This window comes from Anopheles coluzzii, chromosome 2, assembly GCF_943734685.1.
Source record: "Anopheles coluzzii chromosome 2, AcolN3, whole genome shotgun sequence".
NCBI classification, from domain to species: domain Eukaryota; kingdom Metazoa; phylum Arthropoda; class Insecta; order Diptera; family Culicidae; genus Anopheles; species Anopheles coluzzii.
The window spans coordinates 100,694,308-100,755,255 of NC_064670.1; the positions used below are offsets into that span (position 1 = coordinate 100,694,308).

General features: G+C 47.5%; 11 protein-coding genes across 15 annotated transcripts in view; 5 read left to right on the forward strand and 6 right to left on the reverse strand.

Moving 5' to 3' along the window:
• LOC120953464 (basic helix-loop-helix neural transcription factor TAP) overlaps positions 1–2,634 on the reverse strand; it is a 3,928-nt gene extending 1,294 nt beyond the window's left edge. The window contains exon 1 of the mRNA XM_040373391.2: positions 1–2,634. This exon is cut by the window's left edge and continues 1,294 nt beyond it. Within this exon, the coding sequence (XP_040229325.2) occupies positions 268–1,662 (1,395 nt within the window). The 5' untranslated portion in view covers positions 1,663–2,634 and the 3' untranslated portion in view covers positions 1–267.
• Positions 2,635–19,564: 16,930 nt separating this feature from the next.
• LOC120950839 (differentially expressed in FDCP 8 homolog) lies at positions 19,565–22,039 on the forward strand. The gene is made up of 5 exons (XM_040369193.2): positions 19,565–20,699; positions 20,772–20,936; positions 20,996–21,040; positions 21,115–21,581; positions 21,656–22,039. The coding sequence occupies exons 1-5, from the start codon at positions 19,955–19,957 to the stop codon at positions 21,869–21,871; spliced, it is 1,638 nt and encodes a 545-aa protein (XP_040225127.2). The 5' UTR covers positions 19,565–19,954; the 3' UTR covers positions 21,872–22,039.
• Positions 22,040–23,958: 1,919 nt separating this feature from the next.
• On the reverse strand, positions 23,959–26,072 carry LOC120950131 (NF-kappa-B essential modulator). Of its 2 annotated transcripts, none has more exons than XM_040367913.2 (3): positions 24,807–26,072; positions 24,418–24,728; positions 23,959–24,326 (listed from the first exon to the last, which is right to left on the reverse strand). In XM_040367913.2, the coding sequence occupies exons 1-3, from the start codon at positions 25,932–25,934 to the stop codon at positions 24,107–24,109; spliced, it is 1,659 nt and encodes a 552-aa protein (XP_040223847.2). In that variant the 5' UTR covers positions 25,935–26,072; the 3' UTR covers positions 23,959–24,106. The 2 variants fall into 2 exon arrangements, with proteins under 2 accessions (XP_040223847.2, XP_040223846.2); XM_040367912.2 differs by having other exon boundaries at positions 24,403–24,728.
• Positions 26,073–26,381: 309 nt separating this feature from the next.
• Positions 26,382–28,530, forward strand: LOC120951161 (tumor susceptibility gene 101 protein). The gene is made up of 7 exons (XM_040369709.2): positions 26,382–26,692; positions 26,758–26,842; positions 26,920–27,149; positions 27,217–27,316; positions 27,390–27,601; positions 27,676–28,004; positions 28,087–28,530. The coding sequence occupies exons 1-7, from the start codon at positions 26,648–26,650 to the stop codon at positions 28,271–28,273; spliced, it is 1,188 nt and encodes a 395-aa protein (XP_040225643.1). The 5' UTR covers positions 26,382–26,647; the 3' UTR covers positions 28,274–28,530.
• Positions 28,531–28,667: 137 nt separating this feature from the next.
• Positions 28,668–29,512, forward strand: LOC120961101 (transmembrane protein 258). The gene is made up of 2 exons (XM_040384765.2): positions 28,668–28,788; positions 28,874–29,512. The coding sequence occupies exon 2, from the start codon at positions 28,936–28,938 to the stop codon at positions 29,176–29,178; it is 243 nt and encodes an 80-aa protein (XP_040240699.1). The 5' UTR covers positions 28,668–28,788; positions 28,874–28,935; the 3' UTR covers positions 29,179–29,512.
• Positions 29,513–29,575: 63 nt separating this feature from the next.
• On the reverse strand, positions 29,576–31,941 carry LOC120961098 (partner of Y14 and mago). Of its 2 annotated transcripts, XR_005752691.2 has the most exons (3): positions 31,476–31,941; positions 30,325–31,354; positions 29,576–30,104 (listed from the first exon to the last, which is right to left on the reverse strand). XR_005752691.2 is itself a non-coding variant. In XM_040384763.2 (2 exons), the coding sequence occupies exons 1-2, from the start codon at positions 31,501–31,503 to the stop codon at positions 30,567–30,569; spliced, it is 816 nt and encodes a 271-aa protein (XP_040240697.2). In that variant the 5' UTR covers positions 31,504–31,941; the 3' UTR covers positions 29,576–30,566. The 2 variants fall into 2 exon arrangements, 1 of the variants encoding a protein (XP_040240697.2); XM_040384763.2 differs by having other exon boundaries at positions 29,576–31,354.
• A 1,102-nt stretch (positions 31,942–33,043) lies between these two features.
• LOC120961095 (translation initiation factor eIF-2B subunit delta) lies at positions 33,044–36,707 on the forward strand. Of its 3 annotated transcripts, XM_040384759.2 has the most exons (6): positions 33,044–33,128; positions 33,204–33,345; positions 33,643–33,747; positions 33,991–35,873; positions 35,944–36,302; positions 36,384–36,707. In XM_040384759.2, exons 3-6 carry the CDS (start codon positions 33,706–33,708, stop codon positions 36,605–36,607), a joined length of 2,508 nt encoding a protein of 835 aa, XP_040240693.2. In that variant the 5' UTR covers positions 33,044–33,128; positions 33,204–33,345; positions 33,643–33,705; the 3' UTR covers positions 36,608–36,707. The 3 variants fall into 3 exon arrangements, with proteins under 3 accessions (XP_040240693.2, XP_049463279.1, XP_049463280.1); XM_049607322.1 differs by lacking the exon at positions 33,643–33,747 and having other exon boundaries at positions 33,211–33,345; XM_049607323.1 differs by lacking the exons at positions 33,044–33,128; positions 33,643–33,747.
• Positions 36,664–39,413, reverse strand: LOC120961096 (transcription factor grauzone-like). The gene is made up of 3 exons (XM_040384761.2): positions 39,095–39,413; positions 37,715–39,019; positions 36,664–37,640 (listed from the first exon to the last, which is right to left on the reverse strand). The coding sequence occupies exons 1-3, from the start codon at positions 39,200–39,202 to the stop codon at positions 37,485–37,487; spliced, it is 1,569 nt and encodes a 522-aa protein (XP_040240695.2). The 5' UTR covers positions 39,203–39,413; the 3' UTR covers positions 36,664–37,484.
• A 161-nt stretch (positions 39,414–39,574) lies between these two features.
• Positions 39,575–43,388, reverse strand: LOC120961102 (DNA repair protein Rev1). The gene is made up of 2 exons (XM_040384767.2): positions 43,159–43,388; positions 39,575–43,089 (listed from the first exon to the last, which is right to left on the reverse strand). The coding sequence occupies exons 1-2, from the start codon at positions 43,204–43,206 to the stop codon at positions 39,589–39,591; spliced, it is 3,549 nt and encodes a 1,182-aa protein (XP_040240701.2). The 5' UTR covers positions 43,207–43,388; the 3' UTR covers positions 39,575–39,588.
• Positions 43,389–43,929: 541 nt separating this feature from the next.
• Positions 43,930–44,462, reverse strand: LOC120961099 (MICOS complex subunit Mic10-like). The gene is made up of 2 exons (XM_040384764.2): positions 44,268–44,462; positions 43,930–44,116 (listed from the first exon to the last, which is right to left on the reverse strand). Exons 1-2 carry the CDS (start codon positions 44,341–44,343, stop codon positions 43,980–43,982), a joined length of 213 nt encoding a protein of 70 aa, XP_040240698.1. The 5' UTR covers positions 44,344–44,462; the 3' UTR covers positions 43,930–43,979.
• Positions 44,463–44,754: 292 nt separating this feature from the next.
• LOC120961094 (YTH domain-containing protein 1) lies at positions 44,755–49,364 on the forward strand. Its single transcript, XM_040384758.2, has 4 exons — positions 44,755–45,069; positions 45,436–48,297; positions 48,999–49,034; positions 49,107–49,364. The coding sequence occupies exon 2, from the start codon at positions 45,537–45,539 to the stop codon at positions 48,288–48,290; it is 2,754 nt and encodes a 917-aa protein (XP_040240692.2). The 5' UTR covers positions 44,755–45,069; positions 45,436–45,536; the 3' UTR covers positions 48,291–48,297; positions 48,999–49,034; positions 49,107–49,364.
• Positions 49,365–60,948: the final 11,584 nt, after the last annotated feature.

Sequence of the window (60,948 nt, forward strand, 5' to 3'; positions counted from 1 at the left end):
GAAACATGCCTGACAACTACGACCGATAACTACGTTTTGGGGATAAAATCGCCATTGCTTTGTGACTACAGTGACTAAAAAACAATCGCGATTCTATCGCCACCCCCTCGCATAAAAACAACGTGATTTGAAGCCTATCCTACAGAGTTATTGTACGTCTAGAATTGCTTTTTAAAACACTTGCTCGCTTGTATCACCGTGTGTTTGTGTGTCTGTCGTGTTTAAACCTTTTTAAACCTAAAACAACCGATCTTCCGAAAAACGATCCTACGCAACGGTCGCCCCGCCAAAGTCGTCGAAGATGCCCGAATCTAGCGCAGTGTACGGGGTGTCCCCATTGCCTTCGCGCCACGGTGGCGTCTGGTTGTAGAAGCTGCTGCTGTAGTGCATCGTCTGGCCGGGGACGCTTCCAGGAGGTGAGTGACGTTGCTGCTGCTGCTGTCGACCGATCATGTCTGGACAGGCGGCTACAGGTCCAAACTCGGTCATTCCATTCGCCGCAGGGTAGTAAGCATCGCGCGTGTAACCCTGTCCAGGCTGTACGTTTGATGGCGTTGGAGCTATCGAGCTCGCTTGCCGGATACCGTTGTGATGATGATGGAGGTGATGCTGCGACGCAACTGGCTGCCCGCGGGCTTGCTGCTGGTGAGGATATGGGTCGGCTGGGTACGGCCCCGTCTGCTGTCCCACTGCTGGCGACCGTACGGTGCAGGCCGCATCGAAGGCACCACGGAATAGGTTGTAGTTTTGCTTGGAAAACTGTCCCGCCTGAGGCGTTGCCGACGGCAATCCCATCTCCCCAGGGGCGGTCCCTCCAACGACCGCACCGTACTGCTGCATGCTGCTGTAGAAATCTCCCGCCGTAAAGGCCGCTCCCCAGTGATGGTGCTGCCCAGCCGGCGGTGGGTTAATGAACATCGCGTCAAACAGCTCCTTATTGATGCGCTCCCCGCTCAGCGTCAAACTCTGCAGCTTCTCCAGGTCGAGCTGTATCGAGCCGTCGAGATCGAGCAGCTGCACCAGCGAGAAGATGTAGTTGTACGCAAACCGCAGCGTCTCGATCTTGGTCAGCTTGGTGTCCTCCGGGAAGGTGGGCAGCGTTAGCCGCAACCGCTCGAGCGCTTCGTTCAGCGTGTGCATCCGGTTCCGTTCGCGATCGTTCGCCTTCAGCCGACGAACCCGCTTGATGCGCATCACCTGCGTGGGGCTGCGGTTGCGCGTGATGCGGCTCTTGCCCATGGCGTACTTGCGCTTCGGTTTTTGCTCCATCTCGCCCTCCGCACCGCCGGGGGCCGGTTTCACTGGGGTGGAAGTTTGTACGCCAAGCGACGGACAGAACGATCCGGCAGCGTCCTGTTTGTTGCCGGCTGCCATCGTCGCCTTGTCGCGGAGCGACTGTCGGCCACGCTTTTTCGCTGGCGGTAGCGTGTCCTGGTCCGGGAGCAGCATATCTAGCGGCACTCCCACTGGTGGAGCCGGGACGACCTGCGGCGCGATGGCAACATGCTCGAAGTTTAGCTTGCGCGGTGCCGGCTGCAGACAGCCGGCAAACGAAAGGTCTCCCGCGCACGATTCGTAGCTCTTCTCGAACCCACTGTCCTCCGACGTGTAGTCGTCGAAGTCTTCAAACGAACGATCGTCAAACCCACAGTACGAGGACATACTGTACGGTGGGGCACAGCTTCTTCGAGGATAGAACACAGCACGACAAGGACCTCTGACACTCTGAGAACACACTTTGTACGGCTACGATCATACGGTCATAATGTCACTGTTAGGCACTACAATTAGTGTTGCTTACTCTATTTACTAACACTCTTTCACAATCACACACACAAAATAAGCGCACACGCTCGCTTACTATTCTTCATTCGTCATTTACACTATCCTCACCGACTGACGCATTCTTTGGTGCGCCCCGGGGAAAACTCTTCAAACTGTAAGCTTCGAGTGGAAAACCTAAAAATACACACACGCGCTCCGCGCACCGTTCCGTACGCTACCGGTAACGAACACCAAATACGCGTCCGGCTGGCAGGGTTGAAAAGTTTTATAACACCACCAACCGGCACCGGCAGCAAACCAAAAAAAAAAGGACTCGCTTTCGTTCTCCCTTTCTCGCTCACGCTTTGCCACCGTTTTCCCTTTCCCGCCCCGTTCGGTGTGCGCACACTTTCCGATCCCTTTTCCGAGCCCGTTTTCTAGACAGGCAGGCCCGGTGTGCACCCGCGTTCGAAGTGTGCGTCCTATCAGTGGCGTTTGTTTTTCCCCCCTCGGGATTTTGCTGCCTTTCCCTCGCACAGTTGGGTGTCTCGTTTTTGCACACACTCATGCCCAGTAGCGTTATGTCGCTCCTTCTCTCTCTCTCTCTTGTGGCTGCCGCACTTTTCTGCGTCTGTGTAGGGAAACTCGTGCTCGTTAGGAGTGTAGTGTAGCGCTTTCCTACCTTTTTCCTTGCCCTTTTTTCCTTGGCCCAGGGTGGATGGAAATGAAAGGGAAGTGCCAGCAACCCCTCGTTCACTTGTTTCAGTAGTATTCAATTGTTCCACGCGTGACATGGCCGCTGGTACAGGTCAGTGCCGGTGGGGTGTGTGGGCTGCTGCTGCGTCCTTGAGCGTAAGGAGTAATGCGTTACAGTGGTGTGTTAATTATTTATACTAAAATTTTAAAATAACACAAATTAGGGCATAAGTTTTTGGGGTTTCTACACTTTATTTCATGATAAAAGTTGAGATAGATATTGGTGTCAGCAGTTTAATATAAAAAAAAAACATGTTTATATTCAAATTCAAATGAGACTATAGATATGTCCCTAATATCCGAGGTTTCACTCACTTGCAAGCCACATATTTTAAGAACTTATATAGATTTTGTTACACAAATGGTTGTGAAATTTTTATCACGATTTTTTCATTACTTGGTTATCTTCAGCTTAATTTGTTTAATTGACAGAAAATTACAGCTTGTACTTAATATAGACAGTGAAATATAGTGACAATATTTAGTAGTAGTTAAAACATCTAAGAGGATGCAATAAAACATTCAATTTGAATGTTAAAACTGATGAAAGAAAGAATAATTCTAATTTTTGTGAAATAGGAAAAAAAAAGATAAACATCAAACCTGGAAATGAGACTACAAAACTATTTTTCAATCAATGGATTTGCGTACTTAGAGTATAACACTTAAATAACATGATGCGTAAAGAAATAACTTGATTAATTACTAATGGACCTGAAAAGCATATACTAGAGCAAAACAGTAGCACCTCCGAATACACAACACATAAGAGAATCAAAGTAGATATAATAAATTACAAGTGTACTTACCATCAAGGCCTCCGCTAAGGAATCAAATCACTTGTTTAGACTTTTTCTGTGACTGAAAACATGATTTCTTGGATTACGAACAAAGCAAAGCCGAACATCGATCCCAAATTTTAATCTAAAACGATCTTTAGACGAAGGAATGTGATAGAAATAAACAGGCACGGTGTAAGCATATGAGGTATTGGATTGTCAAAATAATTTCGTAATGGCACAAACGAATCAGACTTGAATTACAGAAAATGTTGGAAGTACATAAACAGCAGAAATTCGCATGGTTATGGTAAAGAAATTCGCGCATTCGCACCAAATGGTTATGGTAAACAAGTCTTAACTCCTGGATTGTTACGAATACTGTTCTGCGATGAAACGTTCGTCATAATTGATTAAACCGACAGAGTTTTGGGGCGAAAAGATCATGCTGTTCATAAAGATCATTTGACATAAACAGCTTAGTGTGGGGTATTATGATCTGCTGCAACAAAGCAAACGGATTACTGCAGAATACTGTCCGTTCCAAGTTCCGTCTCTAACTTGACTGATTCGTGTTATACGTATAACTGAAGTTCATTTTTGTTCATCAAGTTCATTGCTAACTATCAATCATCATCGATCGTTGGTTAGAAAGGACCTCACTGACTATCCTGCTATGAGTTATCAACAAGTCATTGATAGCCAAGCCCTCGCCCTCTCTCTCTCTCTCTCTCTCTCTCTCTCTCTCTCTCTCTCTCTCTCTCTCTCTCTCTCTCTCTCTCTCTCTCTCTCTCTCTCTCTCTATCTTGAAATTGTTAAGCTCATTGGTGGTAAAGGCAGGCCTACACCAACTACAGTTGTTATGTCAAAGTAGAAGAAAATGATGGTACGGACGAAACTTCCTAATCGAAGCAAATCGAACAAACGCTCAACCGCACACACTTATACAGCCACCACTGTAGTACGGCAACCGGTGTCCAAACCGGGGTCGCTTTGTAATGCAAAGCAAAACCCTGCCCTTTAAAAAAAAAACTTCCCGAACGCCGTAACCCCTCACCCGAACGGCGTAGCTATCAAACCCCCGGCATCAATCCAATTTCCACCAATTGGGTGGTGAGGAAAATGTTGTTTTGATGTGCCGTCTAGTTTCTCTCCGATTCTCGAATGCTAATTACGGAAGCAGCACTGAGGGTGCACCAAATTTGGGAGGTCGTTTGGTCGGGTCCAGCTCAGATGATGTCTCAAGATGAATCCGCTGTGGTAGAGTGAAGAGATGCACCACCTCCTTACACCGTTCGGTAGCCGTTTGTAGCAGAGGGAGTCTTCCTGTTATCGCCCCTGGCCGATTCTGACCTGCTGCTACTGCTAATGCTGCTGCTAATCTGTGAGGATTTATCTCGCAAAAACAGGGATGTGCTTTGTTCGGTGGGCAGTCGCTACACTGCTTACGCTGCAGGATATTCAATCAGAGTGCATGCCCACCCACCGGTGCAAGAAGAAGGTGATAGTTATCGAATTTTAATGGTACTGCGCTATGCTGTGTGGCCGGCGTGGGTGACAAATGATTTGTAAAGCCTAACTGGTATCTAGTCGGAAGAGAAGGAAACTTCGGTTTTTCATACGATTTATGGACGGGTTTAGTGGGAGAGTATTTATGTTAAATGTTTAAAATAGCAATAGCAAACCCTGCTTTTCCAAGCTAAGCAGCGCCGTTTTGAAGAGTCAGACGAACAGCTGCTGGAGCAGCTTTCTCAGTCGGGGGACACCCGCTTGTTCTACAGGAGATTGAAGTAGGCACGGAGCGGGTTTGCTCCTAAAACCGCAATGTGCTGGATTGCGGAAGGAAATCTCCTGACGGACGAGCGGGAGGTGATCGAAAAGTGGAAGTGCTGCTACCAAGAACAAGACAACTACCACAGCAGTAGTACAGCAGTAACAACAGCGAAAGCATCGGCGCAGACGACGAGGTGCCCCCACCATCTCTGGATGAGATTGCCAGCGCCATCAAGCAGCTTAAGAGCAATAAGTCTGCCGGCAGCGATCCACCACCGACCAAATTCTCACTCTACGGCAGATCCTCCAGAAGTGCCGAGAGCGCTAGATCCCAACGCACCACCTGTTCATCGAATTCAAGTCGACCTACGACACCATAAACCGGAAGGAGCTATGGAGCATCATGCAGCGGTTCCCTGGGAAGTTGATCCGGCTGTTAGAGGCCACCATGAACGGGGTGCAGTGCAAGGTGAGAGTATCGAACTTGACGTCGGAATCGTTCGAATCTCACAGGGGTCTGAGGCAAGGTGACGGACTCTCCTGTCTGCTCTTTAACATCGCCCTGGAAGGTGTCATTCGAGGCGCGGGGCTAGACAACAACATCTGTGGCACGACATCTTGGTCCGGTCTCTCCAATTTCTTGGCTTCGCGGATGACATCGACATCATCGGCAGGACAACCGGGAAGGTGTGTGAGGCGTACACCCGACTCAAACGCGAAGCAGCAAGAATTGGATTAAGAATCAATGTGACGAATACGAAGTATCTGCTTGCCGGTGACTCAGACCATCTGGGAAGCAGTGTATTAGTTGACGGCGACAATCTCGAGGTAGTAAAGGTTTTCTGCTATCTCAAGAGGTAGTTACTTCGGACAACGACATCAGCAGCGAAATCCGGAGACGCATTGTTCAGGGGAATCGGGCATACTATGGGCTTCACCGACTGCTGAGATCCAGAAGACTTCAAGCCCGCACGAACTGTCAGATATATCGCACATTGATTCACCCGGTGGTCCTCTATGGACACGAGTCCTGGACCATCCGAGCGGAGGATACATATGCTCTGGGCGTGTTTGAGCGACGCATCCGCCGGACCTTCTTTAGCTGTGTGTTCAAGCATGGAGCGTGGAGGAGAAGGACGAACCGAGCATCCTGACGCTGGCGAAGCATGTCATGAAGATGCCGGACTCATGTCCCACCAAGAAGGTGTTCGACAGCGATCCCCAGTTCGGCACAAGGCGCAGGGGAGCACAGCGAACTCGATGGCTGGACCAGGTGATGCGAGACCTGACGGAGATCGGGTGTCTGCATGGATGCGAGGCTGCAGCCAGCAACCGAGCATCCTGGAGAATGATTGTTGACCGGGCCATGTCACATTGACGTGCTCTTTTGTGAGCAGGCCAACAAGAGAGAGAGTGAGAGAGTTTAAAATAGCAACTGCACTACCTCTCTCCCCCCCCAAAAAGGTGCCGAAATCAATCGACTCAACCGATGCCGGTGCAACACCTTCACCATCCATCATAAAGGGATCCTTGTCGAATCTTCACACCAATCTTCCGCTACCAGTGTTGTTTGAATGCGTCCTTCCAAACATGCGTAAAATTTACAACCATTTAGCTCGTGTTCGGCAATATAAAAAATGGCAAACCTTTTTTTCCTCTCCTTATCCCCTTGGTCCTTCACATTGCTTGCCGACAAGTAATGAATCAAACTGGCAAAAAAACCCCTTTTTCGGCATTCATCGACCCTTGAAAAAAGATATCCAAAGGCGGTACCGGATCAATGAAAATTGTTTGATCTTCGAACCCTGAGTTTCTGGCCGCCGTTTCGCGCGCGCATTCAGAAGTCGTCGGTTATGATTTTTTGTGCCACATCCTACTTTTTTTTGTATCGTTGTTTGGTCCCTGCAAACCCTTTTTTATGTTTGCTGTCTTCTATTTAACGCTTCGAGGTCACAATTCGCACGTTTCCCCCTTTGGCGGAAGACTCTCCGCTCCGTGGTCGCAGGTTAATCGATATCGGGTGTTGGATCGGACCGTGGTCCCGTGTTGCGGGGCCGGTTCGTTACGGATCGCGTTCGGTTGGGCTGTGTGTAAAGTGTGCCATTTGTCGGCACTGCAAAACCCTTTTTGGCCATGGTTTGGCAGGAGGATGGGTTTTTCAATTTTTGCGACTTCTTTTTTATGCCACCAAATAGAATAGAAGATTGATTCGTTTCGGAATGTTTGCTTGGCTTGTATTTATCTTTTTTTTTTCTCTCCAGCCGGTCGCTTACAAGCCTTTTACTCCGATTTTTTCCCTCCGTTCTGCGCACCAAACACCGCTGCCAAAATGTGTCCGTATGCGTGGCGAAATTTTATTTGATTTTATTGCACCGTGCACCGTGCGAAAATGGCGCAGCAAAGTAATTGAAGGTGATAAATCGATCGACGAAAGTAGCGCAGGCAGATGCTTCCCTTCGCGTTGCAGCTTGCAAACTGTCACGCTTGCAGACGCTGCATTTGGATTTTTTGTTTTGCTTCAAACCCTTTTTTCGAAGCTAAGCTGAGAGGTTTGCGGTAGATGGAAAGATGGAAGGATTTTCGAAGAAGGATTACTACACTTTTCAAGGGAAGCCCTTCTCTGGCCACACAGACAATCCTTTAATCCTTTCGACACCCTGACACCTACCCCGTTCACAGGCTGACACTTTCCTTGCTGGTTTCTGCTGCCTTCAGTGATGAAATGAATTCACTTTTACTGGAAGGATGGTGAGGGTGGATTAAAAAGGATGGACAAAACGTGCCTCTAAACGGTGATCCGGTGATTGAGACCGACCGGGCAGATGAGATTGCTTGACCGATGAAGGAGGAATAATATGGTCTTGCTCTCATGTGTCCTGTAAAAAAAAAACAAACAAACAAACTCACAATTACAGCGTGCGGATGGCTTGAACAGAGCGCTAACTAAGTGAGGACACGTGCAAAGCTCGCTTCCCCGCTTCGGTTTGTAAAACGCGCCACCACGCCACCACGGCAAAGGTAAATTGCTCGCACGTGTCCTCGTGTAGACCAGCACACGTAGAGGCGAAATCGATCCGGAAGGTAAGCAACAAATGCAAGCTCACACACACACACACAGTGCAACAATTGAACAGCCGGGTGCGAGTGAGTAAAAAAGGTGGAAAAATGCGCCACGGAAAACGGAAATGGAAAGTTGCCGCGTCAGCAGCGTGTGTTGTTAGCAGGGGACAGAAAGGGCGGAAGGAACCGGCAAAACAATTATGAGCTTCGGTAAGGATGATCTTGTTCATTGGAAGACTTCTGGCTGTCTCTTCCACCCGTTCGAATGGTGTCTAGGTCCGGGAACGGCGCACACTCATTACTGTTATTATTATGATAATTTTAGGCTTTCGCTTCCTCTTCCGGCACCTCATTTGCATACGCAAGGAAGTGTTCCGGGGTTCCGAGGAAGGATTAAGCGATTCTGTTTGTCAGGTAACACTTAACTGTTGCTGATGCTTATAGATCTTTGAAGGATGATTTGTGTGCTAATGGTTTTTCAAATGCAGTCTACAAATGGCGTACATTATAGCATTATCTGGAAAAGAGGCTTGAGGTGCGGTCAAGACATAAAGTGTAATGTTAAAATGTGCGATTTTGTAACACACTCTTATCACAATTAACATCCCTAATAGGTTGATATTCTTTTATGCAGTCGATCATAGAGTGTTCCAGGACCTAATCCAGGTTCAGCTAGATTGTCTCTATCACACATTAATATTAAATTGTGTCCATAATTGCATGAATTTTGCGCTTTAATTTTATTCTAAATTCATGACGAAAGACACTACAATTATCTCTTTCACTTGTTGGTCTGCTCACGATAGAGCACGTCTTCGTGACATGGCCCGGTAATCAATCATCATTCTCCAGGATGCTCGGTCCCTGGCTGCAGCCTCTCATCCTGCAAGAGAGAGGCTGCAGTCGCTGTCGAACATCTTGGGGGGCATCTCATGTCATGCCCCAGCCATTGTATCCTGCCAGCCTTCGCCACCGTCAGGATGCTCGGTTTGCCGTACTGCTCAACAAGCTCGAGATTCATCCTTCCCCTCTACGCTCCATACTTGAACACACCGCCAAATGGTCCAGGACTCGTGTCCGTAGAGGACTACTGGGCGAATCAATGTGCGATATATCTCACATTTAGTGCGGGTTTAAAGTTTTCTGGATCTCTCAGCAGTCGGTGAAGCCCAAAGTATGCACGATTGCATCCCTACACAATGCGTCTCCGAATTTCGCTGCTAATGTCGTTGTCCGAAGTAATGACCGTGCCGAGATAGCAGAACTTCTTTACTACCCCGAAAGTCACTACAATTATAGCTCAAATTCGCAAATTGTCTAGTCAAGCGTAAGACTTAACCGTTATGGATGGAAATCTCCTATGAACTGGCGAATGAGGACTTGTAGATAAATTAATCCTTATCCTTACAAAAGATAAACTAACCATATGGACATCACTATTTGCACCAGCAATAGATCTTGTTGTTACAGATTCCCAGGACCATATGAACCTATAAGTCCTGGCCAAGACCAATTATAGGATCTTTCACCTAAGATAGCTAATAAGTACTCAGTTTGTCTCAACCACAAAAGTGCAAGACACATATGTTGATAAATAAATGATAAATAATTACAATTGCTGCCTTAATCAGAATTTAAAAGGATTTTAATCAGATAACTTTTAGGTTCATTTATAGATTATATTGTACGGATGGATCACGTGTAGATCATACTTCATTCATTTAAGCGTCATCTGTTTGACGCTTCTCAATCATCTCATCATCGAACTTCCAGTTACGGTTGTTCCCAGTTACGGTACTGGGTTTAAACTAAACCAAGAACAGATCACATTTTGGTCTAGATGACCCGCTATACTCCAAAAATCTGTTCTTGGGATCCTGTGCTAGTGTATATCGATTCTTCGCTTAAGTTGTATTTTATGCAGGGATCTTCCCATTTTACGATGAGTAGCAACGGTGTGGTTGGTCCGAGTAAAGGTCTGACCAATCGCAAAAAGCCCAACACAAATTTGTGCGCTACAATATTATCCAATCGAATCTAAAACAGAAGCACCTATCATAGACAGTTGTTCTGTTGCTATCTGTTCAGTCACTTACAGAATTATTTGTTTACACTTTCGGTAGAGCAAGCTACCTGCAAACAGTTCATTTGCTATGTGTACTCACTCCCACCAACATATGTAAACCCCTTCTCCCTAGCCCCCCCACCCTCTCCCCCACGAGTCATAGCAAATAAAAATGAAATTAATAAAGTATCTGCCTGCGCCAGCCAAAGTCAACAGATAGGCAGCACGGTGTAAGTGTGAAGTGTTGGGCACCTGTAACCGTTTGGTTGGTGTAAAAATGACCCCTCGCGATGAGGCAGGGGAAAGGTAAACAGCAACATTGGAACATATGCTACGGCATATGTAATGCAAACTGTGTTTGTGAGCCTGCAAACAGCAGCAGCAAGCCATGGTGGACAAACAGAGGCGACAAACGATCGCGTGCCATGCAAAGCAAAGCATGCTTTGCGCGCTCCAATCGTCACGAGCACGAAGGCAAATGCTCCGTTTTTGGAAATGGTTAGAAAGCTAGAAAGGAGCGATGAAAGCAAGCACACATCCCTTGGTAAGGGTGCTTAAAAAGTAACACAAATTATAAATGAACGAGCCGCGAGCTGCTCTGGCGACGGTTTTATTAATCATAAAAATATGATTCTTACCGCCTGTCCTTTATACACACGCACATACACACAATGAAGGAGATGATTACCGTAGTGACATTTAAATCCCACTCGAAAAACCCGACTGGTTCAAGTGGTTGGCCACAGAATCTGCTCCTTTTTTTTGTTTCGCCCCTTTTCGGTCCGTTGTTTAATGTCCTTTCGTTCTGCACTAAAGTCCCGCACTTTTTGCACCTCGAAGATGCTTCGGTTCCAACATCCAAACCAAACCGAATCAGGCGCATCTAAATCTTTACACCAACCCTCACCCCCTTGTGTGTGCGTGTGTGTGCGTGTGTAATGTGTTGTTTGGGGGTCTGTAGATGAAAATTAATTTGCATACTATTTATATCCATCCAGTGGCCTTTTCCCGCTAACGCAACGGTTGCGCACAGTGAAGGACGCCTTTCTCCACTATGAATTCCTGTTTGCTCGCCACTCGGTGCGTCTCTGCTTCCCCTTATTCTACCCTATTACCACTATCACCGGCGCTGCCCGCTGCCGATGGCGAAGTGTTCCCGTGAGGATGCAACCCGAGGCCCATAAATTATGCGTTGTTTTGTCAGACGCAAATAAACATGAAAAATTTAATTTATGCAAACGATTCGGGTTCATTTGCCGCCCGGGCCCCGGGATGTACCCTTGCGCCGAAAATGCAAGCAGGATGCAGGAGCAGCTTTGATTAGACCAGCCTTCGTCCTGATGTGTGATTCTTCTCGGACTCGTAAAAATTGCCAAAGCAGGAAGGCCAAATCGCTGCAATGATAGAAGCAAATCATAAAACAAAATACAATTCGTTGGTACAGTGTCCTTTGCTGCCGGATGCTTCGGTGGCCACGCGATGCATTTTGTGCGATGCCTCCGCTACCGTACGTTACTGCGCGTACAACAGCGCTGGGAGTGATTTGAATAACAATCGTCACCAGTAATGAACCTGGCTTTTTGTTGTTGTCTGCATTGACTTTGGTGCGGTAATTTTTCACGAATCCTCGTCCAGCAAGGAAGAAGTCAGTATGCTGCTTGCCTGGCTAGAGGGAAAAATTTAATTAAATACACTTGGTGTGGTTGGAACCGAGAAGAGCCGGTTTAGGGTGGGGACCAGCAGCAAGGGGCTACCAAATGCTCAAAAGGGACGAAGGGCGAAGGCGTTGATGCATAACAATTATTGCATTCGGTTTTATGATTGTGAAATTAAATGATAAGCCTGGATATACTCTTCCCGTTGTGTGTGTGTGTGTGGGGAATCGTTTGGATGATTCCAAACGAACGAAAGACTTCAACGCGACAAAGAGCGAAACCCTCCCGGGATAGGTGACGTGTTTCTGTTGTTGGGGTGCACTGTTTCGGGATTTCGGGATTTCGCATATAATTGAATTGATATGATCACTGCTAATATTGTTTATGTGTTTTTGGTACAAATAGCACGCTGCTGGAGATGCCTTCTGGCTGCGCTCTGTAGGTTGATTCATTTTTTTTGTTACTGCGTGTTACATATTTCTGCCCACTCGTTGCAAGTAACAGGTTGTACGACAGGACACGACAGGACAGGAGTAAAACAAGCCCAAACAAGCAATAAATGGGGTTTAATCCTCGCGGATAAATACTTTAAAATAACACAATTTACACACTGAGCAGGGATTATTCCTCATCAGCCGGTTCGTCAACAAAAGCGACCCGGTTACGGTTTGTCAATCTTTAAGAGGAACACACACACACACACACACACACACACACACACACACACACACACACACACACACACACACACACACACACACACGAAAAAACTTGTCAAAAAAAACCAAAAGGGGTTTTCTGTTTCACTGTGTTGTTGTTGTTGATGTTGATAATCCGTTCCGTTACAGTACACGGCCGCGCACGGGGACTCTGCGTATCAGATCAAAGAGTAGTGATTTTTATTGTTTGCCCGTTACACCCGTTTGCCCGTACGCACTGTAAAATGTGAATAAAATTCTAATTACAAGCCTTAATCCCGGTCCAACACACACACGCGCATGCCGTGGTAATGAATACATTCAAGCGCGCTAATCCTTTCGCCTCTCTGTACCGGCACGAGTGCAGTTTGGTTCGCGGCTTTCGCGCGCTTCTCTCTCTCTCTCTCTCTCTCGTGATCCTACATTGTTTCTTCCTTGCGGGTGAAAGGAAGAAGGGGTATGGTTCCCACCCCCGGGAAAAAATTGGTACGACACGGAAAGGTATCAAAATAAATGTTACACTTTGGTCGTCCCATTGTGCGGCAGAGCCATCCGCAAACACACCGACACAACGAAACCCAGCCTCACCAGGGGGAGTGAATGTGATCAACCCCTTTCTTCTTTGGCTTTTTTTTGTTGTTGTTGGTGCTGTTCGCTTTAGCTGTTTTTCCAACCCCTGTTCCTGTGGGGTGGTGTCGGGATTTCCGGGTTTCCAGCAAACGCCAGTCAGGGCAAGCAGCAACTGTAGCAGCAATTGTGTTGGCGCAAAAGTGTATGTGCCATTTGCTCAGCTGACGCCATATGGCACTCACGTGGCAAAAGCTTCTTAGAGCGTTTCTACATACACCGAGACTGAAGGTGAGAGATGGCTGTGAGAAAATTGACAATCGGTTTCTCACGCCGGTGTGTGTAGAAGCTCTGAAATGCGCTGAGATGAGACTTTTAAAATGATGTTGATAAAATTCATTTAAATCGCTAAAATGAAGTAAAAATAGTTCCTTTTACTTTTTAATAATATTTCTACGATTATTAGACAGCAAAAATGCTAACTATAATTGATCGATCGCTATAAACTGCCAATTCAATTTTTTCTCAGCTCCATCGTTCTTTGCATGCCGAGGAGAATTCTCTCACCGAAAATGCTGTCAGTCGCTGTCAAAGCATGCTGTCAGTTATTTTCTCAGCTGCATTCTCGGAGTATGTAGAAACGCTCTTACCGCAGGACTCCACACAGCATAACACGGAGCGCAACATAACAACTGACAGCTTCCAAACGCTTCAATAAACGCTTGCGGAAGGAGGTGAAGTGTTTCATTACCTGTCGGTCATCGCAGTAGGTTGGTAGCTTTTCTATGAGCAATGAGCGGCCTACTAAGGATATTCAAAACATGTTACCAGCAAAGAAGCGTTTTCTGAAGCGTTTGGCAGCTGTCAGTTGTTATGTTGCGCTCCGTGTTATGCTGTGTGGAGTCCTGCGGTTAGAAAATTGTTATATTGCATTGATAGAATGAAACATATTACAAATATTTCGAATGCCAGCAATGAATACTTTTTTATGATAAATTAATTGTTTCATTTAGATGCAAACTAAGTCTTTCTTTTTTTCATTTTTCTACATCTAGGGTAACTGTACCAGTATTCGGCAGTGTACCTGTTTTCGGCAGGGTAACTAAAAACGTTAAAAAAACGCAAAAATGCGTTGAAAATCATTTGTTATTCATATACGAAATTTCACATCATTTCCTTGCATATTTTTCAAAATATCAAACAAAATGTACCGAGTTCAACATGTTACGGCAGATTTGCTGTCAGCCAACAGTTCGGCAGGTTTCGTTATTAAGATAACCAGAACAGTAAACCAATGAAAGTGTGGTCTTTATGAAAGATTCTATGCTTCTTGAATTTATTCTAGCCCGTTTAGAATTTGAAAATCACGAAAAAAATATTCCTTTCAAATGCTGCCGAAAATTGGTACACGGTAAATGCTGATTTTTGACAGATCAATGCTGTGGGCTCCTGCCGAAATATGAAACAATAACACACTTTTGATTTTGCTGAATATTCTTTCATAACTAATTCATAACAACACTACAACGCGTATGTCGACACATAAAACCACATTTTTTGTATCAAATATCACCAATTTCACTATAAATAATCCAATAACTTGAGAGAAAAATAATAATTTGTGAGCCAGTCGGAGTCGTACTCTATAGCTGTCAGACAGTCTCATTTTTCCAATGCCTACTTTGTTTGTAACTCACATCAAAGTGACAAAATTTGCCAGCAAAATGACCAAAATGGGCAACATAAAATTTATAATTTAAGTACTTTTCACCACCAATCTTAGGAAAGCGAGAGTTTAAAACTGTTTTAAATATTTTTGTCAACCTATTGGCATTGATTAAAACATTTACCGACCCGTATTTGCGTTGCCGAAAATAGGACCAAACTGCCGAAAATAGGAACAAAAACAGTGTTTACATTTTCACGAATATCTCTTAAAAATACATTTAAATCGGCAAATACAAAATAGCACAATATAATACGATAGTTTATCGTTCAAAATAACGTCCCTTTCAAGAAAAGTAATAAAAATTGTAAGTGTACGAGCTGTTTTTGTGAAACTACTGCACTAACCTGCCCAATACTGGTACATTTACCCTACCTCCAAGAAATTGTTTCAATTTCAATTCGAATCATCCCCACTTCCCACTCTCACTTTCGTGGCAACTCAATCGCCTACTTTCGCTTACGACCAAAACTACACGTGTTTCGAGCGAACGCATCCCAGCAATCCTTGCCCACGTGTTCCGCTCACGGGCTGACTTTCTCCTCGCGCACACGAGAAGCGCACCCGTTGGCTACCCGTTGTTGTGCCGCTTCCACCCCTTACGTCGAGCCGTCTGACCTCAAACGCTGCAAAATGTTTAAAATCATATCCCACTCTACACTGCGCACTGTACCATCCAGCCTGGTCTGGATTGTTAGCTACTGCTACTCTATCAAAAGTTAAACAAATGCAACTCCGCACGGGGAAGGGAAGGGTTTGCAACCCCTTTTTTTTGTTTGGTCTGCGCCCGCCCGATGCTGAAGACGAACCGTCGGTCCCTCCTTCCTTTTGGCACCCTGTTTACCCCATCCCGGTTTTAGAGCGACAGGGAGCGGAAGGACTGCAGAAAAAAACGCACTATTTGCCGAATGGTAATGTTTATGATGCATTCAAAATCGAACCATGCCGTCCTTTTCTCGCCTTTGTGCAAACAAAACCACGCTACCATGGCTGTGACACGGGGTAGAGAAGGGGGTAACGATGATGTCATAAAATGAAGCAAAAAAAAAATCGTTAACCCGCTTCACGAGCATAAAATCGTTCAAGTACAACAAAAGGTTTGACAGCGAGTAGAAATAATAGAAACTGGTGCAGGAGTGCGAGCCTTCGGCCGTTTTAATGTTAAAAAAATTATGTTAACTTTGTTTTCCGTTTGGCAAGGGTTGTAGTCCCACCGGCGTGCTTGTAGTGGAGGGATTTTTGGCGTTTTTCACTGTAGAAGCAGCCTGGAAGGTGCAATCGGATAGGACCCGGAGAAGGAAAGGGGCGCAATGCAAAAGCTCATAAATTTCATCACAATCATAATCGTCCGTTGTCTTTCCGTTGTCGATCCGTGGTGCTGGATTGGATTAGTTGATGGGTTAACGGATTTCGCTAGAGCTGCTAGTGCAAAACAACGCAAAGCAATAAAGCAGGGGTCTCCAAACTACGGCCCGCGGGCCGCATGCGGCCCTCAAGAGCTTATAATGCGGCCCACGATGACTTTGCCAGAGTTAAAATAAATATTGCATTATTATGAATTTTTAAAATTAAAATGTATTTTTTACTTTTCTTAGACAAAAATCAAGCTTTAGTAACACGAAACTGTACAAGTATCGTTGGTATTTTATTATAAAAACGAGATTTAAACGTTCACTCATCAGTTAAAGGTAGCGTCAAATGACCCTCAACATAGTTGTTTTTGAAGCAATGCGGCCCGGGAGCTGAAAAGTTTGGAGGCCCCTGCAATAAAGTATAGAAACAATACAATTCTTTTTTTTTTTATGATGGTGTGTCATCATGAAGCGATTTAGTTGAACATGAACGATGACTGGTATACGATAAAATCCCAGCCCTCGAACGGTTCAATAACGACATTTTGAGCTGTGTAGGATTTGTAGTGGATTTGTCTGTTGGTAAATGTTATCATTTTCGGGACGCTGCGTTGAACGATGTGTACAATGAAGGTGTACAAAAACTCGTTTATAATCCACTAAATTCTAAGCATTGTTAATACGATCACTGTCCTGCTAGGTTTGTTTCTATATAAGCAGAAAATTATTTAGTTATAGATACCTTTTGTTCGCACGTTTTACCATCAACTTCGGCAAGTCTCGACCGCATCAGCTAAGAGCAGTTTAAACCAGTACTGTAACATCGATCGTCCCATGTAGTGATGGGAAAAATGAAGTTTTTGTCGGAATCGATTTCGGCTAGCTCCGCATTTTTCTGGAATCGATTCCGAATAGTAGCTCCGGAATCAGTTGCCGGAATCGATTCCGGATTCGACTCCGGAATTGGTTCCGGAAACGGATCCAGAATCGGAATCGGCTCGAGAATTGATTCCGGAAATGGCTCTGGAATCGGAATCGGTTCCGGAATCGAAATCGGCTCTCGAATCGGAATTGGCTTCTAAATTAGAATCGGCTTCCAAACGAAGTCAGTTTTGGCATCGCCATAAAAATAGGCGTTTGGGTCCAATCATACTACGAATTAATAACCGAGTCAACTTCGGAATCGGCTTCGAAGTCAACTACGGAATCGACTCTGGAATCGACTCCAGAATCGGAATCGATTCCAGCTTCGGAATCGGCTCCGGAGCCAACTCCAGAATCGACTTCAGAATCAACGCCGGAGTCGGCTCTGGAATCGACTCCGGAATCGGAATCGATTCCAGCCTTGGAATCAGCTCCGGAATTGATTCCGAACATGGAATCGGAATCGGATAGGTCCGATTCCGAGCTCCCACCACTAGTTCCATGCTGCTCCGCCACAAACTGTTGCCGTTGTGGTTTGAAATTTTCCAATTGCTACTGGCGCCATCTATGGTTGAGTAGCAGTACTGCTACGGTGCAAGAACCCTGCAATGACAACCACAACGGGGAACAGTTCCACAAAATGGAATGCGCCACGTGCCGAGGTGATGAAGAGTGGTTCAGATTAGTGTTGGGAATTTCGTTAAAAAAAAGGAACGGAACGGAACTAGTTCATTTTTCAAAAAGAACGGAATATGAACCTGGGGTGCAAAAGAACCGACCCAAAGCGTAGAAGCCAAACTGTCATCCGGGGGGGGGGGGGGGGGGGTGGGGGGTATGCTGTTACTTATTCCAGGATATGAAAAGGCGTTTCTGCAATCTGAAATCATATCTGACACCAAATCTGGATGCGTTCAACCTATGCCTAGTAAGCTGTACCAGCTGTGCTAATATAAAGCATGCATTTAATATCTAGCATTGTAAAACTTTTTAGATGCGACGACCATTTTCGGTCAAAGCCTTCCTGTACCACTAATAGGCTTGGCTATCAGTAACTTATTAAATGCCCATAGCAGGATAATCATCCCAGCGTATGGGGGCACGATCCATTCGATGCTTTTATCCATGCCGATGTTATTGAGTGCTACGAGTTGACGATTGTATCACGAGATTGACTAATTATTTCAATTTCACTTACTATTTAAAACAAATAGTTTTCCACACAAATCGTTTACAAGATCACGGCACTCAAACGGTTGTCGAATGGAACAGAATGCTTCGAATCGAATGGCCAAATATTGGAATCATGCCGAGTGCCACGATCAAGTGGATATCGTGGCATAAAAAATAAATACATTTTATTTTTCGTTGTTCATACTCCCATATTATAACACATCTTTTCCAACCCGTTCTGCCATATGAATACAGATTTAAATTTTATAATAGTTATTTGTCTAGTTAAGACAAGCTAAATTATAACAAAAAGTATAATAGATGTTACAAATTGCACCATAATACCAAATGCAACTCCATTTTTGGTTTCGCTTATCACCGTTTTTTTATAAACGATACGCGACGAAGTGCGATGAACATTCCTGTGAGCATGAGAGAGTGTACAAGCAACACATACTGTGTGCGAGAAAGAGTGAACAGTTATCTTGCATGCAGCAAGCAACAGCCGGACAAAGCCAGTTTTTTCAAAGAACGGAACGCACGAACGATAGCACCTTGCTAACAATATTGAAGCGGCAAAGACCGGAACGGAACGGAGCGAACGAATTGAACGGAACGGAATGAACGGAAAGAACGGAATGAACGGAAAGAACGAAATGAACGGAACGGAACGGAATGAACGGAATGAACGGAATGAACGGAACGGAACGGAATGAACGGAAAGAACGGAATGAACGGAACGGAACGATTTTGTATAAAGGATCGGAACGGAACGGCCTGCATAAAGAACGGAACTTTTTTACTAGGTTCGGACCGGAACGGCCAACACTAGTTCAGATAGGACCGTTTAGGTCAGCTTAGTCTAAATACGGATTTTTAAATGTTTTTTTTCCATGAGTTGGTGGATTAATTTGATATGATGCGAATATATTTAAAAGATCAATCTTGAATTAGTTAATAGAAGACTGATACCAAAGCAATGAATCGACAATAATGGAGCTTTAACCTTCGTATGGAAATGATAATATGAAATTTAAAACGATTTTATAACAAACCAGCAATGGCACGTGCTGTTGAAGGGAGATTTGTCCTTGCACAAGCCCTTGTTATCCTTTCCCGCCAACACTAGCATGCTCTTTTTTCTCTCTCAGTAAGCTGGCGTGTCGTGAGATAAGAAACACGGAAAGCGGAGAAAGAGAGTCTTCTCGTTTAATCGAAGTTAGCGAAAAAGAGTACAATACTGAAGCACCACCTTGTCGCTTGCTTTCACTCGCTTTGTTTGGTTGCCTTTTGCCTTGTGGCCCTGGTAGAATTTTGCAGCAAGCAAGCAAAAAAAAGGCACATAATTTACAAACAAAAACAACCCTCGGCCAGATTGAGTCATACGAGAGGCAAGCTACCGTTTAGCTGAATCGTGCGTTTCCTGGTTCACTAACACTTTACTATCTACATCAGTACAAGTGTGTAAGTTACATCTCCTGTGGATTACCCCTCTCTACAAGTGAAAGAATTTGATTAAGCTCGGAGGGGGGAAATCATTCTAAAACACTGATAAGAACAGCATGTCCGATGTTTCGCCCCAGCGAAAGAATGAGCCAGTAGGCTGAGCTCATGATTAGCCGGATGATGTAAAGTTCGTGCGTTTCCACTGTGCCAGTGACAGTGATGCAGAGTACGGTGCAGAACCTCCGGGAGGGCCTCTGGAATCTACCGAGCACGGTCAACAGCCTGCTGCTCGCTGGGACACTGCTGGACAGTGGCAGGGGCAGCTCGTCCGAGGAGCTTACCCGGGAACAGAAAACTCGTTCCCCCGCCGAGCGGGACGATAACAATAACGACGATGCCGAGGAAGAACCGCCGGACAGTGACCAGGAGGATGATGAGCTGCCGGAAAAGCGGACGCATGCTAGCGACCGCATGTCCGCCGAGCCCATGAGCAGTTCGGTCGGTTCGTTGCGTGCACTGTGCGATGAGCCGGAGCAGGACGAGCGGGGTGAAAAGGATCCCACAGCCACCACCACCGCCACCAACACCGCTGGTCCGGATCCGGCTGTCCTGCGTGTCAAGTGGCAACTGGTGCCGTTGGATCAGAACGCATCGCTGGTGGAGCTGTCGCAGGCAATAGACGTGTGCCGGACGCTGGTACGCTCAAATGCGTACGGGCCCGATACGGACCAAAGCAAATGGCTCGTGCGACATTTGGTGGAGCTGCGGTACCGGTATCGCGAGCTGGTTGACTTTTCGCGCGATCCGGAAGCAGTGCTGGAGGAGACGGAGGTCATTCTGGGGCATCATTTCGTGCGCCGAAAGCAGTTCCCTTTTCAGCAGCTGCAGCGCAAACAGCACCTGTACTGTGACCACTGTTCCGGAGTCATTTGGAACGTTGTGCAGGCATCGTACGTTTGCAATGGTATGTTAGCTACGCCAGGCTTTTAAATGCTTCAGCCGCACATTCAGTGTTTGTTGCTTTCCATTTCACCAGACTGCTCGTTTGCGGTGCATCACAAATGCTTGCGCAATGTGCTGCGTATCTGTGCGCACGTGGTCACGACGGAGCATAAGCTGCCGATCGAGTGCATCTGTCCCGAGATTGGGCTGGCCTTTCAGAAGTACACTTGCGCGGAGTGTGGAACACAGCTGAGCTACAGTAAGTTTGTGTTTGCCGACCCACGGACAAGCCCTAATGCGTACAAATTATCATTGCAGACACTTCCACGTCGATCAACTGTTTCGGACTCGAATTCAAAGCGGGTAAGTGTGTTCATTCGCGTACCCGGCAGCTAATCATACTAATCTTCTATTTTTTTTCGCTTCCACTCGATTAGAAAAACTGAACTCAATTCAGCCCCGGCTGTGCGACTACACCGGTCTGTACTACTGTCCCGCGTGCCACTGGAACGATACGAGCATCATACCGGCACGCATCACCAACAACTGGGACTTTGTACCGCGCAAGGTGTGCCGTGCGTCGCGGCAACAGATCAACCTGCTGCTGGCCAAACCCGTCATCCGGCTGGAGGAGAAGAATCCGCGCCTCTTCACCTTCATTCCCCAGCTGGCCGAGGTGAAGCGGGCGCGCGTGCAGCTCGGTGAAATGAAGCGATACCTCATCGCGTGCCGGCTAGCCGACGAGACTAGGCTCGTGGTGAAGCAAATCGGCAAACGGCGCCACCTGATGGAATCGATCGAGCTGTACAGTGTGGCGGATCTCGTTGGCGTAGAGGATGGGACGTTGCTGAATTATCTGCGCACGATACGGGCCACGTTCGAGCATCACATTCGAAACTGTGTGGTAAGATGGGTTGTGTTCGATAACCACGCCGTAACTGGCACGATTGTTATCGTACGTTTTTCTTTTCTTCTCAGATCTGCTCCGGTAAGGCGTACATCTGCGAGTTTTGCAACAACGATCAGATTTTGTTCCCGTTCGATGATGATGCGATTTGCTGCAACCAGTGCAATGCCGTCAGTCATCGCGAGTGCTACCAGCGCAGGAAGAGCAGGTGTGCCAAGTGTGCCCGCTTACGGCGCCGTGCTTTACAAACGCTGCGGGAACAGTTGGATCTAGAAAATGGCAACTAACCTCGAAGAGAGAGAGGGAGAGAGACAGTGAGCAAAAATCATATCATTTTTACCCTTTGAAACGGCTTCGATGTGCTTTACATGTGTGTAAGCTTTCACTCACCAGGGACAACGTGCACAGCTTCTATTGGTAGCCATCAATAAAATCACACGCCTTCGTAAAATCTATTGAGCAAGAGTAATCAAACTCCATAGCGGTCATGGCCATTATTAGGAAATTCCGAAACTCTTCTTGGGCTCAATCTTAGCCGGAAGCTGATCTCCAGTGATCCTGCTCATGCTGATCCCGTCACTACGTTCCGGTTGATGCCGTTGTTATATGTTGAGACCGTCCCACAATCTTGTAGACAGGCTATTCCTTCTCTTGCACGGATGATATTTATCAAAATTATATATATTACGTACTAGAGACGTCGGTAGACTCGTGCCGTGAACAGAATGTTGCGCCATAACGTCCGGTCCTGTGGTGCAGATCTCCAACTCGAGACTCCGATCCTCCGCAAGCCTGCCTCGACCTGGTCAATCCACCGTACTCGCTGCACAGCCCTCCTCTGCGTGCCTGTTGGGTCCCTTTCGATGACCTCCTTGGCTGACTTATCATTCCACCGTCTTCTCCAAGCGCTGTCTGCATCCTGAACTCCGCCGAACATGGTTAGTTCAAAAACACCAAGTGCGCACAGATCCCCTTCCAGTAAGGTCGATATATCATGTCCTTAGAGCACAACCCAGCCTTATTAGTGTCCGGTAGAGCGTCAGTTTGGTTCGCCTGGAAACCAGATCGCAGCCACTTACGTAGATTACAGAAGGTGCGATTTCCAGCGAGGATGCGCCTCCGAATTTCCAAGGATGTGTCAGAGTCACATGTGACTTGGGATCCAAAGTATACGAAGGAATCCACCTCCTCCAGAGTGTAATCAAAAGTGTAGTCCTTATCAAACAGATTCATCTCCTCACTCCGAATCATCAGACGATAGGTCCTGTTCCAGAACGACACACTCAACGCCAAGCTGCAGCAGAAGGTTTCGCTGCTCCTCGAGGACGCTTTTTTGGTGAGCATTAATCTTAAAAAGTTTCCTCACACGTGCCCTTTCCAGGCGAAGCAATTCCTCCAATGCTTCATGCTGGGGTATGTTACAGTTAAGGACGGGCTGTTCTACAGCAGTGGCTTTAGTTTCTGCCGGTTGCTCTTCCAAAACGATTGGCAACACAGATGGCGATGCATTCTGCTCCGACTCCACCAAACCGTCCAGTTCATCTTCCACTTCTCCATATTCCGAAACTTTTTCACCTACTGTGACATCAATTCCAATGTCCTTCTCATCGAATGCTTCTTGTTCCGCCGCTTCCAATAAGCGTCTTCCATCCCGCGCCAGCTGCTGCTCCTCCATGACCGGCGCCTTTTTATCCTTAACCCTGTGCAGGTTCCGTACCGGCACTGCCATCCCGGACAGTTCCCGGGTGAGAAAGTCCTTCCGCTCAAAATGCCGATGACACAGCCGCGGATGTTCGTCGGGACGGATGTCCTCTTCTGCGAGTGCCATCACCGTCAGCCAGCGGCTCCACATCGCCGTACCGCGCGCCGGAAACCGGAACAGGCGGCAGTTTTTGCTACGGTAGCGTGTATTATGGCACAAGAAGCACTTTCTTCCGCTTCGAACCGTACTTTGCCGGTGGTTGTACATGGTTAAAATGCAACTGAAAAAGAAACACTTTTGCTGAGAGTGTGTTATGGCGCACAGCTGTGGCTTTTGTTTTGATTCGCAATTTTGACAGTTTCTTCCGGCAACAGCGCCTGCTGTGGATTTGTTTTGGAAAGAATTTCTAATGTGCGTACAATGAGCAAGAAAGAGAAAGAGAGAGAACGAATATCAAACAATTAGTAAAACAAAACAAACGCCATAAAGGGCATGTTATCAGTGGGCGCACATTTGCTGATAATACATGCATTAAACCCCACCAAGTCAGCGCCATGATTCATCGCGGGAATACATGAGTAACGGCGCACCAGCTCTTATCTCTGTTTTCTAATACTGTTTCTTCCCTCTTCAATTCTCAACTGCACGACAAGACTCTCTCTACAGTTGATATATAATTCATGACACTATTTTTTTTTTATTGTAGCACAATTAAACTCTTCTTAAGATGCACTCAATAAGAGGTGTAGCTTAACATTACAAGATAACAGTTTAGGGCTGCTCTACCCCGGGTAATACAGGTGCGGTTCTTCCAAAAATCCTACTCAATCCCCATACAGTCGGCAGCGTGGCTCTGCAGCGAGCTGAAATCCTTGTAGCCCTTCAGACAGAGCGGACAGCGCAGCAGACTGAGCGGTTCCTTCTGCTCCTCCTCGGGTTGATTGGCGGGAGTGTTGTTCGTTCCTGCAGCCTCCTGGCTAGACGTAGCCTGCTGTACCATTTTTGCTGCCCGCTGGGCTGTTTCTGCTCGGTCCGATTCACTGTAAAATGGGACAAAAACATACCAAGATTAAATTACTTTACACATCTCCCCCACCCATCGCTCTTAAGACTAACGTTTGGGAAACTTGCGCAGTAAGTTCGGCATTGCGACGCTGCAGCACTTCAAACTCGCCCAAAATGCGGCTCTTTTCACCGGCCAGCTCTTCGCGCGCCGTACGTTCGGCTTCGAAATCCTTCTGGAAGATGTCTGACTGCACGGTAAGCATCTGTACCCTTTCCTCGAGTGTGGTTATCTGCTGGCGCAGCTGCGCAATCGTTTCGTCCCGCGCCTTGATGTCATCGAACTGCTGCTGGGCCTCGACGCGGCCCGCTGCGTACACTTGTTCCGCTGTTTTCAGGTTTGCCTTCAGGCAATTGATCTCGTCGACATATACTTTACGCTGGAATCAGGCAATGTAAATAGAAAATGTAAATGCGGCTCAAGTAGAAAAGAAGCATTAACAAAACCATTCACTTACCATATCCTCAAACTCCAAGTTTTTGGCCACCTCCACCGACAAGCGTCGCTCGATTTGCTTCAGCTCTCGCTTGTGCGTTTCTTCCGAAACGAAGCTAGCCTTACCATCATCGCCCTCCGGCTTGTTGGTGTTCACCACCACGAAGCCCTTAATTTGAAGCTCCAAGCGTTCGATGTGCTTGGACAGATTCTGTATGATGGCCTGCCGCTCGGACGATTCCTTCTTCAGCTCGTCCACCTCGTACTGGGCCGCGTTGCGCTCCACCTCACGCACCCGGCCAATCTCGCTCAGTTCCGTCTGCAGCTCCACGATCGTGTTCTGGTGCTCTTTTTCCTTTTCGGTGTGTTCCTTTCGCGCTGCCACTAGCTCACCCGCCAGCCGGCCGTTTGCTTCGGTAAGCTGCTCAATCTGCTGCTTCTGCTGCTCGATCAGCGCATCCTGGGCGGCACAGCGCGCCTTCGTTTCGTCCTGCAGCTGCTGTATGGAGGTAAAGTTCTTGCGCATCGCCACATTCGCCCGCTGCAGGCTCTCCTTCAGCTGGCTGTGCTCCATGCTAAGCTTCTGGAGCAGCTGTATCTCCTCGAACGATACGGACGATTGGGCCAGGCTCGGGAACTGGTGCAGAATCGATTGCGTTTCGCCCAGTATAAAGGACGCGGTCGGCGTTTGGCTAACGCTCGTCACCATCGGCGGCACGCTGTTTTCCTTGTTCTCGATCGATTGCAAGCTTTTCAGCGAGCCTTTGGTCGAGCGCAGTGACGGCGGCACCTGCTGCACCGATTCGGTTGACGCAACCATCATCGACACTTTCGGGGAGGCTGATGGTGATGACGATGATTCATGCAGCGATTTTGCTGGCTGCGACGCAATCGTCGAGGCACTTAGCACTGGTCCGGCGTTCGGCAGCAGGCTGTAGGTGGTGGAATCGAGCTGGGTGGAGGTTTCCATCTTGGTGACGGTGGGCAACGATTTTGCTAATTCGGCTATTTCTCGCTCAACCACCGATGCTGGCTGGGAGGAGACCGGGGCGTTGGAGTAGATGTCCATCGAGGGTGTCGGCGTGGTGCCGAGTATGATGAACGACTCATCATCCTCCAACGAGCGTTGGGACGATTCGACCAGAGACATGGTTGGTGCGCCCTGGGATAATAATAGCTACTAGTTTCCGTCCCCTCTCGCAACTATTCCGGGATTTTCTTCACTGTAAGCGAACGACGTAGAGTCGGCTTCGGCGGTTCTTTAGCTACTGCGCCAACAGTGGGGAAAACAGGCACTAAAATACAAAACATCCAATAACAACAGTTTGACAGCGGTGCACTTTACTGACAGTGTTGCCAGCGTCGAGGAAGTACAGCGTTGGGAAAATTTATTTTTATCCATTTCTACAAAGAAAAAAGGCACAGCTTGTGATAAAAACTAAATATAAATATAAAACGCTATGAAAGATTCAACAGAAGGTGCATTAGAGCCCATACTAACCTTTTAAATGCAACTTTTCATATTTAATTTTAGCGACCTCACCTACTTTTACGCGCATCGCTGTACAAAACAGATGGCAGTGTGTGTGAGCTGTCAAATCAGCCATCAGCACGGAGCAGATTTAGAACGTTTAATTGTTATTAGCAAGTAGCAACCCCGTCATATCAAAAGCTCGCGAAAAGGTTCGTGCAACTTTTTCTGTTCGCAACAAAGAAGGGAGAGTAAGCCCGGAACTCCCCCCCACCCCACGGCGGACCGTAGTAAAACGGGAAAGAACCGTTCCCTTCGTTTTACTGCCCCGTTTCTAGGGCTTCCCGTGCAGCAACGTCCCTCTGTGGTAAAGCATAAACAACGGCAGCACAATGCACAAGCTGGACGAGAATGCGCTGGCTCGTATGCTGTCCTCGGTGAGTGTGAAAAGTGTGGGCCCCAGACGAAGCCCCTGCTTGACGCGCTGCTTTCTTTTTCGCAGTACCGAGATCCGACCACGACCAAAAAGGATGTCATGAACGCGTTGCGGATTTACCACGGATTGCAGCATCGGGTGGAAGAGTACGGTGAGTCATCTTCGGGCTGATTGTACTGATTGCAGACCTGTGCGGTAAACTTTATCGTTTTACTTTTGGCTTCTCAGTGTTCAACGATGGCAGCACGAAGATGTTGCTCAATCTGCACGGCACCATACCGGTAAAGTATAAGGGCAACACGTACAACATACCCATCTGCATCTGGCTGATGGACACGCATCCGAAGAATGCCCCGATCTGCTACGTCAAACCGACGCCCGAAATGCGCATCAAGGTGTCTGCGTACGTGGATTTCAATGGAAAGATCTATTTGCCATACCTGCACGATTGGAATCCGGTAGGTGCTCTAGGGAGCAACAAATCGCTGCATACTGAAGCTAATCGTGATCTTGATTGTCGAACAGAAAAATGCCGATCTGCTGGACCTGATTCAAATCATGAGCGTCACATTCGGCGAAGTGCCTCCGGTATATTCGAAAGGACCAGAAACAACCTACCAGCCGCGTAAGTAGAATGTGGTTGAATCTAAATGTAAAAGCCTATAAGCTGATGTTTTTCATTGTTGCTCTCCTGTCAGCGTCTTACATGCCGCCGACGCCTGCCACCAGCACCTCATACAACCCACCGTACCCAACGCAACAGTTCACTCCGTACCCGGTGCCGGGGCCAGGATATAATAGCTACGGACAGCCTGCACCCGGTGCTGCCGGGCCCGGTTATGGAATGCCTTACGGAATGCCTCCCTACCCGCCGGCTCCTGGGTCAATCTCAGGCCAAACTCCAAGCGTGGTAAGGCCACTCCCTTAATAGAGAAAATCGAAAAATTTATCCGTAATTGCGTGTTTCTCTACCCACACTACCAGGGCACCGGAACCATCACAGAGGAACACATTCGTGCATCGCTCATCAGTGCCGTGGAGGATAAGCTGAAACGCCGGGTGCAGGAGAAGGTCAATCAGTGTCAGGCGGAGGTGCAAACGCTGCGGCGAACTCAGCAGGAGCTAAACGAGGGCCAAGTTAAGATCAAGGAAATCATGTCCCGGCTCGAACGGGACGAAAAGGAGCTGACGAAGAGTATTACCGTGCTGAAGGACAAGGAGAAGGAGCTGGAACGTGCGCTGGAATCGTTGGACAATGTGGAATCGATCGATGTCGATGAAGCAGTTACCACCACTGCCCCGCTATACAAGCAGTACGTATACAGACGGGACGAATCAAATCGCAACGCAATTCACTTATTTGCATCTTTTTTGCCTCTCCCCTTCCCCAAACAGACTACTGAATGCCTACGCAGAGGAGGCCGCCATCGAAGATGCAACCTACTTCATGGGAGAAGCGCTTCGCAGCGGTGTGATCGATCTGGAGGTGTTCCTCAAGCAGATTCGGCAGCTGTCGCGGAAGCAGTTTATGTTGCGCGCGCTCATGCAGAAATGTCGACAAAAGGCTGGCTTTAGTGCGTAACTGGCTATGCAAGCAGGCAAGCCGGCAGATTCGGCGGTACCAACGTCTTGAAATTTCTATGCGCTTATTTTTCGTTTCTGTTTTTTGCTCTATCTCTTCCCTGTGCCTATATCCATTTATGTTTGTGCAAGAGGTCTCTGGCTCAGCTGGCCTGTTACTTTTCATCGTCTATTCATGATATTATAGTCCTCTCATTTGTATCGTTCTATGGAATGCGTATAATAAAGCTTACACACATTGCGAATAGCGAAACACAATTTGATAGTTTTTAATTGTAGTAATGAAATGGTTTTTCGAAACCACAGAAACACATTTGAGAAAACATTATTAAACTGTACCAGTGCCCCTGCTTTTTTGATGTCTCATGTCAAACAAGCTGTCAGTTGGATGGAAACAAAAAAAAATAACACGCCACGTCAGTTTCGACAACAAGGGTTACTTGTGCAGAAAAAGCCGAACCCGCACGTAGTAAAAGTAGCTTGTTTTTGTAAAATAGCTGCAATTCTACTACCACTGTACGTTCAATAACCATCCCTTGTCCCGGGTCTTGTAAATATCTGCAGTGGTAAACGTTGCATTAAACATTAATTTCTCTCGCAGAGTCAAACCAACCCTTTGCCGGCACACCGCAGTAAAACAAGCACTATCCGGAAAAAAACATCATGGATTTGATGGTACGCTATGTGTCGCCGGTCAATCCGGCCGTGTTCCCGCACCTGGCCAGCGTGCTGCTGCTGTTCGGCACCTTCTTCACCGCCTGGTTCTTCGTGTTCGAGGTGTCCCGCCCGAAGCAACCGTCCAAGGAGAGCGTCATCTTTAAGGAGCTGTCGATCAGTCTGTTCGCCTCGCTGTTTCTCGGGTTCGGTGTGCTGTTTCTGCTGCTCTCGGTCGGGATATACGTGTAATAACGGGCGCAACGACCGGGACGTGTGCCGACGGGAGCTCTTATCGCAACATTTCCTCAACACCGCATTTCTAGCATTCTTTTGAATCTTACCCTCTGCCACACCCCGCTCAGCCATTGCCGGTGCACAACGCAAAGAGGGAAATGGTTTCGGGGAGCAGAGTGTGAAATGCAATGCACCACAAACCTTGGTGACGAAAGGTCACATCCGCAAAATGCCAACAGCACGAACGAAACGGGCGACAACCGGAGTGCGTGTGTGAAGAAGCAAAGTGAACGTTTTTACATGTAAGCAAATCTCATCATAAGAAATACACTAAAAAGACCAAACCATACGCGTGTGCACGCACTTTTGTGGTGGAGAAATTGTCCGTAAAAGAAACCCCCAAAAAACGACATTGGTCCTTAAAATGTTTATTGACTCTTTCGTGTTTTAACTCAACCGTGCAGTTTACTTTTGCCTTGCGTTTCGCTACCTTTTCTCCTTCCGCTTTTTTTTGATAGTTAACAATGTTTACGTTAAAACTTATTCCCTAGCTTTCTACCCTAATCTTAAGCCTACCTGCTTACTTGCTACACACGAGAAGGGCTCACACGACCCTGCAGCCTGTTACAATGCGGACCTGTCGTCCGCACGCAATGATGGTTTATATGACTTTGAAGTAGGAGAGCAGCGGAAAATCCTTGCCCGGAACGGATGCTCAAAAGCGTACAGGAAGGAGCTCACAAACTAAGCAATCCTACTGATACTATTGCGGGCACAGTAGTTATTAGTAGTAGGCCGTGTGTTTTTACGCAAAAAAAAACAGATCAAAAGCATAGCCCTTCGTTTACATACATCTACAGCAGGAAAAGGAAAGCTGGCCATTCCCCGGGGCGGTAAAGAGGGCGCACGATCGATCACCAACAAAAGGTACGAAATTAAACCTATAGATGTTACAATCACTAACAGAAAGAAGATGATGAAACTGTGCATCTTCTGCACCAGAAAGTAGTGTGAGTGTGTCTGTGTGGGCAGGAAACGGAGCAACGGATTTCGACATACAAAAACAAACATGTAAACATTGGCGCTCCCCTCCCTACACCGTTGGCAAGTTTTGTACCGGGGAAGCTGCGGTCGTCCTTCCCTTTTCCCTACGATACTCACAATCATTGCTTGAATTCACCCGCTTCGCTGGATTACAAGTGAGTTTGTACAATGAAGAAACCTAGCTCTTCTGGCTGGCAACGCGCGACGAGTGATTAGCAGCTTCCTTAGTTGCCGCTACAGCCCGGTTCCTTACTAAACATAAATGCAGTGCCACTGCTCTAACACAGCTCTGCTGGTTCGTTCGCTTCCTAGAGCGCCTCCCAGCCGCACACCTTCCTTTAGCAGCATCCTCATCATCATCACATGGCACCGGCTGAATATTGCACTTCGAGCTCCTCGATCTCCTGCAGTATGTCCGGTTTCCGTTTCACCTTTTCCAGCTGGTCCTTGTCCAGCTTCGGCCCGTCGGTGGATCGTAGCTTCGTTTCGATTGCCTCGATTTCGCGTATCTTCTTCCGCAGCTTGCGTAGCTTTTTCGCCACCTCGAGTTGCTGCGCATCGGCCCCGGCCAGCTGTGCCCCGGAAGCCAGTGCACTTGCCAGCTCATCCACGGTAGAATCACTGTTGTTGCTGACTGCTGCTGCTGCTGCTGCGGCGTTGGTGGACTTTTGCAGTGACGATTTTGTGTGTTGCTGTGGTTGCTTTGCTTTGCCCGCCGGCCGCTGATCCAACAGTATGTCGGGCAGTTCGGGCGTCTTTTTGCTACTGCGGGATGCTGCCCCCGCAGCATTTGCATTCTTCGTCCCACCACCACCGCCGGGCTTCTGTTTGTCACTGTTGCCCCCCACCGCACCACCGTCCACGGCTAGCACGCCGGGCGGAAGGGCGCCTGCTTGCTGCTTTTTGTTCTGCTGCTCCTTTCGCTGCTGCTCTTCGCGCGCCTGCCGCAACCGTTCGCGTTCACGCTTTTCCTTTGCCTTCTGCACTACCTCCGGGGAGAGGCCGGGCGGTAGGGCCGGTTTCTGGGCAAACTGTTTGCCCTTGCTCTCGTACAGCGGGACCTCCTCCTGCGGTACGTAACCATCGCGTACGCGGCGCGGTTTGCGCCAGGTCCCGTCCGGCCGCTGGGTGGCCGGAATGAATTTTCCTACACGCACGAAAGCACGAAAGCAGAGAGTGATAGTGAGGGGGGGTAAGCTATTTTCTGTTCTTTCAATGGCTCCATCATTATGCAAGCTGGAAACTCGGATGGATTCTACCCCGCTTACCTTGACTGTCGGTCGAATACGTTGTCATGGTTTCCCTCGGGTTGCGGAGGTTTGCGGTTTGCTACTCCGCCACTGGAAACCCCCGGCACGATATTGCAAAACGCGCGTCCAACAAAACAAATGCACACTCGGTACCTCGTTCCGTCGGCGGACCGTATAGGAGAGCAGTGCTAACACACCACCATTCACCAGCGAGTGAAGCTGCGGCACACACAACGCGGGGGGAAAATATGCTCGCGTGCGTGCACTTGGTGCTCTGGTGCTGCGCTCGCGATCCCGACCAACAAACTGAAGAAGCCAGCGAACACCCAAAAAAACGGCAGAGACGGCCAGTTTATTTTTAACCACCCGCGTTGCCGTTTTCGTCCGGCTGCAAACAAAACCTTCGCTCTACACCTCGGAGGAAATGGGATTCCTTGCCTTCTATTTGGCGTTGCTCTGCGTATGTGTGTGCGTATGCGTGCGAATGCGTGTGTGTGTGCGTAACGCCAGCCACCCCGTTTCACGCAACCCCTTTTTCCATGTTTAGGCAAAAACTTTCACGCAACATGCGGTACGGTTTGCACACGCACAACTCGCACAATGTAGCGCTTCTCTGCATACCTTGGGAATAGATTTTTTTAAATTAACGTTCGAAAGCCGTTACTGCTGTTTGAAACATTCTGTTTCTGAATGTTGTTGTTAGTATGGTTTAGAGAGGCTTTGGCTCCTGCGGAGTTCTTTCGCCTCTTTTCTGTTTCTGAAGGCAAGTCCAAGGTTGTGGTAGTGCTGCAAAATGTCACTGTCAATGTCATTAAAAAAACTGACTGAACCAACATCCATGTCAGCGTCACGGACTCAATTGTGATAACTAAAGGTGATACTCAACACAATTGGTGTGACCAATACATGCTTCGTGTCATTTTTGTGACCATCGCTTGGTCAGTCACTATGTCATGACTTTTTTTTACTGTGATCAGATCTGCAAAATGTCACAAATGACATAGTCATGACAAATTCCGGCTGAAACAAAATAATTTCATTGTCACGTATTGGTGACGCTCTATTGTGATGAGTGAGAGGTGAGACTCAAACAGTTGAAGCAACCATCACATGCTTAGTGATATTTTGTGCAACCAAATCAAAAATCAGAATATCGCGTTTGACTCAAGTACCCGCATGTCTTATTCGGCATGTCATGACGCACTTTAATTAACTATCAGTAATGAGGATCAAGCTACCACGGATATGTTCATTGTTTTCGGTTTGGACGTTTGATGAACATCTCGTGATGATCATGACATTTTGCAGCACTCGTCAAAGTTGCAGCAAAAATCGTCAAATCTTTCGTAATCACCACTCTTTTTCCGATTAAGTCAATAAATATACAAAATTGCACTTAAGAAGCAAGAAATCTGTTCTATTTGCTATGTTTCGTGTTCGGAAACTAATAGCTAACGGATTTCAAATAACGAAAGGTTTTCCAAAAGCGCTTTTCTACCATCTGATCACCTTAATGTACCTTGGGCATTTCGAACTCGAACTGTCACTTGCGTCACTTGCACTTGCGTCAACCGCAATCGTCCTCTCTCTCTTTCTCTCCGTCCAATGTATCCGTCTTCTCGCTCGTCTGTTTCCTTGCCTCACGAGCAAATCTTTATTTATTTTTTAAACGTGAGTAAAACATACCTTTGAGATAAAAAAATGCAATTCCACAACACACTCTACTCTTTCGTCATTTCATTCTAGCTTCCAGAACGACAGGGCAGCTTATTCCAATCACTGGAGCTTGGTTTCACGCTGTTCCAGGCAATCTTCCACGGGTGGTGAAAGAAGGATTCCTGCTACGTTGCAAAACAGGCAAAAAAAGAAGTGCCCTCTGCCACCCAAGGTAATGCACAGCCCGGTTCCAGTTCACGTTTTACTCGTGCAAACACTAACTTTACATTACAAACGGAACAATGTTTCCTTTACATAATCGCATCGTTGATTTCCCTTGGAACCAGATTGCTCGTTCTGATCGATGGATTCGATCCCTTTCCCCTCGGTAGATGTTGTCCTTTTAACAAATGTTTCTACTTTCTCCTTTCGATTATCTCTTTTGCGTGCTGCTGTGGTGGGCAAATGCCGTTTGCTTACTACGGTGCTGTCGGAATTGTGTCTTGTTTGTTAACAAAACTCGAATCAGCTAACTGCATAAAGATTTGTAGACCCACTCTCGCACCCTTAACTTAATTCCTCTTCACCAACCATGGAGACCGTCGCTTCAACGGAAGCTGGAACGTTGAAAAAGGTACCGTACGGAATGGCCAGTCGGCATGTAACGTGTGTGTGCGTTTGTGTGTTTGGTTTTCAATTGGCACTGTTGCTTTTCCTACCTCCCTCCCTTACATCAACGGCCCTGTTTGCACAAGAAATTTCCTTTCGGCTGCACGCTGGTAAAATTTTGTAGAATTGCATGGTATTTTGCACTAGAAGCATTAGACGAGCGCGGATAATGAAAGGAGTGAATTAAATTGTTAATTTTTCTTTTTAGAAACGAAACCGTTCGCACAAAAAACCGAAGCCGGAAGCAGCCACCGTTAACTGCGAGTCGGCCAATATCGCCCAACAGCAAACTAAACTCGAAAAGGAAAATAATCCACCAGCACGTGCTGCTACTGGAGCAACGAATCAACGTCCGGCACCACCCGAAGCACCGGATGCACCGGAGCTTACCCGCAAACCAAGCCGACGTCGTAAGCGAAAGCCAAAAAGCGACAAAAAGGAAGAGCAAATCGAATCGTTGGAAGCAATAACGGTGGAGGAATTGTTTCCACCGGGGAAGATCTTCTCCGCAGCGACGTCTCAGCGACTTCCAGCGAAGCTTGTAGCAGTGGTGGAAACTGTTGCAACCGCTAATAAGCCTTCAATCGAAGGTACGAAGTACGCCGGTGTAATCGATATTGATCCGCACGAACTATTTCCGTCGGAGAAAGAATTGCCTGCAGCGATTCAAAACATTACGGCGCAAGACATTTTCCCTGGACCGGAATTGTTTCAATTCAATTTGGGCGGTATTCCGGGCAAGCTAAGTTTCGGTAAATCGGAAACTCCGGTATCAACTACCCCTAAGGGTCCTCTTCCCAGGAAAACTACCGCAACCGACCTGCAAGGTTTGCATGATATTTCTTCTTTCGAGATTTTTCCCAACTGTATGACGGTTGGGTTAAAGGTAGTGTCGGAGAAGGCGAGCAAAACTACTCACCACAGCCAAGAGCAATCATCACCTGCGACCACCAGCATCATGAGTGCACCGGCAGCATCGGGCGCGAAAACGGACAAAACGCGCGAAGAGATCCTTGCCGAGCGTGAGGCAAAAAAGGCAGCCAAACTGGCGGCCAAGACGAAAAGCAAGGATAAGGAAGCGCCGCCACCAGCGAAGCAGCAGCAACAAAATGCGCAATCCGCTGGGAAAGCGAAGGAACAACGACCGGCCGGCACGAAGGTCGAACCGGCAAAAGCACCGCCAACTGAGTTGAAAAAGTCCAGCACTGATGCGAGCATTTGTGAGAAGATGAAAGAGCTACATATCAGTGATGGTCCGGCCGGTACAGCTGGAACGGTTGCTGAAAAATCGGAAACAAAAGAACTCTCGAAAGCGGAACGAAAGGCACTGTTCGAGGCGAAGAATCCGGCCCTCGCTGGTAATGCGCCTGAGGGAGCGACGAAACCCGCCAAACCGGCCCTATCGAAGGCGGAACGGCGAGCCATACAGGAGGCGCAGCGGGCGGCCAAGGCGGAGGCACAGCAGACAAAGAAGCGCGACACACCAGCCGCCAAGCCAGACGCGAAGAAGCCGGGCCCAAAGGCTGACACGGAACCGGTGAAAACGAAACCGCTGGCAAAGAAAGCGGCTACACCGACCGGAGCAGTTGGAGGGACCGGAGCGCCACGTAAGCACATTGTTAACCTGTTCAATCACTTGCATCAGCCGAAATTTGCCGCCACCGACATTGTCAACTCGCCCACGCTGCATCCGGCCGTTACGAAGCTGGGCATCCAGTACGCCAAGGGTGCGGTCGTCGGATCGAAGGCACGCTGTTTGGCACTGCTGAAGGTGCTGAACCAACTGATACACGATTACGAAACGCCACCGGAGAAGGAGTTTGGGCGTAGCTTCGAGGAGATGCTGAACGTATCCGCCAACCATCTGCAGCGCTGCCGGCCCTTCTCCGTCTCGATGACGAACGCGCTGCGCCACGTGAAGATGTACACGCGCCAGCTGGACGGGAAGGTGTCCGTGTCCGAGCAGAAGGAGTGTTTGCTCGAGTCGATCGAATCGTACATGCGGGACCAGATCGAGAAGGCGGAAGAGGCGATCTGCTGCTCGGTGCAGGATAAAATTTGCGACGGCGATGTTATCTTAACCTACGGATGGTACGCAATCTCGAACTATGCTATGGGTTTTAGAGACCATTCAGTGACGTTCTTTTCGTATTCATTTCAGCTCCTCATTGATAAAGCACATCCTGGAGGAAGCGATCCGTCGGAAGAAAACGTTCCGCGTGATTATCGTGAACGCACGGCCCCGGCAGGAAGAGAATGCGATGCTGGAAGAGCTCGTCCAGCTGGGCGTTAAGTGTATGTGCGTGCTGATCAATGCGGTCGCCTACGTGATGCCCGAGGTCACGAAGGTGCTGCTCGGGGCGCACGCACTCCTGGCGAATGGATCCGTCATGAGCCGGGTCGGCACGGCGCAGATTGCACTGGTGGCCAAATCGTACAACGTGCCCGTGCTGGTTTGCTGCGAAACGCACAAGTTTACCGAGCGCGTACAGACGGATGCGTTCGTATACAACGAGATCGGTAAGGTGTTTTGCATGTAGGAAAAGGATGAAGTAGAATATTGTATTTGTCATTTTCGGTATTTAATTTCGTTTCGAACAGGAAACCCGAACGAACTAGTGGTTGCGCCACGTACACGCGACAATGCGGAAGCAAAACCGATGCTGGCCGACTGGGAAACGATTACTTCGCTAACGATCCTGAACCTACACTACGACGTGACGCCACCGGAGCTGGTGACGGCTGTCGTAACGGAGGTAGCAATATTGCCCTGCACCAGCGTGCCCGTAATTCTGCGCATCAAACCATCGGACGTAGCGTACTGAGCGCTTCTGAGGGCTAGGGAAGATGCGCAAAGAAGATGGATTCGAACACGCGCAAGAAGAGTATGACGATAAATCATGTTAAGTCACTGCTAACTGCTAACTGAGGCGTATACAGTGTTTGAAGATGAAAGAAAATTCGCAAAGGTTTGTATCCTGCTCATATGATAATTATATTTTTAATTATTCAACTTCATTAACCAGGCGATAGCCGTACTTATCGACCAGTTTATACTTACCAGTTTACAGGTGGGACACTTCCTTGACTCTTTCCTATTGGAAGTGAACTTCATATGTTGGAAATTGGACTCACCCCTCACCCTTTTTGGACAGGCTCCTTGAAAATTCCTATTGGATTTGTTCAACAAGGGTGCTATAGAGTTCGATTCCCATTACATTAAGTTCATTTCAAGGAAGACAGAGTCTATAAAGTGTTCCAAAGCTGTGAGAAGTCCTGGGGAAAACGCTGGAACTGTTTGCTGTTTTTTAAATAGTTTATTCCAATCAGTGGGCCTTCCGTTACCGTGTTTCGAGAAGTGAATATAGTTCTATCTCCTTTCATTAATTCATAGTTTTACAGTAAAGTGGCAAGTTTTCATTGGTACTTCATGAAATTTAAAATATAGTAACCTATTCAAAATTAAGTTAAATTAATGATATGAAAAAATAAGTTAAATCCTTTTCCAATATTTGACAAACAAAAACAGACAATCTCTTCTAAGCTTTTAAACCTTAAAATCACGACTTAATCATTATAGTTTCTAGACAATATTCTACGCTCAGGTAACAGTTCTTCGATGTTTTCAGTTATATAAATGCTTTTATATGGTTTTTTAACTGAAAAAACAGTTGCTAATCCAACTGGTCCACTCGAACAGTTTCACTCTTTCAACGTACGTTTCCGAAGCTCTTCGGCAAATTCTTCCGGGTGAGCTGTTTTCCGGTGGGACAGCTGTTTGTTCCTCGTGTTGAACCGTTCCGAGCAGTACTTGCAACCGTACAGCTCGTCGCCGGTATGATGAATAGCGATGTGTTCCTGCAAGTAAAGCGAACACAATATCATATTGCGAACAATGATTCAAACCCCAAACTCCCCACTATCATTCTTACCCGCATGTGATGTGGCCGTTTGAACCGCTTGTGGCACCGTTCGCATTCGAACCGGCTCTCCTGGTGCGCCCGCCACATGTGCCCGTTCAGTGCGTTCTGGTTGCGGAACGATCTCCCGCACTCGGCGCACGCCACCGGCTCCCCGTCCTGATCCGAGTGCATACGCCGCACGTGCTTGGTGAGGCAGTACTTGTCCATCAGCCACGCCTGGCACAGCTCGCACTGTACCTTGCTCTCCAGCCGGCTACCCGCGTGCACCTTACGGTGCGTGTCGAAGCTCTGCTTCGAGCGAAACACTCGCGCACACACCTCGCACACGTGCTTCTCTCCCTCGCCATGAACCGCGACCAGATGCTTGCGCAGCGAGCCCTGGCTGGCCAGCACCTTGTCGCACTGCGGACACGACACCGAACCGTGCGCCACCATCACGTGGGCGTTCAGGTGGGCGCGCGAAACGAACGCCTTCTGGCACGTTTCGCAGGGAAAGGAACGCTCGGCGGCCGCTGCGTGGACCTCCTTCAGGTGTTCCTTCAGCACCTTGCTGGAGGAGTAGCTTCTCGCACACTGCTCGCACCGGAACGCGTCCGGATTCAGGTGCAGCTGCAGATGCTCAATCATCCAGCACTTTTTGACGATCTTCTTGTTGCAGCAGCGCAGATAGCCCGCCACATTGTGCTGCTGCCGGTAGTGTTTGCCGAGATCGCTGAAATCGGTCAACGGTGCCGAGCAGATATCGCACGACAGTTTGTAATGCTCGAGGACCATCTGTTCCGTGCTGGGGTTGGTTTCCCTTTCCTTTGCTGCACTTGCATCGCTAGCTGCCGGCTTTTTCGTACTGCTCGTTGCTGCTCTTGGTTTAGCTTTGGTTTTTGGCAATTCATCGATGGTGTCTGGCTCGGGTGAGGACTGTTCGCTTCTAGAATCTGGTGGAACATATTCCTGATCATCCCCGTCTTCATTCTCCTCATCCTCCTCTTCCTCATTCTCCTCGTTATGCACATCGTGTTCCTCCTCTTTGATACCCCAACGTTGATGATCCACGTCGTCTACCGTTTCGATGGTCATCGCGATTGGCACGCTCTTCCTGTCGACGCTTTCCACACTGTTCTCCGGACGAGCTTCACTGGATGGATCGGGACATACCACTATTTCTTCCAAAGTTTCCTGTTTGAGCTGTCTGTTAAGCAGCTTCGCTCTCAGCTGCTCCTGATTGCGGGCTACACGTTCCGCGTAGTAGTAAAAATCTTCTATAATTTGTCTGCACCGGCCACAGATAAGGCCGCTCGAGTCGGACGGGAACGTTACCTATGCGTTAATCGAAATCGATTAGCTATGCCCATGGGGGATAGTCCCAGTGTTGGGGAACACAAAACATCATACCTCAAAATAAAATATACGATTAATTTTCACCATAAGCTCCTCATCGTTCAGTGCGCTCAAGTCACTGCCCTCGAGACAAAAGTGACACACGCGGTCAGGGTTTTCCATTTTTCGTAATTTTCACAAACCAAGAGCAAAAGCAATTGTTTCCATCCGCCGAGAAGAAACGTTGATTACGTGCGGGCAGACTGTTTAGAAAGTGGTTTGTTGTTGTTTGGCTTCTTTTGACAGTTGGCGTGGACTCGGCGCAGCAAATCAGATTGCGTTCAAATTGACAGTTGCTCAGCTCCGAAATATATCGCCGGTACAGTAGCAGTTTTGCATTAGATGCATTAGATACGGATAGGATGCAGGGACGTCTTATGTATTAGGAAAAGATCTACAATATCAGTTATACTTTGTGTTACTTCTTGCCTTTTATTCTATCCATTTGTACAGAATTTAACTTTGAACAAAAAGACAAATATATTAACGATACTGTACTATGCTATAAGCTAATCATTTTTATTGCACAATTCACAATCAATATTCCCCGGCACGGCCAGCCTTCTCCCGTACATCGTGAGCATCTGCTCCTGAATCGGCCGAACGACACTGCAGTACGCGCGATGCCAGAAACAGCTGGCTGTCTCCTTCACCAGCCGATGCAAGTAGCGTAAAAATAAATACAACTGATCCAACGACTTGTTATCGCTCAACAGCTCCAGCCCATTCTCTGCCAGTAGCAGCACATCGTACTCGTACGGTTCCTCGGCACTGTTGATCCATTCTTCTACTAGTTCGCGCCAATTCTTACGCCGCAGAATGTTGGGATCTCGCGATGGTTCAGCGGATGCGACATCCGGTGCAGCAGCCACCACTACACCTTTGGTCGGTGTTCGTAGCTCCTTCGCTGGACTGCTGTCGGGTGTTACTAGCAGCGGTTCCTCGAACTCTGGCTCGTTGCACGTAACTACCATGTTGTCCTTGTTCAGTTCGATCTGCTTCTCAACCTCGAGGCGCAGGTGCAGCGGAAGCGCTTGTAAAAATTTAAGATCGACTTTAATCTTCTGGTCCGATTCCGTGTCAGCGCTGGCCGTGTGCTGTGGAGTGACCGGCGATTGCCACTCACGGCGAGCTGTGACCCTCGCCGGCGATACCTTCACTGGTGTCTTTTCTACTGCAGGCTGAAGTCGATTATTCGTCGCTAGCAATTGCTGCTGCTGCTGCTGTTGTTGTTGCTGTCGGCGGTAGTCGCGTATCGCTTCTTCACGTATGTCCTCGGGAAGGGCAGACAGCACTTCCGGATCAAGCCCGGCAGGCAGTTCGCCTCCGCCACTGCTGGATGATCCTGCCGCACCGATTAAAAATTTCCTCATCACGCCAACACTTTGTGTCGTTTTGGCTGGGTCCTTTCGCCCCGACAATGAAGCCCATTTGGGTGGTCTTCCACGGCGGCCTCTAGTGCTTGGCTTTGATGCACCGGCAGCTTTTCTGCTAGGGGAATACGTTGCATTATCCGTTCGTTTCGGGGAAATAATCGGGCCACTGTAGTCGGATTTCGTTGGAGTGATATAAGATCGCCTCACCGCCGGTGGAATCGCTTGCACGGCGCTGTTACTTCTAGAAGTACAAGGTTGCTGGTCGTCGGGTTGATAAAATGCGCCATGCTGCTGCCTACTGCTTTCCGCCACCATTGCTCCAACGTTGGTATCCATCGTTACCGTTTCTTCCGCAGGCTTCCTCTTGTCTTCCACTTTCTGAAACATGCTCTTCAGACGGTTACCAGCCTCGCTGTTGGCCGTATGTTTCGTTCCCTCGAATTTGGAAATTTGTATTCCAATCCCCCTCAGCTCGGACGGTGCAATTGCAAGCGTTCGCATTAACCCCAGTACAGCACCTTCGATCATGCCCCGATCGTCCGTGTGCTGGCGGAGTGGCTGTGACTTGGTCACCACATCGCACAGCCCGTGGCCCATAAACTTTGCCGTCTCTACTGGCGCCTCGGGCGACCGAACGAGCAGCTTGACGGTAACGAGCTTGCCTCGCTGACGTAGCTCCACCAACCGGCGATGGATTTCCTCCGTCAGCTGGCGCATGAACCGGTCCACCTCCTGCTCGGTGCTGAACCGTATGCCATAGTTAACATCGACCGACACCGACTTTCGGCCCCGATCGTACACTAGCGGTCGCTCGTCGATTCCACGGCAAGCGTTGTACAGTGTTTCGCCGAACTTTTTGCCAAACTCCGTCTGCAGCACGTTCTTGGGGATGGTTTGCAGATCGGCACACGTGACGTACGTCATCTTCCTCAACCGATGCGAAGTGCTCGGCCCCACTCCCGGCAGTTCGGCAATCGAGATCACCTTCATGTACTCCTCCACTGCGCCCGGCACAAGGTGATACTGTCCGTTCGGTTTGGCCCGCTTGGTGGCCATCCTTGCCTGCAGCCGGTTTGCACCGATGCCCGCCGAACAGTCGCACCCGGTCGCGGTGGATATTTCGTTCCGCACGTACGTTACAAACTCCATCACGCCTACTCCAGTCGATTGCAGCAGTTCCGTCAAATCGACAAACATTTCATCGCAACTCACCGCCTCAATGTCGAGCGTGTAGCGCGCAATTGTATCGTACAGCTGGTGTGCCACCTCCCGGTAGCCGTCGAAGTCGTACGGAATGGTTTTCAGCTCGGGGCACAGCTTGAGCGCGGCACCGACAAACATGCCGTTCTTAACGCCACATTGGCGAGCCTCGTAGCTGCAGGACGCAATTTCGGAGAGCGAATTGTGCTCGTCGATCGCGGCCAGGCGTGATTCGATCGGTATGTCCGGTGCTTTGTACCGCTCCTCCAGCCGCTTGTGGTACAGCTCGATCTCGAGCGCCCGGTTCTGTCCGGGATGGGAAGGGACGCGTGCCTCGGAACCGCGGGAATGTGTCACAGCTACCGGGAGTCCGCGAAGGTGCGGATACTTGCGCAAACCGACCGACACGAAAAAGCAATCCATATCGATGTGCATGATGTAGCGGGCGTTCGATTCGTTGCTGAAATCACATTCTGGATGATCACGTGCACCGGCACGACAAAGACGCTCTACCAGCGTGTCTCGAGCCGGGAACGAACCGGTCGCCTTTTCACGCAACTCGGCGACGTACTGCTTAAAGCCTGCCCCAAGCGTAGCGATGTGGTGGAGACGCGAGTTGTTGAAAAATTCGGTCAGAAAGTTCGGATCCGTTGCTGTTAGCGACTGTTTCGAGGTGGTCGGTTTATGTGGACTTTTGACTGTTGCGCTGGATTGAACGGAGCTTTCCGCTGGTGGTGGTTCCTCTTCCGCAAACACATCCGGTGAGCACTGGGGTGAAGGCTGGCTCGATGTTTCCTGCCCATTGGAGGTTGATTGCGGACTGGCAACGTTTGCCGGCACCGCCTTAGTGGGTGTAGTGTTGACTGGAATGTCACAGTTTTTGGTTTGCTCCTCCGACTCGGATGAAACCGTTGGTTCCGGTGCCATATTGGAAAAGTTCTTCAGCATGCCCAGCACGTTGAGACACTCAGTACGGCTGATGTCGTTCGGATCGCCATCATTCTTCACTACCGGCTTAGTTATATCCGTCGTACGGCTTGTCGATGGGGCCAGCAGCTTGGAGAACGCAAGCTTCGGCTGGGAAGGTTTGTGCTGCGTGTACAGCAGATAGCGGGAGTAGTCCAGCAGCTTGCCCTCCTTCAAGCAGTCCACCACCCACCGCGGGCTGATGATAATTTCCGACGTAATCGAGCGCACCTTCACGTCGGGCAGGATGGTGGCAATGGTGTACGTGGTGTTCGGACGCTTGTAGTGATGAAACACCCCGCCGTGCATCATCATTAGCCGCTTCAGCTCGTCCGCCGACGGGTTCGTGTAGCCGTTCACGAAAATCGATACACCCGCGAACAGGTCCGACTGCTTTTCACCCACGTTTGCCGAGCTGTGCCGAAACTGGTCCTCCAGTTTGGCGATTTTGGCATCCATGTAATCGCCCTGTTGAGAGAGGTTTCAGTAGTGTGGAGTGATACACAATAAAGATCACTTTGTAAAAAGCGTTCTCACCCATCCTTCAAAGCCTGTTTCACTTGGTAATTTTTCTTTTCGCTTCATGTTGGGAAGATTCTAATGCAATGCATATTTTCACTTTGAGCGACAAGAACACACCGATGGAAAGTGATGCAAAAGCGCGCCCAAACTGTCGTGAACAGCCGTGGACTGGCAGTCGATAAAGCTGCCGTGAGACGTAAGCTGTGTGAAATGTTGGACACCGAGTGACAGTTTGACAGTTGGTTTTGCTGCATCGCCGCACGGCAATGATGAGACCGTGCAGATATTGTTGTTGAAAGATTAAACAAATGAAATCTAATAAGGAAATCAACATCTTACGATCTACAAAATGTCACGTATTTCGGATGAAACAAAATCGTAATATTTGTCAGCTATTTTTTTAAATGATTAGGCCTAGCTGTTTTTGTGTGTCGTCTCGCAGCAGCTTAACAACACAACAATGAAGACGTCGCATCCTGACTTCAGAAACATTTTGTTTCTTCCAATTCTAGAAACCGATTTTAATCATGCATGTCACCTTCCAGAGATCAGAAATATTCTATTTTGCATTGTTTTGGGAATGTACGATTGTCTACTGATCGATGTGTCGGCTCCCGCAACAGCAGAACCTACCTCAATTCATACCGGGATCGTCTCTTTGCCTAAGGAATTGGCTCACTGGAACACGCGGTGTAATCCGTTCCTATTGCGTAGATCTTGTACGCCAAGGGGAAGATTCACATTTTCGGACATTATCTAGAGCTAGTGTTTTGACCGGGATAATAGATGGTTGGCAATTGCTAAGCCATTGCTGATTTAATTCAAAACATTCTTAATTACTTGGCCGAATTTAGGGAACGTTCGCAGTTGTTATAGGCAACACCGACGCCAAACCCGGATCCCATGATGATGGGCCAAGCACGGCGTTTGAAAAATACAAGCGAAAAGACCGAACCAAGTATCATGCCTCCGCCTGAAAAACAATCAAAATGCATTGTGTATCATCAGACAAAGAGCAACTACAGAGTGCTGGTGCTACAGAGGGGGCGATAGCCACATCGTTACATAAATGGACAAATTATGGATGGGGCCGTGGGACAGACGCACTGCATGCGTACACTTACCAAACTTCAACAGCGTGTCAGACAGGCAACGGTCCACTTTGCGTCCGTACTGGTCTTCGGCGAATGTAGCGGCCATTTCGTTTACGGGTTGCCTAATTAAATCGTGGCCAATGGTCGAAATCTTCGGCGTAGCTGGAAGTGTAGCTAATATTGTTATCGATATGTTTTGGTCGATTGGCGAAGGGCAGCGGTGCGAGGGCACCGTCATAACATGCCGAAAATGTCAAAATGATGACAGCTGATTTCGAACGGTTTTGCTGCATGGGCATCGTTGCTGCATGGTTTCGAAGCGATTTTATAAAAAGAAAATAATTTGTGCAAATAAGATCGTGCAACTTACTTGCAGTTACTTAACCGTAATATTTTAATTATTTTTGTGCGTTTATGATTAAATTACACACTTTTTTCACGATTCATGATTCGCAAACCCAGCACCGTTGTCCGAAACGTTTCTGCGAAAGTGTCAATCCACAAAAGCGCTACTTGGGCAAACGTTCTGTGCGAGTGAAATAGAGCAGACACAGAGCGATCGGGTGGTGGCGAAAATATTCTAAAATATTGCCGAAAAACAATGTTAAAATAAGTGTGTAGGTTTAACTAGGCTAAAGTGCGTACTGAAATTGCTAATGTGACTGTTTTCCGCCGTTGGTAATTGGCAAACCATTGGTCGTTCTATTCTGGGTAGGACGAAACGCCTTCTTCCTCCGCACTGCAACACTTCCTCCGCTTCCTGTTCCACCTTTGCTAAACAGTTTGCATCGGAACAAGGGCAGGAACAGGAAACCAGCCACCCTACTCGCAGGTAATTGAGCAAAGATGCTGCTAAAAGTGGTGCAGCGGGCAAGGTTGTGTTTTATTTTGTTTGTAAAGTTGCGTGAAAGTAAATGCAGTGGTAGAAAGGTGAAATTAATGTCGAATTTGCTGTTTTTGGGACGTTTTATAAGGATCGTAGGCAATACCTTAGCCAACCAGTACGGCCGCTTTTGTTTGCTTTCTCTCGTAGAGAAGTGTGTTCTGAAATGTGCAAAATTATTAGTTCCCCCCTCGGCCACTTTTTGTTATTTTAGCTGGGTGTGTGAGGAAAAGTGAAAATCGCCAGAAAATTAACTTTATTTTCTTTCCTTTCATGTTCAATCAACACACCGACGCGACCGACGTGTGTTTGTAGTGGTGTGCGTGTGCTTCATCGTCGGAGAAACCGTTAGTGCGAGCGAGAGAGAGGGAGAGCGAGCGACAGCGCGTTTGCTGTTACACACCGAAAGAGTCAAGATGGCCGATCTGGACGCAGTGAATCTCGGATTAGACGAGACGGAGCGGGATATAGCGGAGGCGCTGGAAAACTCATACGACACCCGATCGGAAGCGTCCGGCGATGGGGATGCGGACGAGCCGGACGCGGACGAGGCCGACGGGTCGCATCCATCGATCAGCTCGGTTAGCTCGGCCGAATCCGACTCGGTCGGTACCGATCTAGAGGAGGAGAACAACGACGACGACGGCGACGGTGGGGCAAGCGGCAAAAAGAAAAAGGGCGACGCAAAACCCACCCCAAAGCAGGAGAACGGTGCCGCAAAGAGAAAGGAAACGACAAAGAAAAAGACGAAGAAAGCTGCGGCGGATAAGACCGACGGCGACAATGCAAAGGAAGAGGAGGAGGAAGAGGATGATGACGACGATGAGGAGAATGATGCGAAGGAGGACGAGGAAGAGCTGGACGATCCCATGGAAGAGGACGATGATGATGACGACGACGAGGAGGAAGAGGACGATGACGAAGAGGAGGATGATGATGAGGAGGAGCAAGGGCGCCGTAGCAACAAGCGGACAAAGAAAACTAAAGCAGCGTCGGCAAAGGGGGGAGCTGCAGGCAAGAAGAAAGTTGTCGCCAAAAAGGCGGCCGTTGCCAAGCAACTGCCCAAAAAGAAAGCTAAAACTGCGGCTATCACTACTCCTACCGCGGCCGAGAAGAAGGAAGGCGCTGAAAAGCCAACGGCTGCGGAGAAGAAGAAAAAGAAAGCGGCCACTGGTGCATCACAGGATGGGAAGAAGTCCGCCGGCAAGAAGAAGGAGGACAAGGAGTCCGCCGCTGGCGGTGCGAGCAATGGTCCCGAGGAGAAGGAAGATGCAGCCAACAACAGCACCAACAATGCGAACGACACAAGCACCAGCAGTAGCAGCAGCAGTAGCAGCAGCAGTAGTAGCAGCGAGGCCGGCAGCAAAAAGGACGGACGCAAGTCGCGCAGCCGTAGCCCGGCGTCCGGTGCGCCGGAAGCGAAGCGCAGCCGCACGAAGGCGGCCGGCAATGCGGCCGGCACGAAGAACACGGTCAAATCGTACGACTACGTGACGAAGATCAACTACCTGTTCCGGGAGGCGCGCTTCTTCCTGATCAAATCGAACAACCACGACAATGTGGCGCTGTCCAAGAGCAAGGGCGTCTGGTCGACGCTGCCGCCGAACGAGGCCAACCTCAACCAGGCGTTCCGCGAGAGCCGCAACGTGATACTGCTGTTCTCGGTGAAGGAGAGCGGCAAGTTTGCCGGGTTCGCGCGCATGGGCGCGGAGGCGCGGCGCGACCTGCCAGCCGTCGACTGGGTGCTGCCGCCGGGCATGTCGGCCAAGGCGCTGGGCGGCGTCATCAAGATAGACTGGGTGTGCAAGAAGGAGCTGCCGTTCACCAGCACCTCGCACCTGTACAACGCCTGGAACGACGACAAGCCGGTGAAGATCGGGCGGGACGGGCAGGAGATCGAGCCGAAGGTGGCGGAGGAGCTGTGCCGGCTGTTTACCGAGGACACCGGCATCGACATGACGCCGATACTGAAGAAATCGAAGGAAGCGTCCAAGCTGATGAAGGAAAAGGCGGCCTCGAAGTCGTTCCGCCGGCCGCCCAACTTTGGCCGGCCCACGTCGTCATCGTCGGGGCTGCGCAGCCGCAGCAGTGGTGGAAGTGGCGGCGGCGGCGGCAGCGGCGGTATTGGCCCGATACGGCGCGGTGGAAGACGCATGTACCCGGGCCCGAGGGGTGGAAGAGATGGCGGGGGTGGTGGTGGAGGCGGTGGCGGCGGCGGTAGTCGTTCCCATGGGGGAAGCTCCATGTTTGCACCGTACCGGAAAGACCGACATGGCGGCGGCGGAATGGGAGGAGGCAGCCGCCACGGAGGTCACGGAGGTGGCGGGATGGGCCCCCGCATGGGCATGGGCGGTGGGAGCGGCGGCGATGGAGGCGACCGTGGGGGCGGCGGTATGTCGCGGGCCGCTGCATTCGGGGCGATGCACCATCCGGCTCACCATCATCGCTGGGCGGATGGGTACAGCTCGACTGCGGCGGCCGAGGCGTACGTGGCTGACTACATGCGCAACATGCAGAACCAGCTGCCTCCGATGCCGTACGCGCCGCCGCCCGGGTTTCCCGCCATGCCGCTACCGTACGACAATATGCCACCGCCACCGCGGTACTACGATGGGCTGCCGATACCGGAGTACCAGCTGCCGCCCGGTTCCATCCCCGGCAGCGTGACCGGAGCCGGTGGCATGCCGCCTCCCCGTAGCCATGCGGCAACAGCGGCGGCCGCCGCCGCAATATACGACAAGCGTGCGTACGAGCAGATGGAGGAGTTCATGTGGAAGTCGGCCAACGGGATGGGCGCTGGCGGTGCTGGTGGCGCCGGTGGCGGCGGTAGCAGCGGTGGCAGCCAGGGAGGGCTAAGCAGCGCGGTCGGAGGGCTGGTGGGCGGCCTGGCGACGATGAAGGGACCGCCCCCGGTACTGCCCAGCCACGGTTACCATGTGCCGCCGCCCATGATACCGCCGATGCACCATCACCACATGCACCGGAAGAACGACCGTGGAGATGGCGGTGTGGGCAATTCGTCCGACCGTGGCGGACAGCAGCGGGGTGGAGATCGCGATCGGTCCAATCATCGCAGTGACCGTAACCAGCAGCATCGCGGTGGTGGTGGTGGCGGCGGCGGTGGTGGTGGTGGTGGTAACCGTGGATATAACAATCGTGATAGACGATGATTCGAAGGTAATTGGCAGAATAGTTGACTTTACATTCTCTTTAACCTTATCGAGTGATAGGAAAATAGACATTTGTCACCAATGATCGTGGTGGGAGCTCGAAATCGAACCTACTCGATTCCAATTTAATGTTCGGAATCAATTCCGAAGCCGATTCCGATTCTGGAAATTACTCCGGAGGCGATTTCCGAGTTGACTCTGGAGCCGATTCTGTAGTCGACTCCGGAATCAATTTCGTAATCGGCTCCGGAATCAGAATCGGTTCAAGAAACGGAATTGACCTGGGAAGAATCGAAGAATCGCGCAATTTGCCCCGGTAACGGTCTCCAGAAATTGAAAAAGCTCTGGATTGAGAATCAGTTCTTGAGATTCAAATGCCTAATCTTATGGAGATGCCGATACCGATACCGTTTCGAAGTCGATTTTGATTTCGGAGCCAACTCCGATTCCGGAGCCAATTTCGATTCTGAAACTGATTCCGGGACTGATTCCGATTCTGGAAACAATTCCGGAGCCGATTTCGCAACAAATTTCGGAGCCGATACCAATTCTAGAGCTGATTCCGGAATCGAAACTTTGGAGCTAGCCGGAATCGATTCCGTCAAAAACTTCATTTTTCCCATCAATAATCGTAACGCAACGCTAACGATTCTTCCCTTCTCTTCCTTGCATGATGCCGCGTGGATACATCGCCTGTAACGCAAACAGCTTCACCGTCCTACCAGTATTCCCCGTACGATCAGCGTTAGTATATTAGGACGGCGGAGGCTTTGAGTCGACCAAACTATACCACCTGCTTTCCCTTTTCGCCAACAGATGATGGTGGTGCATCGTACTAATGCACCTTCCTTGCAAAGCATTCATCACGCTACGCCGCCGGAGGCTTTGACGTCACCCCACCCCCCTCCGATCTTCGTGTGCAATAACGTGTCTGTGTGTGTGTGTGTATGTTTGTGTATGATGGTGTCCCTGCTGATATTTCAGGACCGCATCCACAACACCGCAACAACTCCATTTTGCAGCCCAACAGTTTCTCTATCTCTCTGTCTGAATGACCTCTCCCGTTGATCAATGCGCGAATCAATGAAGCGTTCAGACCGAGGTGTAGGAATTTCCACATCGCCGTCACAGCAGCATGCATCTCACCGGAAGAAAACCTATCGCGTGTTGCTATGGACAACAGAACGTGCGAGCAGCAGCAGCAGCAGCAGCGGGCAATCAAGTTGTCTGGATTTGCCATCTTTGCAGTCTTCAAGCTCCAACCACACACCGTACGGAACGCGGTGAACGGATGCTGTGTTGCGTTACGGACCGGCACATTCCTCGTATCTCGAGGAAGGTGTTAGTCCCGCCAACGCCATCGGCCGCAGCATCAGCAGCAGCAGCAGCAGTGTGAGCACAGAAGTGCATCGATTCGGTTCGGTGCATTGAAGTTGGCGTTGGCGTCTACTGCGGTTGTGCGCGAGTGCGATTTACGAAAAAGCGAAAAGAAAGAGTGCGGTCGAGTGCATTTTTGTTTTGTTCTTCTTAAGTTCTGTGAAGATCATGGCGTGGCGCGGTATGTTACGGTTCCGGTGTTTTCGAAGTGTGAGTTCAAAGTGTGATATGCGAGCGGCGTCCTGGCATTTGCGGCGAAAAGTTTTGCTGTAGGCTCAGATCTCAGAGGCATAAGAAACCAAGAAAATGTGGAGGGGGCGGTAGCGGCGAGTTTCAGTTTTTTTGCATACAGCGCCAATGCGTGATGCGCAAGGATTTTGTAGATTAGGGCGAACAAAGGGAAAGTGAATGCATAATGCATAATAACGGTGTGGCTAGAGGCTGGGGCGCGTGTATGTGAATATAGTAGGGGGGAAAGCGTTCTATTATGCGGACTAGTATATATTTTAATATTACAAAAATCTACAAACAGCGAAAAAGAGCGAAAAACAACAACACACAGGCAACAACGGCGGTGCTAAATCGTAGGGATTGGAAAGGTAGTTTCCAACAAGGAAAAGAAGGGGGAGCTTCTCCTTTAATTTGCTCTTGCGATACATATAGCAGGCGAATGAACTCTGTTTTTTTTGCGGCAATCCCGGAAGCAAAACAGCAAATCCTACTACTGAACATCCGCATAAATAAGCTGAAAAACAAAACCGCAAAACAGCAAAACAGTGAATATGTACATCGCGGCGATATAATTATGCATTAGATAAGTATGAGCTAAGCATTAGTTTTTTTTTTACGATCGACCGATCGCAACCGTCATGAAGCGATCCACATTTAATTTAAACGACACTAAAAAAGGACGATCCGAGAGCGAGAGTGTCTATGTGTGTGTATGTGTGTGTGTGTGGTTGTGTTTATGTTTTCGACGATCGCTCATAAAAAAATGGTTAGAATGCTAAGAAGTTTGGTGGTGCAATAAGAGAAAATCCTTAAGCACAGACGGTCGTGAATATCGCGCACCGCAATTCTAGGACAGGCAAACAACAAAACAAATTTGCGTGCGCATAAGTGTTTTTTACTAGTTTTTTTTTTTTAAATCCAAAGTGTGTGCGTGTTTATGAAGATCATTTCGAACTTTCGGATAATCGTCCGACCCCGTTTGCGATGGAAATAAATTATTAAATAGGCATAACGCATATGCATCCGGTAGCATGTTAGGCACGAAAAACACAACTATAAAACCAAGCACACACAACATAAGAACACACAAACACACGAAAGCTGAAGTCTATTGCGATAAAATAGGAAAGATAGAGAGAGAAAAAGGAAGAACGCTCTGCCGCTACAATCTCAGCCACTCTTTATAATAGGAAGTTACTTACAGATAAGCAACACTAGAGCGTTTGATGGAAAAGAAAAACACACCCGATATCATCGCCCACAAACAAGCTTACCCAGGACGAATGTGTAAGGCTCTGTCACACGATAGCCAGCAGCAAACATGCAGACGCAATACGACAAGGGGCGACAAATGATCCCTTGCGCGTGTGGCTAGTAGGAATCTATGAACATTTTTACGCTAGTGAACCACCACCCTCTCCATCTACCCGCAATTACACACTGTCTTAAGTCGTTCGGCAGCAAAATGCTACTACAACCTACACGCAGTATAAATGTATTCAATAAAGTTACAACAACAAATCTAATAACCAATCCCCCCCCGTAACCGAACCACCAATAATAATGGACCTTCTTGTTGCCTGTTTGCGCCACAAACGGATGCGCGCACGTGCTACTATTGAGTGTCTGAAACGAAATAAAGAGTGGTTCGATCGAAATGGACTTGTGCTTTGCAGCGCGAAGCACATAGCGGGGGATCGGGGGCTCCGTCGGAAGTAGGAAGATCTCCAGTGTGCGTGAATATTGTGGCCAGTGCTTCGTGGAGTGCGTGTGTGTAGATAGATGTGTGGCATACGATCGCCAAAATCCTCTCGCAGAGAAAGAGAGGGTACGTGGGGACACTCTTGCACATCAATCCCAAAAATGTGTCTTCGCCGCGGGAATAGTGTGTACGAGTGATAAAGATTGGGGTGGGGCGTACTATTGAGCGAGTTATAAAAACGGGGGAATTGTGGGCGATCATGAAAAATCAAGAACTGTTCAAGCGGCTCTCCCACCTGGGACATATCCTTTTGCGAAGGATTACCCAACGCTTTGGTCATGATCATCATCAGCCGCCGCCACCACGTGTGTGTGTGTGTTGCTGCCGGCACTCGCCAGTGTGTTCGTCCATATTTACCTTAAAGTGCAATGAAACGAAGAGATCTGTTCGATCACTAACCTGTGATGAATGTGCGCGTATAACGAACGATCGACCCCTTCCCCCGATAGCAACATTGCTTAGCCTGCTTTGTCCGGGGGGTCCTGATCGTTGTTTGGTGCATGGTGTGTGTGTGTGTAATCGACGAGCTTATTTTTCATACCCATGAACTTACCGTCCACATGCACACGGCGTAAGATATACAAAAAGAAATAGAGCGATTGACCGATGGAGAAGGGGATTGGGATTGAAGTGTGTGTGTTTTCGAAATCCATCCATCGGTGGGGGAAACAATGTGTTCAAATCATCCATAATGGCTCGTGAAAATGGTGGCATTTAAGAAAAAAGGACCCTTTACTTCTAAAAAGGACTACCAAATATATCCATGCCCGACAGAGGAGTCCTACGATTTAAGGTTCGGGTTATGAGCAAACAGAAGTGCAACCTTTTTTACATGTATCCCCTGTATGGTGGAGGAAATACAGGGGGTGAGTTTTTGTGAGCGAACGTAGCATAGTGAAGGCGGCCTCTCCGGCGCGCACACGTGTCTGTGAGAAAGCATGAATTAAGAGACTTTACTTTTAACTGGCTGCAAAACCAGCATTTCTCATGTAGTACGCGTGTGTCGTCTGCCAGTGTCTCGAATGATAGATTCTATGAATCTCACATCCTACTGGATCGACAAATAGTGCAGAGTTTACTACAACTTCCACTACTACTATTGTGTCTCTCCCGCACCCATTACACTTTCTGTGAAAGTGCGTATCATCAGTATCAGCAGCCTGTGCAGTTGCGTAGTGCGCAATCGATGGTTGCATGCCAAACGGCACGAAGAAGGAAGAACGCTGGTCCGCGAATCTCATCGGGAAAGCATTGTTTTGCTCTCACCTGTACTTTGCAAACCTTGCGCGCGTGGTGTGTTTGATTAGTATTCCTCCCCTTTCAGCGTGGAGCGGGAGTGAAGCTGATCGCATCCAACGATGGAGAACGTCGCGTTTTACCACCGGGAATACCTACGCCCAGCAAGGTATACATCCGCGGATGTACGTGCTTTGGAAAGTCGACCGATGTGCACATACAACGACGTGCAAACCCAGCCGTGCATCCTACGGATGCATCTAATAGACTGACGGCGTAATTCTGCAGCGCAAGAAAAAATCTTTCTCTACCGGATCTACCGGATAATCCATGGCTGTGTGGAAGATGGCCCCTAATTATAAAAAAAAAAACTACAACAAAATTTCCTTAAAAAAATGTGGGTTTTTCTAGTGAGGGAAAGCTCTAGAGCGAAAAGAACAAAAACTTTTGGGTACGGAGTCTAGGATACGTTTACAGTCCTTTTGATGATAAAATCTAAATTCTTCTTTTGCTAAACGATTTTACTTAATGTGAGGTAAACGATCCCGGTTTGTTGTGCGGGACTTTGCATTTGTGCTTTGCATTTGTGCCTATACTTTACTAGATGTGACTTTTAAATTTTAAAACATACATGGACAAGGTGGGAATTACCTCTTGCGTCCAGGATATATTTTATAAATCAGATACAGAGAGAGAGAAAGATACAGTTTATTGTGAAAATCTCGTTTTAGAGGAGTCGTATTTTAGTTCCTTATTTGCAACACCAAATCATATCAAAGATTGTTGAGTGAAAAGTATTTAAAAATTGATACTATTTATGGATACTGTCCTATTTATGGATAACTTTTAGCCGAGTACAAGTTGCCGAAACGCGTGAAGTAGCAAATCGTTAGCAAAGTAGTTGTGCAAAACTGTGTCTATGAATGGTTAACGTTTCCTTGACGGCTGATTTAGATGTACACCGATTGATGTTACTAGACTTCCTGATACCCAAGACAAATATTTATTAGATATACATGCATACATTAACGTGATTTCGTCGCCGCTTTGATTGATTGTTTACTTGTTTTCATCTGGTTTAGTGAGTTTTTGATTTTTTGTTTTCGGTAATTGCTCTTCCCCTTTGGCACTACAACCCCGAGGTTGGTCTAGAGGGGTCTACTTTGTCCCTATTTGTTTTAGAGATCTGGCATTTCCGTGACTCATTTTTACCCACGGCCCGGATATTCAGTTCTAGGGGGATGGCGGTCCTGATAGTAATCGACCCACGTCCGGCCTACACATGATTGGTCAAAGTATTCAGGAATCGGAATTTTATAACTCAAACTTTGGCTTAGAACTTTAAATTTCAGAAGACAATAATTTATCGTGTAAAAATTTAATGTGCATTTGTTAATTAGTATATGCGCAACGATCGTCAACTTTGTTTTGCTTAATTTTATCTTAAATTTGCCCAATTAAAACTCATCTTGTCAAGCTCAAGCTTGTCGATCGATATAGAGTTCAATCTCTTCTGAGGTATTCCCAAATTGTGTTCTAGGAGAATCTTCATTGCTAAAGTTCTGCGTCAGGTCCAGGACAGGTGCTATTTCTATCGCAGACTGAATTGATATAAAATACTGGTTGTTTGTCAGACTAAGCACTTCCCACATACGTTGCAACATTGTGCAAGCTGATCAAACTAGATAAACATACCATTGTATCATTCGCAAAAAAGATGCTCCGAAGGATTTATGGTAGATGTATGTGTAGAACCTTCAGTAAGAAATCGATACAGCAGGCTATATATACTATAAACGATCAAGCTTTATGAGCTGCTAAAGAGAGTAACATAGGCAAATTCCCCATAGTGGTACTCGAGAGGAAGATGCTCTGAATGATTTATGGATGCTACACAAAGAAATTGGGACAGCGTTGAGCATTATGAATTGTTGTATTATATAGCCTTATTAGCCTGAAGGTACTCTTATAAGGATTGCCAACGATATATGGGCCTCTGATAATTCTTTTACCACATATCAGGATTCCTTGATACTTGATCTGTCTGAAGGAAGTAATGTATAAAATATGGTGGTTATAAACTAACTCTTGATGCATTGTTTCATATAACCACCTATCTCAATGAGTTTTTCGTCCAATTGGCATTTAGATCGCTTTTAGATCTACTACATGGCAGATGGCTAAGTCATGACCATTATTTCATTTGGGTAGAAAGATAAAACTTGTTTGACATAATATTGAGTTGGGTTAGAAATAGGATTGAGAAAATTGGTATTTATTGAGAAACGTTAACGTTGGTTTGATTAAAGAAACTGAGCGTTGATTACTGCTCTATATTATTCGTTCATTCGAGTACTTGCTTAGCTGCGTATCTACCTTTTTTAATATTAAGGGGCTTTAATACAGTCGAATTGGAGTCAATTCGTCGATGCTCCTTTATTTAATAGATGTCAACGCACTGACTTGTTTGGTTCGTAAATATTCTTTCGGTTCAGATTGGCATTAAAAACAGCAATCTGTCCTAAAGATCAATACAGTTTAAAGAGATAGTAGATAGAGATAGATTATTATGTTTTCTAGTAATGGGTTGATGCCCATATCCAGTCTATTCTGGCATGGGGTTTGGTGTGTTCTCTTTGAAGGCTTGACCTAGTGTGGATATATTGTGTTCAGTTGTGTATTGAACGATTATATTTCGATAACACAGGTGTATTCTAAAAAGAGAATGTAGCTAATCAAACGGGGTTTGAAATTGATAGCAACACTGGTAAAAGAAGCAAAGTCGTTACCAACATTCAAATCTGAAAAGCTATCGGCGGGAACTCATTACAGAAATTTTTCTTATCGAAATTGACGAAGGCAAGATAAACGACCACAGTGGGGTAAATTTGTTTTGAAAGAATTTGAAAGAAATCTAATAGTATATGAAATGAAATATAACAGGTAAGGTAATAGAACAGGTACATATACATAATTAATTGAAAATATTTAACATACAATTAATTTTTATTCGCAGTATAGAAATAACTGAATTGAATATATTTAATAGGACTTCTCTACGAACATTACGGCTAATACACCACCCAATATATTTAATCATCTTTCAGTAACATGGAAATAATCTTTATTTTATTACATATTATTCATGCCAATCGTAAGTTAATTTATTCTCATTTATGCCAACGGGTTTCGTATTAGACTCCCACAAGAAGGGAGACAGGTTGGACTGCAACAACTACAGGGGTATTACGGTGTTGAATACCGCCTATAAAATATTCTCCCTGATCCTTCAGGACCGTCTTGTCCCGCACGTCGAAGAGATAATCGGAAACTATCAAAAAGGCTTCCGAAACGGAAAATCAACCACTGATCGGATTTTCACTATGCGGCAGATCTATGAGAAGATGGCTGAGTACAGACACAACACATACCATCTCTTCATTGACTTCAAAGCCACATATGATAGCATAGCCAGGGTAAAACTGTATGACGCTATGAGCTCTTTAGGAATCCCGGCCAAACTGATGAGGCTAGTTAGAATGACTATGACCAACGTCACTTGCCAGGCGAGGGTGGATGGAAAACTCTCAGGACCTGTTGCTATCACCAAGGGTCTGCGCCAGGGGACGGGCTTGCCTGTCTCCTATTCAACCTGGCGCTAGAGAGGGCCATCCGCAACTCGAGGGTGGAGACTACGGGAACCATCTTCTATAAGTCAACCCAGATCCTGGCATACGTTGATGATATAGACATCATTGGTCTGCGGCTCTCCTATGTAGCAGAAGCCTACCAACGGATCGAGCAGGCGGCAGAGGCAATTTGCAGATAAACGAGGCAAAGACCAAACTGATGGTGGCAACATCAGCGGGCCTACCAATAAATAATCAGAATCTACGTAGGCGCAGATAGGTGAACGCACTTTTGAAGTCGTCGCATAATTCACCTATCTGGGGTCAAAGGTCAGCAACGACAACAGCATGGAAGCTGAATTGCGCGCAAGGATGCTGGCTATCAACCGGTCATTCTACAGCCTGAAAAATCAGTTCACCTCTGAGAACCTGTAGCGACGGACGAAGCTGGGACTATATAGTACCTATTTAGTACCGGTACTCACATATGCCTCTGAGACATGGACACTGTCCAAATCTGACGGAACCCTCTTAGCCGCGTTCGAGATGAAGATGCTCAGAAGGATACTTGGCCCCGTATGTGTGGAAGGACAATGGAGGAGCCGCTATAATGACGAGCTATACAAGATGTACGGCGACCTCACTGTCGTACAGCATATCAAGCTCGCCAGGCTCGGTGGGTTAGCCATGTTATATGCATGGAAACGGACGACCCAGCTCGTAAAGTATTTTTGGGCCGTCCACAAGGACAGAGGCCACGTGGTAGGCCCAAATTGAGGTGGCAGGATGGCGTGGAGGCGTCCGCCATTAAGGCCGCGATAACGGGCTGGCAGACGAAGGAGCGAGACCGTGAGCGGTTTCGGACACTCCTGAGGCAGGCCAAGACCGCAAAGTGGTTGTAGCGCGGGATAAGTAAGTAAGTAAGTAATCAGTCACAGATTACCTAGCCAATTATAGACTGGCATGGGCTGACAACGATTTACTGTGCCAAATATTATTATTATTACTAATAATAATATTATTATCGTCGTACCTACAAATGACGAGAATCGTAAAATTTTAAGGGGCAAATAATCATAGGCCGGATTTGTGATACAATCGTCAATTATACGATTTAACAACATGCCCGTCATGGGTTCAATTCTCGAATAGACCTTGCGACGTAGTACTGATTATCCTGCTATGGGTAATCAACAAGTCACTGAAAGCCAAGCCCATTAGTGATGCAGTCAGGCCATGACCGACAACGGTTGTTATGCTAAATAAGAAGAAGAAACAATCATAGCAGTTTGTTTTCCCAGTAGCGCTTCATTGAAATTGTGACTATTACAGGGTTTTCCAATCAGTTTCGCATGTAAATGTTGTTATTCACCGCGTGCGAGAAGTAAATCCACATAAATCTGACTTCCCAAGTGCCACAAATCCACTAAACGACCACTAAACGGCTTCTAAACGACTCAAGCACTCTATCTAAACGGAATATAGAAAGACTTCGTTTAGCAGACGACAAACGACTCATGCATTCTAAAAATAGCAAAAAAGCTGGTGGCGCCATCTTTTTGTGGGATACCCAACCAGTTGAGCTTCCTTGCTTGGAGGAGAGCTTTCTCATTTCCTCTGTACTGTTGTATGGTTTCGCTTTGAAGTAATGCATCGCTAGAACTAGAACGGCGATACGATTGTTTAAATACTAAACTCCAATGGAAACCACCAGCACTGAAGCAAGTGAGATTTGAGTAATGGTCGTTGGTGTTGATACTGTTGAGATACCAATTCAATACGTGGAAACCGTGCTTAATGTATTCACATATACAACTGTACACTTGTAAATATCTTGAACTAGAATGTAGAATAAAAACCTCAGTTGAGCATTGGCAATCGACAGCAACGGTTGTGTTTACTGCGCTCGCTCAATACGCTCAATAGGTTATGGGCCCAGTCCCGCCTGAACACGTTTAATCCAGTACTGCGAAAACGAATACCGGCTTCTTTTGTGAAGTGATTGTTTAACGGACAGTGCAGTGAAAACTGGTGGTGTTGAACCATGGAAGATGATAAAGTTGTGTTGTTACCATTGCTTAATGGAACGAACTTTGCTTCATGGAAATATAGAATGTTAATTCTATTAGAAGAAAAAGGACTTTCCGAATGTATCCAGAAAGAACGAAAAGATGGTGATGATCTTAGTAAAAATGACAAGAAGTGTAAACTTTTACTGATCTCACGTATAGCAAATTCGCAGTTGGAATATGTTCGCGATAAACATACTCCGAAAGAAATGTGGGATACACTCCATAGTATTTACGAAAGAAAAAGTTTAGCGTCCCGAATGTTCTTGAAGAAAAAGTTGCTTGCGCTGAAACACCAAAGTGGCTCGCTTCGAGAGCATTTCTTGGAATTCGACAAATTGGTGCGCGATTACAAAGCAACTGGTGGAAAAATGGACGATGAAGATGTGATTTGCCATCTTCTTCTTACTTTGAATTCGTCGTATGCAACGCTCGTGACGGCTTTGGAAACAATGCCGGAGAATAGCTTAACTGTCGATTTCGTGAAAAGTCGACTGCTTGACGAAGAGACAAAGCATCAAAGTGATAGTGTGGTGGACAGCTCGAGTTCGGAATCAGCGGCGTTTTCCAGTGCAAACGGTTGGCAGCGAAAACCACAGCAGCAAACGAGAACAATAAAATGTTTTGTGTGTAAAAAGAACGGCCACAAGGCAAATCAGTGTCCAGAAAAGAACAAAGCAACGGGAAGAAACCCAACAAAGAAATCCAGCGCGTACCTTGGTGGTGACGATGACGATTCGCGTGGTGTGTGTTTCGTGAACAATGGGAAATTTCCGATGAATTCTGACGGAACATGGATTGTCGATTCTGGGTCGTCGGAGCATATATCGAATAATAAGAGTTTATTTGGCGAGTTAAGGAAATTAAGTTCACCAGTAAATATTTCGGTCGCGAAAGAAAATCAGTTTATTACAGCTTGGCATGAAGGTGATATAGTATTTGATCGTGGTGGAAGTGATGAAATTCCAATTACCCTGAAAAACGTTTTGTATGTGCCGGAAGCTCCTACAAATTTGTTATCCATACGGAAAATAACAAATAGTGGTTTTAAAGTTATTTTTGATGATGGGTGCGTAGAAGTGTTAACAAAACGAGGGAAATTAATAGTGAAAGGAGAGTTACGTGGAAAACTGTATTGGTTGAATTTCAATAATTCGAACACACATGAGGCGTATTATTCTTGTGGACAAATTCCACGGAACCTAGAACAATGGCATCGTCGATTTGGCCATCTTAGTTTCAAAAATTTGGATAAGCTGATGAAAGGTGATATGGTTCGCGGTTTGGATGTGTCGGACAAAAGAAGCCTCGGAAACGAAAATGTGTTTTGTGAAGCATGCAATACAGCACATCTCTGACGATGAAAACGATGATGACGAACCAAATGTGCAAATCGAGAAATCTGGTGAAACATCTGAACCGAGCACAGTAGACGAAAGTTTCCGGACATGCGACGAAGAAGAAGCGATGGATGATCGATCTGATGAACGCGAAGAAGCAGAATCATCGAGTCGTCGATCTGATAGAGAACGTAAACCACCCGGATGGCATGAAAACTATGAGGTGGATTATGTGGGGTTTGCATTAAGTGCAACAACTTTTGTGAACGATTTACCGCGATCTTTAGAAGAAGCAAAGAATAGGCCTGATTGGAATAAGTGGAAAATAGCAGTCCAAGATGAAATGAATTCGCTTGAGAGTAACAAAACATGGTCTTTAGTACAACTCCCAAAAGGTAGAAAAACAATATCATGCAAATGGGTTTTCAAGATAAAGAGGGAAAATGAACAAGAAGTTAGATACAAGGCTCGTTTAGTAGCCCGCGGATTTTCACAAAGACAGGGTTTTGATTACACTGACACTTACTCCCCAGTTGCAAGGTTATATACCATAAGAACGGTGTTTGCTATAGCAAACTACAAAAATTGGTATATTCATCAAATGGACGTATGTACAGCATTTTTGAATGGTGAAATAAGTGAGGAAATTTATATGGAACAACCAGAAGGTTTTGATCTCGGAAAGGGTCTAGTTTGTTGTCTGAAGAAATCTTTATACGGCTTAAAACAAGCCTCTAGAACATGGAATAGGAAATTCAATGAATTTGTTGAAAGTTTAAATTTCTTACCTAGTAATAATGATCCTTGCTTATACACAAGAGGAAGTGGATCGAAAAGAATTATTATGATTTTATATGTAGATGATTTACTAATCGTGGGAGAGAGTTTAGATATGATAGGAACAGTAAAGAAAGCTCTATCAGAACAATTCAAAATGACAGATAGTGAAGAAGTTAAACATTTCTTAGGAATGGACATAGAACGTTGTAAAGAAAACAAATTACTGTACATTCA

What these genes read in the sequence shown, in the direction of transcription:
- LOC120961101 (XM_040384765.2), top strand. Translation starts at nt 28,936, where the DNA reads ATGGATTTGATGGTACGCTATGTGTCGCCGGTCAATCCGGCCGTGTTC.
- LOC120961094 (XM_040384758.2), top strand. Translation starts at nt 45,537, where the DNA reads ATGGCCGATCTGGACGCAGTGAATCTCGGATTAGACGAGACGGAGCGG.
- LOC120961098 (XM_040384763.2), bottom strand. Translation starts at nt 31,503, where the DNA reads ATGACAACGTATTCGACCGACAGTCAAG. An exon ending in GTATTCGACCGACAGTCAAG is followed by an intron (nt 31,355 to 31,475) that starts GTAAGCGGGGTA and finishes TCGTGCGTGTAG; the next exon opens with GAAAATTCATTCCGGCCACC.
- LOC120950839 (XM_040369193.2), top strand. Translation starts at nt 19,955, where the DNA reads ATGCAGAGTACGGTGCAGAACCTCCGGGAGGGCCTCTGGAATCTACCG. An exon ending in CGGACTCGAATTCAAAGCGG is followed by an intron (nt 21,041 to 21,114) that starts GTAAGTGTGTTC and finishes CCACTCGATTAG; the next exon opens with AAAAACTGAACTCAATTCAG. An exon ending in ATCACATTCGAAACTGTGTG is followed by an intron (nt 21,582 to 21,655) that starts GTAAGATGGGTT and finishes TTTTCTTCTCAG; the next exon opens with ATCTGCTCCGGTAAGGCGTA.
- LOC120950131 (XM_040367912.2), bottom strand. Translation starts at nt 25,934, where the DNA reads ATGTCTCTGGTCGAATCGTCCCAACGCTCGTTGGAGGATGATGAGTCG. An exon ending in ACTTGGAGTTTGAGGATATG is followed by an intron (nt 24,729 to 24,806) that starts GTAAGTGAATGG and finishes GCCTGATTCCAG; the next exon opens with CGTAAAGTATATGTCGACGA. An exon ending in ACTGCGCAAGTTTCCCAAAC is followed by an intron (nt 24,327 to 24,402) that starts GTTAGTCTTAAG and finishes CCCATTTTACAG; the next exon opens with TGAATCGGACCGAGCAGAAA.
- LOC120961096 (XM_040384761.2), bottom strand. Translation starts at nt 39,202, where the DNA reads ATGGAAAACCCTGACCGCGTGTGTCACTTTTGTCTCGAGGGCAGTGAC. An exon ending in ATCGTATATTTTATTTTGAG is followed by an intron (nt 39,020 to 39,094) that starts GTATGATGTTTT and finishes ATTAACGCATAG; the next exon opens with GTAACGTTCCCGTCCGACTC. An exon ending in AACGGCCACATCACATGCGG is followed by an intron (nt 37,641 to 37,714) that starts GTAAGAATGATA and finishes CTTTACTTGCAG; the next exon opens with GAACACATCGCTATTCATCA.
- LOC120961095 (XM_049607322.1), top strand. Translation starts at nt 33,063, where the DNA reads ATGTATCCGTCTTCTCGCTCGTCTGTTTCCTTGCCTCACGAGCAAATC. An exon ending in TCTTTATTTATTTTTTAAAC is followed by an intron (nt 33,129 to 33,210) that starts GTGAGTAAAACA and finishes TCTAGCTTCCAG; the next exon opens with AACGACAGGGCAGCTTATTC. An exon ending in GTTATCTTAACCTACGGATG is followed by an intron (nt 35,874 to 35,943) that starts GTACGCAATCTC and finishes TATTCATTTCAG; the next exon opens with CTCCTCATTGATAAAGCACA.
- LOC120961099 (XM_040384764.2), bottom strand. Translation starts at nt 44,343, where the DNA reads ATGGCCGCTACATTCGCCGAAGACCAGTACGGACGCAAAGTGGACCGT. An exon ending in TGACACGCTGTTGAAGTTTG is followed by an intron (nt 44,117 to 44,267) that starts GTAAGTGTACGC and finishes ATTGTTTTTCAG; the next exon opens with GCGGAGGCATGATACTTGGT.
- LOC120951161 (XM_040369709.2), top strand. Translation starts at nt 26,648, where the DNA reads ATGCACAAGCTGGACGAGAATGCGCTGGCTCGTATGCTGTCCTCG. An exon ending in TGGCTCGTATGCTGTCCTCG is followed by an intron (nt 26,693 to 26,757) that starts GTGAGTGTGAAA and finishes TCTTTTTCGCAG; the next exon opens with TACCGAGATCCGACCACGAC. An exon ending in GCATCGGGTGGAAGAGTACG is followed by an intron (nt 26,843 to 26,919) that starts GTGAGTCATCTT and finishes TTGGCTTCTCAG; the next exon opens with TGTTCAACGATGGCAGCACG.
- LOC120961102 (XM_040384767.2), bottom strand. Translation starts at nt 43,206, where the DNA reads ATGAAGCGAAAAGAAAAATTACCAAGTGAAACAGGCTTTGAAGGATGG. An exon ending in AAACAGGCTTTGAAGGATGG is followed by an intron (nt 43,090 to 43,158) that starts GTGAGAACGCTT and finishes CTCTCTCAACAG; the next exon opens with GGCGATTACATGGATGCCAA.